We start from the raw sequence: 72,089 nt of genomic DNA, 5'->3' as shown, positions 1-72,089 counted from the left end.
TTATGCTTCTCAATTGCTGCTTATTCCGGCATGGTGAAATACAAAAGATCTAAGAGTTGTTTAGTCTCATCTGTCTCACATGTCGTTCGCACGACAGCCTGGGTACGAGCAAAGCAACACACACACACACACACACACACACACACACACACACACACACACACACACACACACACACACACACACACACACACACACACACACGTGCACAGTATTTCACATTCACATGTATTGAGGACGAAGTGGGTGTCACCATTTCTCTCGACTCGCTCTTTAGATACCTGTGTTTTTTTCAGGACGGGTCGATATTTTATCTGGTTGGCTGCTTCTCAAAAGAGTTCCATTCATACACCGTTGTGGCCGTAGAATTGATAATCGGCTTTAAGCTTCAGGTCCAATTACTCACGGGAGATTCACATGTTTGAAGTGAAATTTACACAGGTAAAGATTCAACCAGGAGAAATGCCAGACACTATTATTTCGATTCACTGCGAGTGAAAATTCGATTTAAATTTTCCATCAACAATAGAATAAATCCAATGAATCTGAAAGTGTTTCTGACATTAAATTTCAGTTTCAAAATGGGAATCGAAGAATGGTGCTGAGTAATGGAGTTCTTTCTCTAAACTTTTTTTTGTAGAATCGATTGCTATTCCGATGTGAGCGGAATACAAATCAAATTTAAGGAATATTTAAGGTGTTATACTATTGAAATTAAAACGTTCAGCTGAAATTTCTAACCTTTTAGTTTCCATAGTCGAAAATTCATTTCATTCATATAAGATTGTTATTTAACGATGTATTACGAATGCAATAAATATTTCTTATTCTCAAACAAGCTTAACTGATAAGTAGTTTGTTAAATCATTTGCACCATGTCAGAGGTGATACCGAAAGAGAAATCTAATATATTAACGATTTTCAACCGGTGTGCCGCGAGATTTATGAAAACAAATTAATTGAAAGATATAATGTCGTAATTTGCGCATTTATTTATTAGTGTCTGGTCTTCTTCCATCTTCTTGTGTGTGTAAATCAATTAAAATTATGCCCATGTTTTGCCAGATTATCAAAAAAAGTAAAAAAATATATTTTTAGTGTGCCGCACAATTTTAATAATTAGTCTAGGTGTGCAGTGTTATGAAAAAGGTTGAAAATCACTGTAATATATGATTAACATTGTCTTACATCTACACATTAGAATGAGATTTTAAATAATTGATTTATTTCTTAGTTTGCATAGAAATGGCTGGACAATTGACAATTGACATTTATGTCTTTAAGGGTGAAGCAAGATGCTTTTCATATTCCCCGCTATCTGTCGTGGTTACAGTGAGGGTAAAATTTACGAGCAGTTTGCTCGCCCTGAATGGGCATGGAGATTATGCATCGTTATAGGAGGCTAATATAGTTTTTGGTCTTCTATATTTGAATATGTCCGTTGGCTCATATGCTGCAGCTTGTTGAATCAAATCATTGGGGTGTGTGGACGTCTTTAGAAAAAACTTGGAAGCTAAGGATTGTAGATAAGAGAGAATATATGGAATATTTGTGTCTCTATGGAGCTGGCTGTTTCTAACATACCACGGGGCGTTCAGAATCATTCTCAAGCACTTGTTCTGCACACGCTGAATCTTGATAATGTTAGCGTTAGAGGTGTGGCTCCAGGCTGGAGAGGCATAGGTGATTATGGGACGAATCGTCATCTGGTAAAGTTGCAATTTGATTCTGTTGCTGAGCTTGCTATTTCTATTAATTAGCGGGTAAATCTGAGCTATGGCTTTAGATGCTTTTGCACATGCAGACTTGATATGTTGGTTGAAAGATAGCTTTTTGTCGAGAATTACACCCAGGTAATTTGTTTCTGTCTGCCAGGGAATTTTAGTATTGAATAGTAACACATCTCCTGCAGGAGACATTGGCCTTTTTGAGAAAAGAACCGCTGAGCTTTTCAGGGGGTTGACTTCCAATCTCCACCTAGAGAACCAACCCTCCAGCTTTAGAATGTTTTCTTGAAGCTTTCTAGTAACGAAGTGGGGTCTGAGGGATCTGGTTAGTATTGCCGTATCGTCCGCATACAGCGCTAAAATGGAAGTCATCGGATTGTGAGGGATGTCTGACATGTATACAGAAAACAGCAATGGAGCCAGTAGAGATCCCTGTGGCACTCCAGCAAAGATATGGCGCTGGGACGATATAGAACCGTTAATTTTAACTTGCATTGTTCTATTCTGAAGATATGAACGGATTAGATGAACCATTTTTAGTGAGATGCCGGCTGAGATAAGTTTGTGCAGGAGTCCAAAATGCCAGATTTTATCAAATGCTTTAGATAGGTCTAGGAAAACAGCTCCTGTGTACTGGCGCCAGTTGTAGCTGGTGATGATATATTCCACAATTCTATGGATTTGCTGGGTAGTACTATGGTGTTGCCGAAAACCAAACTGTTCTTTAGGGAGGATGTTTAGGTCATTTATTGAGGTTTGGAGTCGTGAGAGGATGACCTTCTCTGCAATCTTACCCAGGTTGGAGATGAGACTGATTGGACGATAATTCTGCGGTAAGTGTGGGTCTTTGCCTGGCTTATGTATAGGAATCACATCAGCCAGTTTCCAGGTGGAAGGAAAATAGTGAAGTCTTAAGATTGCATTTATTATACTGGTCAGATGCACTATAGCTTTTCGAGGCAGCAGCTTGATCACCCTGTTTGAGATGCTGTCTGGTCCAGGAGCTTTATTGTTCTTAAGTTTTTTAATAATATCATATAATTCAACAGGTGATGCGGGTGCAATATGATCAGCACTGGTATCCGGGAGGTTTAGTGCATGTCTAACCTGTCTGTGGATTTTATACAGATGATTGAAATCAATGTTGTTATAAGATGGTTTGCACTGATCCTCAAGATTTTTAAGTATGGCTTCTGCCTTATCTGCATCTGTGTGGATTAGGCCCTGGTTTGAGATTATAGGGGGGAGGGATCTGTTTTTGTTTTTGATGTTTCTCAGTAGGTCCCAGATAGAGTGATCAATAGGTGAGATAGAGGCTAACTTTTTATCCCAAACTTCGTTTCTATGCGTTTTAAGTGCATCTCTTACTGCTCCATTCAATCTATTAAGCACTGTCTTATCCTGAGGAGCGCGAGTGTTACGAAATCTCTTCCTAGCTCTGTTCTTCTCTCTGATCAGGTCCATAATGTCCTCAGGCAAACGATCAGGCTTGGGAACAGGTTTCTGGAAGGTTGCAACCATTATAGCGGACTTAATCTGTTGGGTGAGGCTAGTCACTGCAGAATCCACATCTTCTGGTGTGCATATGTGTGGGACGGGTCCTATTTGATCCCGAAGTGCTTTAGACAATCTCTCCCACGATATGCCTGAATTAGAAATGGCTGGACGAGAAAAACAATCTCTCCCACGATATGCCTGAATTAGAAATGGCTGGACGAGAAAAACTTGTGCTTTTATAATTTTATCATAAAAATAATAAAATGGTGTATTATTGTATTTGCTAAATTCTGGATCTTGGAAAACATTTCTTTATTATTGAAATGCGTTACAGAGTTGAATACAATTAAGTGCGTTCTTTTGCTTACAGTAATAGGATATGATTCAGAAAAGAGCCAGTACTATGCTGGTTAATTTCTTGTACTGAACAGGATCGTTTCAGACTAGTGAAAATTCATTTTCATTATTATTGTCAACTTGCAAGTTCGTTACATATTCTGTAGATTGTCAGAATTGTTAGATATTTTATGATTACTGTGTAAGGAGGACGGGAAATAAGTAGTATTTGAATAGCATTAAACAAACGTAAGATTTCATCGGTACAATGATTTAAAATATATCCATATCTGAAATCCATATGTTATGATGCCATACCCGATACCAACTGTTCTAAATGACTGCTCTTATGTCAGATAATTTATTCTGTTTTTCTGATTTGAGGACGACAGGCAGCTTTAATCGCCTAAATTGCAACCGTCTCCTTAAGAAAACTGAACTGAGAATTTTACAGTACTATTTTGGCTGAACGGTTGCTTTGTTGCAAGCACCCGATTAGTAATAATAGTTTAATGGAGTTTATGAAAAAGTTAAACAAAAGTTAAAAAGTTAAACATTAATGTGTAAATCATTCGCTTCTTCATAAATATAAAATCTGTAATATCTTTTGATTTCTATTTATTTAAATGGTGTAAGGACACTATTGCATTTTTAAAATGGATACATTCTGAACATACAATAGTTCAGTTATTTACTTTTGTTTTCTTCTGGGTAGGACTCACGGGAAATCACATTATGCCTCACATAATTACTTTCTAACAATGTAGTGCAATAAATACCTTGAGAGCAAGATTCAGTACCAAAGCAAAATAGATCTCTGCAGTCGCAGCTGCTATAAAACGTTGATCGTCACAGTAAATACCATATAGGAGGAATGTAAGTTTAATCATGTCAAAGGCTATGTGTATCACGAGATTCGTGTAGGAAAAAATTCTCATATGACAAGTCCGCAGCAAATTTCAAATTTGCGCATTAATTCTAGTTTATTTATTATGCGGAATGATAAATAAATATCCTTTATTTTTTAAAAAAATCTAATAAGCACTGAGCAATTTAATCTTAATTTACTTGTTCTAATATCTGCATTGCAACATGACCTATAGATGGCGATGCTTTATGCAGTGTAATTTACATTCTCTTTTTACATAGAGAAGAAAATGCAATACAAGGAATTAAACAATTAATTCCTCAACGATACTAGTTTAATTACATTACAAGATGAAAATCTCAGAGTTAAGAACAACACTAAAGGAAAAGCTAAAGAGCTTCATTTAGGAAATAATTAAATTCTGGCAGATGTTTTCCGTTATTTGAAACAATGCGATATGGCTTTAGAATAATCTTTAATTTATAACCAAGTTCTTTTGTTGAAGTATTGAATAGAAGCGACGTTATCACTTGTTTGCACGCTGAAAGTGGTGATTAAATTTGTGTCAGCGTAAGCTCATTACCGAGGGCGTAAAAATAATATTTTAATGTTCCGTAATGTCGATGGGACTTTCTGCATTTACTAGACCACGAGCGAGATATTTTTATTAACGCACATCAGAAGCAAGGATGTAGAAATAAATTATTCATCTTGCTATGGGAATACAGAATTACTTGAGCCTCATCAGTTGTGGTCATGGCTATGAAGATCCGTTAATGTTATGAAACTAGTTTGAGCCTTTTTTTATAGCATTCATTCTTAATATTTCTAGAAATGTATAATTGGAAATTGTTTTGCTTATAATTAAGACATATTTGATTCCGCTTTTTAAAATTATTTTAGAGATTCGATTACGTAAATCATAATTACATATGTTTAGCAAAAATTGCTTACAACAATAGGTTCGCCTTAAAGCTTATACTATCTCTGTAGCTGGATAGATTTGTTTCTTAAATTCCGCATTTTACTCGAGATATTCCAGTTTGATTTCAGAAATAGGCAAATAAAATTCTGCAAAATTTTAAGCATTATATATCTCTTGGAGTTAAATCTGTCGTTATCAATTATGACCATCAACCTATTTATGAAAATGTTTATTCGAAAGAGGTCGAACTGTATTCATTTATTTAGAAGTCTTGCCCAGTCAGGTAAGGGAAAAGAAGTTGGTTTATTATATTTTATATGTCTACTGATGTATGATGTACATCTTTATTTTATACGATATTTTATACGTCTACTGATGTAATATGTCAAATGACGTATGACTTGGAATAATGGCATAATGGAATTAATTGAAAGGAAAAACAGGCTTTTAAAATCTATCTGCAGAGTAAACACAGTGCTAACTATATACAATATAAGAAATTTCGGGCTGAAGTCATAAAGCTTTCCATAATTATATGCAGAGAAGATTGGAGTAAATATGTTACACCATTAGAGCAGGATATCAAAGGATATAAAGTAATATAAACGATATAAAGGAAAACCTACTTAAACTTTTAATGATATCTGGAAATATCAAAAGGTCCCACCCAAAAGAATGGGAAAGTGGAGTAGTAATAAATATTCACAAAAAAGTTCCCAAGCACAAATGTGGAAATTACAGAGCTATTACTCTCTTAATAACGGCATCTAAACTATATGGAAACATCTTAAAGAAGAGGCTAACTAAACATACCAAAAATTATTTAAAAGAATAGTGGGGTTTTAGAAGATGGAGAGGGTGCACAGATTCCTCTTTCACAATGCAATAGATCATAGAAAAAAGAAAAGAATTTAACCTGCCCACTTTTCTTCTATTCATTGACTATGAAAAGGCATATGATAACTTGAACAGAAATCTACTCTGGAAAATATTACAAGACGAAAAAATACCTCCTAAATTAATCGAAGCAATTAAAAGGCTATACAGAGAAACAAGAATTTTCCTTAAATTTGGAGATTGAACATTATTATAACCTATAACTATAAATAAAGGAGTAAGACAAGGTTACGGCTTATCCCCAATCCTATTCAACATTTATATAAACAGAATGCTAAAAGAATAGAAAACAACTGTCCAAGATGGAATGAAACTACCAAATAATGTACAGCTAAATACAATACTTTTTGTAGATGATCAAGTACTAATCATATTGTGTTGTGGTGTTTTGTGTCCAGTAATGTAAAGTAAAATAATGGGTGAGAAACAAAAGTCATTGAAAGTTTCTTTCTTCAAGAAAATAGCATGAGACAAAACTCTTCACATAGCTCTAAAAGGATGGAAACCGAATATTATTTTAGTAGACACGTACATTGTGATATATTTTTCCAGAGAAAAGATCAGACCACTTGGGAAAAGTTACTCAGGAAGGGTCTGATATCCTTGGCTACTTGAAAAGAAGAGTTGACTACGAAATGGACCTCAGTGAGTGTTATATTCTGAAATTCAAAGATGGGGAACTAATAATCGATGATACAGGAGCTGATGGAAGTAATAACTAATAACGTCACAACTCATAGAGAAAACTAAAAGTGTTCTCTATGAGTTGTGAAGAATCTGCGAGATTTTCACCAAAAATGTACGACATCGATAATCATTTACTATTTTTTGGAAACTGAATTACCAGCTATTCGTATCATGAGGAAAATTATCGCTAATCATTTGAATTCATCAATGGTAAAATTAAACTTTCAATATTTTATCCAATTCGATAAATATTCTTTATTTTGACACACTTTTACAAACATTTTACGAAAACTGTTTGTGTACATTTGGTGAAAAAAGAATACACAAAACGTTTAGGGAGGCATGGTGTCATTTCCAGACTGACACAATATCAAATGTATGGATCTGTGCTTACCATGGTATCTGTTCTAAAAACTCTTTTGCGTGACCAGCTATTTTGATGTAATGTAACCAAGAAACATTGAGTAACGAAAATTTTATTTATTGAACTCTTTGGAAAATGTTAAGAGTATAAACTAAATATTGTGAAATATTTTTGAGTAATTACATGTTTGGATTTTTTCTCTGTGAATATACCTGTTAATAGTATTTCAGCAAAATAAAATATGCAATTGTAAACTGAAATGAACAAAGATGTGTGCTTTTGTTGTTGTGCTTTTCCACACTGAATTTTTTACTCAGTTATTCTGATTAGAATTTGATATTTAAATCCAAAACTTTATACTTTAATGCAATTCCGTTTAATTATTGTAAAAAATCACCACTGTGAAATTAATGCCAGGAACAGGCATTAATTTCACATTAATTAAAAAAAAGTGGTGTAAACTGATATCCATGTAATGGATTATTTTATATGAGTTATTCGAAAACATTTCGTTCACATAATTGAAGTCCTAACTGTTAGAATTTGGTTCTATGGAAAATATTACAAGACATAAAAATACCTCCTAAATTAATCAAAGCAATTATAAGGCTATACAGAGAAACAAGAATTTGCCTTAAATTTGGAGATGGAACATTATTATGACCTATAACTATAAATAAAGGGGTAAGACAAGGTTATGCCTTATCCCCAATCCTATTGAACATTTATATAAACAGAATGCTAAAAGAATAGAAAACAACTGTCCAAGATGGAATGAAACTACCAAATAATGTACAGCTAAATCCAATACTTTTTGTAGATGATCAAGTACTAATTTTGAAACTCAGAAGATAAACTCCAAATTGCAACTAGCCATCTAAAAGAAATACCAAAAAAATATAAAATGAAAATATCTGAAACAAAAGCAAAAGCTGTGGCAATGTGTGGAAACACCCTTCAAAATGTCAAAATTAAGCTTAACAATAAAATAATGGAACAAGTTACAGAATTCAAATAATTAGGAAATATAATATCGCAATACAATACTGATACATACTTGGAAGCAAGACTACAAATTTACAATAGAATGAATGGCACAATTAAAAGAAATTCTGAAAACCCAGTGAATAAAGAAACTCAATTAAGATTACCTAACTTGATCTCTAAACCATCTCTCAAATTTGGAAGTGAAACCCAGATTCTAAAACAAAGAAACAGAAAAAGATTGGAAACAGCACAAATGAAGTTTATAAGACCTCTCCTGGTAATAGTTCATCAAATCATTTTGATCTTGGGATCCGAGATCCCAGACTATTTTGGTTTCTGGATTGCATTGGCAAAATTTCTTCTTCCCAGCTTACTTGCCATTACAGAACAGTACTATGCTTGAATATGTAGGATCCAAGTCTATAGAATACCCAGTGTATAGATACCTAAATCATGACTAATGTTTATGATTATATGGAATTCATTCATTTATATATGCGCCCTTGCATTCAGGAGGTTGTTAGCCGTGGTTTACCACTTACTTGTACCTTGTGTATCTCTAAAGATCTGCAATTAATTTTTGACAGTTGGTTCATATCCTGATATTAGGTTGGTCGGCCTCTTTCCCCCCCGAAGTTTTCCAGGGAATATTACATTGTCAGCCCTTATTCTCCTAGAACATTCTTTAAGACTTTCATTTTCCTCTTTCCATTTCATTCACTAAGTGTCTTTATTTCTTTACTTTTACTTATTTGCTTATTGATTTATTCCTTAAACTACTTGTTTGTATTTTTCCTTTTCAGCTAATCCATATGACTATCCTTATTAACCACATCTCCAGATTACGTATAATATATATTGAAAGCCATCAGTTGTATAATATTTTATATGTTTACATTTTCTATTAGTAGACTCAGGAGACAAACCATTATGTCCATAAACTCAATCTCATATGAGTCTTCCTTTAGATGAGAAACCACTTGCATGCCTGTTGTTCCACTGCACCGCAGAAGGAGTCCTGAGGTATTCTGGACTAACTAGACAAAATAATGCCCAGGAGGTTAACGACCTACTAAGGAAATGGCATCGATGCAATGACAGAGAAGTTTTGAAAATAAGTAGAAAGCTAAACTAGTTATTACTATTAATTAAATTTATTCATTAGATTAAGACGAAAGCTAGTAACAAAATAAAAGTTGATATTATGATAACAACCACTGTCCGACGACACATTTTAAGATATGAATAAAACTGACAACCAAGAAATCACAGAACAAAATCGTACATTATATTCAAATCACAAAGCAGATGCATTTTGGAATTTTTTTTTCATTTATGATCTGTTAGATTATCTTCATATAGTGGCTATAGCATTATTTGGGATAAATAGTGTAAATGGAACTGTCGATTCATGGTGAAGGGGAGAAAGAAAGAAAGAAATGAAGGATGTACGAATTGGTCTCCAACATGCGAAATCACGTGCTTTCTTGTCTGTCGCTGTACTAGTACTAGCTTGATTTTTGTTGTCGCTTTTTTACATTATTTATTTTATTATTAATTTGTACGATGGATCCGATACAGTTCTGTTGTTAAACGTTTCAGTAGCTCTTGCAAAAGAATATTGAATAATGTGCTGACATTCTGCGAAAAAGAATCGTCTCCTTGTTCCCCTTTCTCGAGTCATAAAAGGTGCAAGTGCAATTGCGGACGTATCGGCATCGACTGTTAAAAGAATTCGTAGGAAATCAAAAGCTGAAGGTAAGCCAAAATTTAAATCTCCTAAAAAAAGCGCCACAGTAAAGAAAACCATCGAACTAGCTTTGAATGCTTTTGATGTAGACGTCATAGAAGAACTATTCACGAATTTTACGTGGTCGAGAAAAGGTTGCCAACTGTTCCGAAATTGATTCCTGTGCTTAAAGAAAAAAATAATTTTCCTTGGAAAACAGAAACTTTAAGGAAAATACTTCATGAAATCGGATTTTGTTTTCAAAAGTCCCAGAATAAAATGAAACTTATCATGGAGCGAAGTGACATTGTTTTATCTAGAACAAAATATTTGAGAGCAATAAGACATTTCAGGGAGGAGAAAAAACCGATTGTATATCTAGATGAAACTTGGATTGATAGTAATTTAACTTATAGAAAATGTTGGCAGTCTAAAGAAGAATGTGGAGTGCTACAAACCGGAAATGCCTCGTGGAGCATAATAATTTTGTGTGCGGGTGCAGAAATGGGTTTTTTATCGAATTCAAACTTACAATACAAAGCCAATTACCATAGGCAAATGAATTCTACGATCTTCGAAAAGTGGGAAGAAGAAAAATTGATTCCAAACCTTCCTAAAAATGCTGTTGTTATAATTGATAACGCCTCATATCACTCTATTCGATCAAACAAAGTTCCAAATTGGTCTAATAAGAAGCAAGTTCTTATGGATTACCTCTCTGCAAATAACATTTCTCATTCCCCAGATATGCGAAAAATTGAATGTCATAATTTGCCCAAAAGAAACACGACCACAACTAAACTATTTAAATTCGACACGATGCTCAAAGAGCATGGATTTCTAGCTTAGAGGCTACCACTATATTATTGCTATATTAATACTATTCAGTATGTTTGGGCAGAAGTGAAAAGTTTAATTCGTAACTGGAATGAAACGTAACTGGAGATATTGACATGTCGAAACTTTTTAAGCTTTCATAACAGGCGATTGAAAGTATTACAGTTCAAAACTGGGGAAAATATTGCTTTCATGTCACCTCATTGGAAAATACGTGTTGGGACAGAGACGGAATTATCGAAGAATTATGCGAACCTTTGGTGATCAGTTTAAGTGAAAGTGATGGCGATTCGGACACCGATTCAGATGACAAAGATTAAAAGGATTTGATAAGGGTATTTTTTATAACCTTTTTTTTGCAATGGATTTGTTAAAAAGTCGCAACAAGTCATAAATAATTAATCGGTTTAGGACATTAAATTGTCTCAGTTCTCTCAACTGTAAGTTTAGAATATCTAAGTTCATTTGAAAAAAATTCTGTTTTTCTGTATAATTATTTTTATTTTATGGAAAAATTTCTTAAAAATAAACTTAGTTAAATTTTTGTTTTATGCTATACCTTTTTTAATTTTGTTAATACTCTACGTACATTTTTCCAACTGTTATACAAGCAAACTAGTTACACTTTAAAAACTACAATGTTCGTAAAAGAAAAGCTAAATTTTCCGACCTGTAATAATAAACAAACACATCCCAGAAGACAGATGGATTACCCCATTATCGGAATGGATTATCCTTTTTCTGACATGCCCAGAAGTGTTGAGGGACCTCTAATCGGTGGGCGAACTATATCAAGAGAGAGAGAGAGAGAGAGAGTCTTAGAATGAAAGTAGGCTCAGAATGCTGTAGAAGTCGGACTATCATTATTTACATTCTTGTGAACAAATACTAACTGAATATTAACAGAAACTTCCAACATTCAATAGATTTAGAAGCACAAAACATACCGACTGTCTAATTGCAATGTCTCAACGAAATTATGAGATGAAGAATTCGACATAGAAAAAACAGTATAGATATATACTGATTTCATCAGACGGTTCTATTTTAATTTAAGATGCGAAATTTTGGCAAGTGAATACAACTAGCAATATACATCGGCCTGCTACAAACACAATACTTGGGTATGGATTCTTCAAGATTCGGTGCCATAAAAGGAGGAGGCAAATTTTGGTTGCTTTTTCCACTTCACACACATACACATGCGCACCCAAAAATATTTATTTCTAGATTTTGTTCCAGAAAGTATTCATAGTATTCATAAAGATATGAATATTTATGAATACGTATACAAAAAATTAACACACTCAAGTATTTCTTAATGGATTTTTATTTTATTTATTTTTTACTGAGAGGAACTACCTAGGGTCCACTTCTCCCCTATTCTCTTCCGTCCAATATCGGTTGATTCTCCCACTTAATGCAGCTGGATTGTCACGCCTCAGCTGCATACCCTAATGAAACATACTTTTGTTTGTAGATTACCTGTTTTGAGGTACAAAAGAAATTCGAGATTAAGAAGAAAAATCCTCATCCCTATGAGACCTGCTCACCCACCACTTAATTGACCATACTTGATAAAATTTCTTCGCATCATAGATGTTCCGAAAACGTTTCTCTCCAGCTAAAGGGCTCAAGTATACTAATGTGCTTCGAAGACTGTAGGCCCTACTTCTACTTATTAGTAAATCCTCTCACTACGCTTACTACTTCACTTCTCCATCACCACCTTGCTATATTTCCACTTATCTGAACTTATCAACTAACTTATGGTTTTAGCTATTTATGGTTTCGCATTAAATTCAACTGTTGTTTAATCTCTGCATGATATTCTTGAAATTATAAAATATTAATTTGGACCTACGACCCAAATTAACATTTTCATTTGAGTCGATATTTTTGAATTTATTTATTTCAAAAATATCGTGCTTAATACATTTACATAAAATTAATCCGCATACTATTCAGTTAACGGACCTCCAATTAGATGTAAAACTAAAATTATTTCGGATCTTACGGTTCCCACACGTTAATAACATGACTCACAAATGCTTCTTGCCGAACTACTACATGAAAGCTCATGAATATGTCGGCGAAGAAACATTCTCAGTGAGATATTTCAGACAAAGATGAGATTTTATTTAGTGAAATTAACATTTTGTATTACAGAAAACTAATTACAACGTTTAGCAACACACTATAAAAGAAATGTTTCATCCGTATTTAAAGTTATTCGCCAGCAGATGGCGCAATTAAATTTTATTATAACTTGATTTAAATACTGTACTTCTTTGCTGTTTGTTTTTAAATTGTTTTAGTTAATATCAATTGACATGAAACACGTTACTGGAGAACTTTTTTACAAATACTTATCATTAACGCATACATGTACATCTTTATCGTGCATTTTCAACACTTTTTAGGTAGCTATACTTCGGTAACTATGTAAACCTGTAGTAGAATAGTAACATTGTTAGACTGAGAGGCTTTTTATTATATTGCTTTATTTAGTTAGAAGTGTTTCGAATTTTATTTATTTTTATATAATTCGGAAACCTTTCAGACTTTTCAATTCACTGCAGTACTCCAGTAAACAGGAAAATGATCTCATATCAGGTGATGAAATTCATTTCCCACTGTGCCCATCCCTCCGTGCCTAACATACTTTATTAATTAGCGTATATCGTTTTTTAAAACATGTTTTTTAGCGTATCCGATCTCCAGCCAAAAGGCTGTAGATTCGAATCTCGCCGTGGGCATTGATGTTTGTGATTGTCTGTAAAAATACTAGTGGTGATGGTCGACGGTAGATGGCGTATGTCGATATTGAAGGTAGTTAGGATTGATGATGATGAATTTGTGGAGACGGATAGTTGTAGAGTAGGAGCTCTCCCTCGATGTTCTGACTCCCTGGAGCTGTTACGTAATAATAATAATAATAATAATAATGTTTAATTCATTAACCTATATAACATAATTTTTAAAGATGTTTTAACTATTGGTTATGACTTATTGTTTTTGAACATGTTTGACACATAATCATAAACATATTCAATCATCTGTTTTGAGTGATTAAATAATAGATTTGGATTAAATATTGCATTGCTGGGATATTCGGTAAGAATCGTTTTATGCTGACTATCAAATGCTATCACCGGTAAAAACCTGAATGCACTTAACGCTTAACGCACACAAGATTTGGAAATTTCACGCTATTTGTTTCTTTATTTCTCTGGATGAAATTTGTGCAAATACAAACCATAGAATTTCTTGAAAAGAGAGAGAGAGAGAGAGAGAGAGAGAGTACAGCTAAAATAACAGACATCACTAATAAATCAGTAGAGTTCTTTGAATTTCTGACGGAAAAATAAAAACAAAACTGTTAATTTAATGTGCTATCATTAGCGGCGAGGGAATAATACTCTACAAATCAAGCTGGTTAGATCGGAATCATTTTCAAATATTGAATTTGTTTGCTCTTAGAACAACACTAATGAGTTAATTCATACAGGCATTCATCTATTCTATCTTCATTAAGTGAAATTTCCAACAGATTAATGTATTATTGTAGCAGCATCATGATAACATCCTATGTCAAAATCCATTATGCTTCTCACCAATAATAGTGTGATTTACTTCAGTCTACTACAGAGCACAATTATCGTCGAGACCTAGGAGGCTAATTGAATCTAACTAAACAATTCCTGGCTAAATGAACCTGATTTACTTAATAGACTTATTAGCCTCTGAATAAGCAATAAGAATAAGTAAATACATGATCACACTCTACTCAGAAATATCTTAAACGATTATGATTATTTGACGTTCTAGGAAATTTAGTAGGAATGTCGGTGTAAACCATCAACGCCGGCTATATGTAACTCTGACTTATTAATTTGACTCCATGAAGAAAATTAGTCTATGAGTTTGTGATAATGTGCAGCCACAACTCTAACTGCATGCGTTAAGTGCATTCAAGCAGATTGCGAGGCTACTCAGCTATCTGGTGTTTATTCAGCAGAAAGAGAGAGAGAGAGAGAGAGAGAGAGAGAGAGAGAATGAGAGAGAGAGAGAGAGAGAGAGAGAGAGAGAGTACAACAATTATTCACTTCACGAATTCAGGAGTCAAGGTTGAGGATATTAAGCATTATCCAGTTGATGAATAGGCGAACCGTATATTGTTGTTCATTGCGCCTTTCAAAATGGACATGAGAGTGTGTTCGCTGCATTTCCGAACTCAAAAGCACAATAATCAAATACAAGGCCCCTCATTTAAACAACACTTCGAAAACAATCAACAAACAAGAATGTGACAAGTATGAAGATATGTATATTATAAAGGCATTTAATCTGAAGTATCTGGGCTATGTTCATCTTAACTCTCACTATAATATGAAAGTCGTTAATTTGGAGTCGGTCAAATCTATGCTGGTATAATATCACTCGACGGAAGGGAATTACGATGCAATATTCCAAAATCTGGTGGAAAGCTTTCTCAGAAGAATTTCCAAGAATTTCCACTAGATTTGGTATAGTGAATAATTCCCTTCTATTCTTCCAGAAGAGCACTGACGTCGAATGATTCAGCCTGGCAATCAACCAGCCTTCTAATTCCTACCACAGATTTTCGATGAAGTTTGAGTTCGCGGATCTGTACACGCAGTCAGTTATTGAACAATCATCACATTAAGCTATTCCAAAGATATGCTTTGTGGATTGGTGAGTTTTCCTATTGATATAGAAAACAACCTTCTCAGAACTGTTGCCATAAATTTTAAGCCCAAATTTTTAGCATATTATAATAGCCGTACCGTTAATATTCATCTTTATTGGAGGGAAGGACTGCCATATAGTAAATTGTGATTCTTAACTTTAGATAATACATTTTTATTTCTCCTGAGTCAAATGGAATTGAGCTCTACACCACTCCACTCCACCTGTCGCTTTCCGTTGCCCGTGCTGATGTTAAGCTTGTGAGCAGCTGATCGTTTTAGAATCCATGTTTTCACTCCCGACGAATAGTTCTACGTCTGACGTTGCTTGCAAAGGCAATTCCAAACTCATCTGACAAGAGACGAGTTTTTTGCAGCACGAACTTCAGCACTCGATGGTCCCGCTTTGTGATTTTATGTGGCCTACAAAGTTCCACTTCACAATCATTCCTTATGGCTGATCGTAGAGTTGCACAAAACAGAAATTTTCCGAAATTAGTTGTTGAAAGGTGGCAATCTAAGTTAATGCCATGTCCAAAGTTACTGAGTGCAGCCCATTTTGCTGTTAATGTTGGTTTATGACGAGTGCATGACCCCGTGCTTCTTTTAAACCTGCATGAGCCATGGTTTTATGTAAATGTCATTACCACAAAGGAGTATCCGAATCTTTTTGATCAGATACTGTATCTACCTGACACTGAGTGGGATTAAATTAGATTTTTTATCTGAAGTATGATGATAAGTAACGTTTTTCTTAAATATTCTGTTGTGTAGCTTGGAATATATGCCAAGAAGATTTGATTTGTGGATGTCCTCTTTCTGCACTCTTCATTTTAAAAGGACAAATTATGTGTTTTGAATGTTCATTTGGATTTGTTTTCAGTGAAGGATCTACAAGCTTAATAAATCAATTTCCCAGGTTGGCATATGCTCAAAAAGAAAAGTATTGCTGTAAATTTAGCATAGCTGCTTAGGTTTCCTTACTTTTCCAATGAACATTTTTGCAAAACAGAAATGAGATAGCTCCCAGAAAGTGAATTTAGGAAGTCCAGTTTTCATGAGTTGTTTTTTTTTTCAATATTCTGTTTATTTGAACAATTTGCTCCCTGTGTTCTAAAAAGATTAAAATCCGAATTCGTTTTATGATGCCATTAATAGTATGACATGATCGATAGAGTCAAATGCCTTCTGTAGTTCTATGGAGATAGCTGGTTTTTTTTTCTCTTTTTCTTATCAAGGAGGTGTTCTGGATTCAACAAAGTGCTCCTCAACTTACTGTTGAAATCCAGCTTAGCGACTATCGTTTAAATCCCCGTAATGTTTCTACTCTGTGTCACGTTTATTTTTGGGTTACCTCAAAGAATTTAATATTAAATTATTTAAAGCACTCAACCAAAATCCTTTATCACAATATTTTATAAATTGATGCAGCAACAAAAGAAATCTCTTTCCGTTAGCACACTTTCAATAAAAATAAAAAAACATGCCTTATTCTTAATGGATATTCAATTAATAATTACATGGTAACCAACAGATCGCGAAAATGTAGAATATATGCATTTTTAGAAACGCATCCTTAAAAATAATTCTAGGGTACACTTTCCAATAAGTAATACTGTTTTAAAGACGAATGTAGAACATCTGATTTCGTTACTACGAAGGACTTACGCATTTACGTCTACCAGACCACTTAAAGTGTACAGAGTAGTAGCGCTTTCTTTTTGAAGAGGTTTAAGTGGTTTCGACATATCAAGACAGACCATGCATTTTAAGTTAAAACTACTTATCGGGAAAGATGCAAACGATTCGCTTCAAACATTTAAAGAACACAAAAGCTTCTTGAACCAGGGAAATAAATTGCATATGGAGATAAAAGCCTGGACGGAATCCACAACAATCATCTTTCGAATATATCTACATTGTTTATGTTTATTGTGTAAGGTCACGTGCTTATGTGGTATATTACGAGTTCATCAGGTGAAAACGTTTCATATTTTTAGTAGCCTGAATAGCAGTATATTTGCGAAACAAAAGATACTGTCAAATAAAAAAATATTAATATTTTTTAAAATTAATATACATATGATGAACACATTTTGAGTCAACCACATTGCTACTCTAATGGTCTAATTTTCTAGAAGGTATTCATATTCAAGAAATTTTAAAACAATGCAATTGTTTAAATTAAACATATTTGGTCGTTGATAATTAAACATACAAATTTATTGTTTTAATACTGACTATATTGTAATTCGTACAAATATCTTACATTCGTTATAATCTGCAAGAAAAGCGGTAATAGTTTGCAAGTTCTACTAAATTCTTAAAACTTCCACAAAAACTAGTTTCTTACCTAATACTAACTAATACTTCCGAACCTCTTACAAACATCTTGAAAAAGCTAGACAGTTTGCTAGCGAAACTGGTAGGCAAAGAATGCAAGATGTTTGTACGCATTACAATATGGTCAGTAAATTTGTATGTTTACAATTCAATTGTATAACCGAACCAGAAACCTCTGAAAACTTGACAGTCCTTGATCCAGCATTCATAGACATCTGATACCAGTCGTTATAATCTGCAAGAAAAGCGGTAATAATCTGCAAGTGCTACTAAATTCTTGAGACTTCCACAAAAACTAGTTTCTCACCTAATACTAACTAGTACTTCCAAACCTCTTTAAGAAAGGACGTGAAATTTGTTTGCTAGTAAACTCTAAAAAGATCTATTTTATATTTACTTTACTTTGCTGAAGGACATTATTCGTATGTTACACAGAAGGGGAGGAGTAGGAGTTATTTGGGGAAATGTCTATCTCTTTTCTATGTAAATACACATAATTATATAGTACTTTTCATACCATTTTTGTCTTCACTTAATATAGATTTTAATATCATTCTTGTGATCATTGACATTTTTTACGATACTAATGACACTTTTATTAATGGCAATGTATAATACTCTACTAGCTTCAGCTAGTAGATTGTTACGAGTATTTGTCATAATTACACGCCAGAAACCAAAACATTGAGATGAGTTCTACATCAAAATGACGTCGGCGACTAATCATATAATTATAATTAGCTCCACGTCATATGCAATTATATAATTATAATTATAATATGAAAAATAGTTGCTATTATAAATGCAGTACTGAGATTTAGTTGCTTTCCAACTAGATAGAAAAGAGCAGCTATAGTTTTAATTCCAAACCAGGAAGATATTTGAAATTTCCTCAAAATTACTAACCAATTAGACTCATCTCCTGCTCGGAAAGCTATCAGAAGCAAATTATTCTAACAAGACTGGAAGAAGCATCCAACAACGACAACATCATTCCACATGAAAAACTTGGATTTTCCGTCTAAACCACTGTACAGTGCAGTAGGTCCAGAGAATCGTGGAATACGTCCAACACGGATTCAGCTGCACAACCACTAAAGTTTTGCACAACCGCCTCCTTTATAAGCTAATAACAACGACATTTCCGATTCATTTGATTCTACTTATCAAATATTTCCTAAAGGATAGAAAATTCAAAGTTAAAATACAAGGCCTCAGATCCTCTGAACGTAAAATTTCAGCAGGCGTTCCACAAGGCTCTTTACTTTCTCCATTATTATTCTTTATTTATATAGCTGATATTCTCCCTACGAATTCTACTATCCGCTTATTACACAGATGACACAGCCATTCTTACTAGGTCAATCAGCCCGAAACTAATAACTAAGCGCCTACAAAATGCAACTAATGGTCTTGAACTATTGTTTAATAATGGAGAATTGACGATAACGTAGAAAAAGTGCGGGATTCTATTTACATGAAGGAAAAAATCAGCTCAGTAAGCATATTCTAGATATCTGGGAATTCAACTTGATAAAAGACTACGCTCTGAACTCCCATATACATTATATTTATTCAAGTCAAATAAAGTAATCTCTCAGCTATACCTATTGATCAACAGACGCAGCTGTTAAATACAAATAATAAATTACTTATTTACAAATCAATCATCAGACCAATAAAGATATGTGGATCACCTATCTGGAAACATACATCGCCTTCCACCATCAAGAAACTTCAAACCATCCAAAATAATTGCCTACTCATGACATTTCATGCTCCTTGGTTTGTTAGAAATGCACAACGTGATCGAGAAGCCATCATTCCCGATATTTACTTTTTTTCAGCATACTGCTTCAAAATACTTTTCTCAAGCAGCTATCCATCCAAATCAATTAATAAGATTCGCTGTCGATTATAATAAACAATCTCTTGTGAAATATCTGATCTTCTTTATACCCTCTTTTACCTTGTGGTATCGAGGGTTTATTAATCATCGGCCCTCAAACCGTTCACAGAATAAGGTAGTCAGCCCTACGCCCCGGTGTATCCTGTGTCCTGTAGTGTTGAGATCTCATGGCCGGTTTGACTGCTTTGCGGGATGAAAACCCTCAGGATATATTGGATAAAAAATCCTACTGTCCACACCCAAGAGTGGCTAACTTGAGTATGACGGAACAACATCCTTCAGCTCCTCACGTCGCTGAGGGGAATCGAACCTAGGACACTCCTTCCCCAGTCATATGTTTACGAAGCGCACAGCCACTAGGCTAACTGCACTACACGTCCTAAAGCAATCCTACTTAACCAGACCTGACCTAATCACTAGCCTCATTGCCCGCAGAGGGCGAGATATATGCTCAAGAAATGATCTATCAGATTAACCTAGATGATTAAGGGAATGCAAACCAAGGGCTTAATCTCCGTCATTTCAGTTTAGTCGAAAGTCAAAAAAAAAAATTAAATCGCTTAAATTTTCCATCTAATTGTTCAGTGACCGTAAGCGCTGTCCGCATAGCTAAAAGCTGTTTGTTTTACTTTAATTCAGGTCGTCTAACATTATAAGGTTAAATTGCCTATTTATTTATTATTAATAGGAGCATAATAAACAGTATGCATTTCTATAGCACATTCCAGCTATATTGCTAAAAATCATAACAAATGTATGCAGTACTTTTATTAATTTTCCAAGTAATGAATGAGATATGAATGTCCCTCACTTATTTCTTGGGCCTGTTCATTTTACAATTTCATTTTATAGTTCTCAATTTTCATAGTTTAGGTTATTTAATACAATGAGCTATATAACTGAAGAAATAAAAAAATCAATAGGGAAAAATATTTAAAGTTAGTTGTAAAGCACTTGGACTTGAACTTACACTTTTATTTCATCCATAAAATTAAAATGCATACATCACATTTAATTCTGATGTGATAATACAATCATTTTAATAATTGCAAGAATAATCATCTGAAAACATTCTGTTAATGTCAACGGTAGTAGACTATAAGAAAGGTAGATATCTAATTTCCGAATTGAAACATCTTTCTTTGCGTATGCGTAACATCAGAGTTGATGTTGATCTTTTTTTTTTTACTGACGTACGCGCATTTATATTCCAACAATCAATTTTCATGGAAAGTGGCTCGATATCTCTCTTTCTGGTCGGTTGTTTTTAGACCTATACCTTCTTACAATAGTAGAAAGATTCATTTCATTTTTTTTTCTTCTCCTGATATAGACTTTTCGTTCTTTATGTTAATATTTAGTTATACATGTTTTTTACTGACTTGTCTCTCTTTCTTCATATATATCCTAAACGTCATACATCTCAGGTTTGATGGTTTCGTTTTACACTTTGTACACCACTGTTTCTGCTAAACGTTTTTCACTTCAGACTTTTTCTGATTTTAAAGCTCACATTCTTGTGCTTGTCTTCCATGAGCATGACTCTGTAAAACACTTTACTGAATTACAGAAATTTATTTGTTGGGTGGGTTAATTGGTAATTTATTAAAATAAGCTGAACAACACCTATACCGCTAACTAGCATTTCATTGTTATAATTTGTAACTTTGTGATGTGACTATGTAGTTCAAATTGTTACTAAAATCGGCAATTGAGCAACAACAATTATAATTGTTAGCAATTATAATAAAATTAATGAAAGTTCAGTAATCAGTAGTTGAAAGTATGAACTTGAGAAATATCTTTTTTACTGAAAATCTGAAGTACCGAAACAGATGTTAGATGATTCGTTAAACAGATAATAAATGGCGATGTAGGTGATCAAATTGAATCAGATACATGTTGTAAAAAACAACGAAGAATTTTTAAGCGTCTGCAGATGTTTCTCTAATGCCAAACAAAATCTTCGTCGCAATTTTTAACTTGACTACAACTTATATTAAAACTACATTTCGAAGATGTTATGTATCGAATTTATTTTTTTGAATACCATTTAAATCTCTCTATCCATAACACACAAATTCATCATAAAGAACTCAAATACTTATTTTTTTTTTTTGTGATTAAAGATTTTTCCATTATGGGCACCTTGAATACTTATTGAAACTGATTCTCATAGACAAGCTTATACGTTGGTTATGCATTATTAAAACTCTTAAGGAATAGAACAATGTAGTTAGGAATATAAATTAAATGAAACTTTAATAAATATTTTCCGATATTTCGGCAATGTCACATTGCCATTTTCTAAAGGAACTTACAAAAAAGTTACGTGCAACGTAGGCACTACAACACAGAAACTGGGAATGAAAAGATGAAGCTAATTGTTCTCCTAACAGTCCTGATGGTGCCCTCTAGCGGGCTAAGTAGGTGTTCTTGGCCGTTGGGCTGAAGGTCTGCAGATGTAGGTCTCCCAAATTTGGGGCAGTCGCATACACCCAAATTTGTTGAGGTGTGGAGAATTTCTCAGGGCTGAGGCTGATTCCATAAAGAGTCTTTCAAATTTGTATTTGCTACGGTGTATCACTGTAGCTTTTTTCCACCGTATTCTGTGGCGTGTATCCAGAGCATGGTCCGCAAGCCCAGAATGACTGTATTTGTGAAAACGGATGTAGTCCTTGTGTTCCGAAATTCTGATATTCGCTGTCCTGCCTGTTTGGCCAAAGTAAGACAGTTTACAACTGCAAGGGACCTGGTAAACACCAGGTAGGTCTAGGGGAAGTGGTTGGTCTTTAGTGGAGCGGATAAGGGATGCCAATTTTCTGTAAGGTTTGTAACAGGAGGTCAGGTCATGTTTTTTTAAGATTTTGGTAATCTTTTCCGAGGTGCCTCGGATGTAAGGAATGGTGATGGATTTAGAGTAATCCTTGTTGTGGGGGGAGGGAGGGGATCTGTGGTTTGTAGGTTCTAATATTTTTTGGATTTTTTTGGGGGGGTAGCCATTGGCTGAGAAAGTGTTGAGGATGTGATTTAGTTCAGTGTTTAGGGCCAAGTCGTTTGAACAGATTAGTTTAGCCCTGTTGTATAGCGTTTTCACTACTCCATATTGTTGTGAGGGGGGGGGGGTTGGATTGTTGGTGAATGTATCTAGTGAATGAATAAAGAGGACACATCAAAGCTGACCATTATGTCAGTATGTTGGAGTGTAAGGTTTTCTATGCTGGCTTTGAAATGGGCTGAGTTTTTTATGTGTGATGGTGTGTTGCCAGTATAGTGTGTGAGCTCTTTGGCCAAATGTTTAGCTAATTTGTATGTGGGGGAATCAATGCCATCCACTATGGGACGTAATGGCACATTTTCTTTGTGTCACCACTCTCCCCACCCTTGGCCAATTTCTTTATGGAGACCTTTGAAGAAAAAGCCTTAGTCTCTACCCCACAAAAAAACCAACCATATGGCTTCGCTACGTTGATGATGTGTTCGCTATTTGGCCACATGGCTCTGAAACACTTAAACAACCAACACCCCAGAATCAAATTCATACAGGCAGATACATTCACCAACAATCCAACCACTCCCCCTCACAACAATATGGAGTAGTGAAAACACTATACACCAGGGCTAAACTAATCTGTTCAAACGACTTGGCCCTAAACACTGAACTAAATCACATCCTCAACACTTTCTCAGCCAATGGCTACCCCCCAAAAAAAATCCAAAAAATATTAGAACCTACAAACCACAGATCCCCTCCCTCCCCCCACAACAAGGATTACTCTAAATCCATCACCATTCCCTACATCCGAGGCACCTCGGAAAAGATTACCAAAATCTTAAAAAAACATGACCTGACCTCCTGTTACAAACCTTACAGAAAATTGGCATCCCTTATCCGCTCCACTAAAGACCAACCACTTCCCCTAGACCTACCTGGTGTTTACCAGGTCCCTTGCAGTTGTAAACTGTCTTACTTTGGCCAAACAGGTAGGACAGCGAATATCAGAATTTCGGAACACAAGGACTACATCCGTTTTCACAAATACAGTCATTCTGGGCTTGCGGACCATGCTCTGGATACACGCCACAGAATACGGTGGAAGAAAGCTACAGTGATACACCGTAGCAAATACAAATTTGAAAGACTCTTGGAATCAGCCTCAGCCCTGAGAAATTCTCCAAACCTCAACAAATTTGGGTGTATGCGACTGCCCCAAATTTGGGAGACCTACATCTGCAGACCTTCAGCCCAACGGCCAAGAACACCTACTTAGCCCGCTAGAGGGCACCATCAGGACTGTTAGGAGAACAATTAGCTTCATCTTTTCATTCCCAGTTTCTGTGTTGTATGCCTACGTTGCACGTAACTTTTTTGTAAGTTCCTTTAGAAAATGGCAATGTGACATTGCCGAAATATCGGAAAATATTTATTAAAGTTTCATTTAATTTATATTCCTAACTACGTTGTTCTATTCTTTAAGTGTTTTAATAAAACTTATTGAAACTTTTCTTGAGTTTTCACGATTAGCTAATTATATTTTCTCCAACTTTTTATAACTCATATTTAAAATGAAATGAAATTATTGCCTCGAAGGGCATAATAACTGGAAACAAAACTCGTCAGTAACAGATAAATATTACAGTTAAAAAGGCACATCGCCAGCAGAACATCAAGAACATCTAAGGCTTAAAGGCATCTTTAAATAAAAACATAAAAAAAACTTTGATATAAACTGTGATCTATCACTAAACTGGAATTTCGAGAGACATTAGCGTTTTTCTTCCGGTTATAAGAATTATAAAGCATCAAATTTACTGTGGCAATGCAATTATCTAATCACTCATTTCTAAGAACATAAGATTAAACACTGTCAGGTATTTAGAGAAACATCATTCGCAGTAAATGTTATTTTTGACAATAATTTTGAATTTATCTTTTGATGGTTGTAATTATTTAGAATTTAGCGTAAGTATTATATGATAATCAATAGGAAAACAAATAAATTACTTCGATAATATAATTTTATTTGATTGTTTGACTAAATTAGCTAACTAATTGGAGGAATCTTAAAAATGTTTATTAATAAATTCTCGTATAAATGAAATAAGCAACGAATAATAAAAATTAAATAGTTTCAATGTAAAGGCTAATCAGGCTTATCTTTTACAGCTTTTAAGTTATAATTTGTAATTTTTCAATAATTTTGATTTTAAAATTTTGCTAGTTTTATTGTATATTTACTAATAATATGGCATCATTGATTAAAAAGTTCGAAAAATCGCTGATAGGGGATATGGCTGTTGTATTCCAGGAAACAGAAAATTTGCTTAAAACAAAGTTGACCACCTGTTTTGCTGGCATCATAAGAGCAAAAATGTAAAGGGAAAACTTCACGGATGCATTTTATTGATAGTCTTGTTTAACATGGACCTCACTTACGCTGTAGCGCGTTATTTATAAAGTTCATTTATCTTAACAAGCGCAATGCATCAGTCCCTCCTCGTAAACCCTCAGAACTTACGTCAAGAGTCTCTTCTGTCAGTGAACGCAGTTAAACTGATGATTTGGAAGTTTAACGAAACAGGATCTTTAGAAGTTAGACTTCGCAGAGGACGGAAATCAGTGTATTTACTGTACTGGTAATTGAAGAAGTTGCCACCTCGACTGTCGGTAGATCACACGAAACTTTTGCTGGTAGTAGCAGTACCCGCGATGTAGCGCGGCAATTGGAAATACCTTATTGTCGGATTGGAGTGTCTTGCACAAAATAATTATTAACTTTTATCTATACAAGATCAGCAAGATGATTCTGATAAGCGAAAGACATTTGCTCTGACGTGTCTGGTAAAACTGGAAGCTGACGATACTTATCCTTGGAAAATTCTGAGCGGAGACGAAGCGCACTTTTATCCAAACGGGATTGTGTGCATCCAATATCGTCAAAGTTGGGCTCCCTAATCATCTCTTTCGCTACAGGAACTCCCATTGCACTCACTGAAAAATACGGCTTCACAGCAGATTTTATAACAGAGCTGTTCATTTTTGAGGACGTCACTGCGACAGTAACTTGTATCTTATTCTATTACAGCACGTAAATATCGGGATATGCTGAACATTTTTTTCGCCATACCTCAACTTTAGCAACGATAATGTCTGGACTAGACCATTTTTATGCAAGATGGAGCACCTCCCCACATTTCACGACCGGTAAAGTAGCTTCGTCTTCTGACTCTGCTTCCCTGATATTATTCCATGAGAATTTTGGTTGTGGGGTTACTTGAAGTGCAACGTCGATCGTGGGGGTGTCTCGAATTTAGTAGCCTTAAAAGTCAACATATCACAGACTGTGACTAACATTTCTTCAGACATGTTACGATCTGCAGTTGAGAATACTGTGTACACGATGCAATTCCTTGTCCACGAGAACGGTGGCTATATTGAACCAGGATCTCTTTCGCATGGGTGAACTCAATGTGCTCGAGTTGTGCAAAAGGTTTCTGATAACATTTACACTCCTGTAACCGTAGTATCGTATATTACTGTGCTAAATTAATTTGTTTTTAAATCTTTTATTGGTGCGTTATCATAAGTGCAACACATAAAGATAATCTTTCTTTTCAGTTTAGACTTCGGTTTTAATTTGTGTGTCCATTATGACGCTCCTTTTACATTGTACAACCTCATTTATCCCTATCGGCGACTTTAAGAAAACTAAATGTTTTTTGATTATTCTGCCTACACATTTCGTGACATTCCAGTTGTTAGATCGAGCTACATAAGGCTGTGAATAGGGAACGTTTAATTATGGCCACCCTGAATGTACTACAAAGTCTACTACAAGAATGTCCTTCAAACTATTCAAAAACAGTCCGCACATACTTATGTCTCTATGCCTTTTAAAATTCTGATCTATGTTGATATACATTTAAAAAAAAAACCGAACACAGGGTATTAACATGTGATATAAGCTTCCGTGAGTATGAATATTTTTGTGAATTAATTACATTTTAAGGTTTCTCTGTTGTGATGAGTGAAAAAAAAAAACATAAAAAACTCTCCCCTCCGCGTATGAGACCGACTAACTGACCTATTGTGGAAAAGTCCTATAAAAGAGATCGTTAAACGAATCACATAAACCATGCTGATTCCTATAAAACTTTTAGGCTTCATTTATTATAGATTGTATTCTAGTTGCTGACCAAACAACTTTTACTAGACCGTTCTGAGGTCCCTTCTTGAGATAATCACGGAAACAGAAGTTGTAACCGAAAGATAAGTTTTCGGTTACTGATAAGAGTGATATCTGTTTCTCTACTGTAGATTTCCAAAAGATAATTATGGCTGAAAGAGCTCTTGAGAATAAATGGTAAGAGGCATTATCGGATTGATTTGCTCTTTAATTATTTCTTTTTTTTAATCTAAATATTCGATAAATATTTAGATAAAATATTTATTATTTTTTTTAAATTATTAAATATTTAAATAAATATTTAATAAATATGTAATAAATAATGACCGAGGGATAGACTGGTCCTCAACAATCAAGAGGAAGTTACTGATTCCTTTAATTTCTCATATTTATGAATACGCATTGTGATTCAGTCGAGACTTGCAACTGGAAACAACTCAATAAAATCAGCAACCGGGAAGAGCAGTGATTGGTGAAGAAGTCCTTTGATTCTTCCGTCGCATTACAAGAGCAATCTTTATAATGAATTTAACAGTAGAAGTAACTGCCTATATTCGTAGGGAGTGGTATTTCCTCATGGTATTTTCCTCAACAATTATTCGATTCTAATACACAAGGGGTCATTACTTACTGCGCAGGAATGAAATATCATGGTAAACTAATTTAACTTACTTGAATGTGAAAATCTTCAAGTCCGAAGAAAACAACTTGGGAGTATTCGAAAAATTGTCAACGGACTCCTCTTTTTTCTCCTCCTTTAGCGAACACATACACACTGGCGGGTGTTGGCAATAGCAACAGAGGTATCATTTATCAAGAAAAATGTTCATAAATTCCAAGAAAACAACAGCCATTTTCCAAATCTATAAATATGATATTTATAGAATTTACGATGTGTAGTTCGTCTTAAATAAATAAACAAATGTCTTTCTGGGTATACATTTTTCCATAGATTCAATATAATTAACCATAACCATGTTTCCCTGCAAGAGTTGCACTGGCTATTATTATAGTACTTACCATTAAGTTTACATTATTCCTAAATTCCTATTTATTAGTTCGATTCAAAATGAATATGTTTTAGGCAGTTCTCGAAAGTTGTCATATATTGCATTTTTTTTGTTTCGTTTTCTCCTAATGTAAGAAAATTACTTCTCTACCATCTTCCAAGATCTTGATTTTCCTTTGAGTCCTTTACCTGCTTGTTGCCTCAAACACGTGTTACGCTAACTATTGAGCTTCCATCCTCTTTACTTGAAGATAATACCAATGATTATCTCTGCTCATACATTCTTGAATACTAGAAATCTCAACTTTCTTTCTAAATCTTCGTTTTCATATCATATGATTCTAACGCTGTTATTAATCCGCTTATTTCCCTCAGAATTTCATCTATGTTGTCTATACTCCTTGATCTGTACTTTCAACATTTTAACTCTACAAAATGCCAATTTCATAGAATAAAACCTGTCTGGACCTTTCTTGTGTATTACTAACATGTTATTTCAGTTAATTCTCTTGTCATTCCACGTACTTATTTTTCTTTAGCTGGCTTTCCATAATACCTGATCTGCTTATTATTATTCTGTTATCTATTATCTGTTGTTATCCATTATTCGTAGTATTTCTGAACTTATTTCATGTAGATTCATGAAACTGGCCAATCAGCCAGTTTGTTGATAAATAGCATTAATCTCGAAACCCAAATGCATTAAAATTGCGACTAATTAACACAATGATATTTTTCAGAATATCTCGTCTTGAAGCTAAAATTTACATCGAAGTATCACAAAACATTCTATATAATTGGCAAATTTTTATTTTAGTTCAACATACCAATTTTAAAGATTTCCTGTTTATAACGATTGGCAGTCGATGACGTGTGCACAACACCATTGTTAAAGATATGCATACCAGAGAGAGAGAGAAATTCACTTCAACTCTTACAGTATTTAGATCAGATCTTACAGTCTGTATTAAAAGAGCAATGCAACTTATATTTGAAACAGAAACTATTATTTTACTAAATAAAATTTTCTTCCAAAATTAAGCAAAAATATTCACATCGATAATAATATAATTCAGCCATTGCTAGATGTAACTGAATGAAATATAATGTATAGCAATATCTGTCTTAAACGTTATGAGGAATATCTCATAAAGCAAGGTTTATGGAAATAGTTCTCATCTTAAATCCAAATAATTGGATTTAAGATGAGAAATGTTTCATATTAGTTTCACTTTTAGTGACATTATTTATGATCACAAAATGGAATTAACAACCTTTTGCAGCTCGTATTTTAATTTTCTAAATATTATTAAAGATATAACCTTCTTAGCATCAAAACAGTGATCATTTTGTAAATTTTAGTCGAGATTCGGAGAATCCAATTTCATGAAATTCCATCCATCCTCAGTGGAAATATTACAATCAGTTTAAATCTTTTTACCATTGAAATTATTTCATTGAAACAAATATTGTTATCTATCACAACATTCATTTTCGCCAGGATCCAAAACAGTTGATTTTAGTAAATGCCTAAGCACCTTCAAAAAAAAAAAAAAAAAAAACTAAATCGGAATAATAATATATAATCACGTATTAGTTTGGTCCGCGCGGTTAGTCTAGTGGCTATGCGCTTCGCAACCATATGTCTGGGGAAGGAGTGTCCTAGGTTCGATTCCCGTCGACGACCTGAGGAGCGTAAGGATCTTTCTCAGCCATAGTCAAGTTAACCGGTCTTGGGCGTGGACAGCAGGGTTTTTTACATCAGTTTATCTGGGGGTTTTCATCCCGCAAACCGGCCCCGTGAACACAGAGGCCACATTCGTAGGATACAGTACGGCAAGGAAGGCAACTGAAAACCACCTTGATCAACATCATTTCCCTAGTATGGTAGCATATAGTTACCCCCACCATCCGTATGGCTGAGGGAATAGAATAGAATAGAACATATTAGTTTCATCTTGTTCTTCTCTGTCTGTATGCATTTAACACACACTTAATTACCTATAACAATATTAGTAATTACAAAGATAAAAACGATATCCAGATTACTAAGTAGAAAGGTTCCAGCTCTTTGCTAATTTGGCAAAGAAACAAACTTTAAATGAGTTTCACAGGTGGCAAAGTCAACAATATCAATAAAAGTTATTTGGCTCAATCGGGGGGGGGGGGATTTTAGTATATGAAAGGGATTCTGAAACAAAGAGAGTAAAGTACATAGCACTCTCTCCTCTCCAGAAAAAGAAAAAAATATAAAATATAAAAAACGTTTCGACTGAATTAAATTGTAATTTTTACGTTTTAACTTTAAATTCCTGCCGTGTGATATGTAAGAAAAAAATAAATGAATGCAGCTTGAATAGGTAATTAATCAAGCATTGAATAAAATTATTCTCTAAGCAAACGAATTTTTAAACTCAGCCAAAGTCTCTACTTAATACTTACTTGAAAAATTACAGACTTAAAGCCGTTTGAAATTGTCCAATGTCGAAAATATATATGTCATTCAAATATAGTTATAGAGTCTGATCAAAAAAATTACAATCCGTCAATCGCTGATGTTGGAAACCTTTATTTTGGAGGAATAGGAAACAACACAAATCCATTTTGGCAGCAACTTTCACCAGTTAAGCTCTGTCAGCATTGAATGTCAAAACAACTTTGTCACTTGTGATACGAATTCTTGGTGGAACACGTTTTGTGATGTACACAGCCTATATGGAAATTGAAAGGTTATGTTTATGTACACGACTGGTGTTTTTACAAAATTTTGTGGACAAATATTCATGATCCTGAGTAGAATGCAGCAGTTAATTTTGTTATACAACATTTGGAAACTGGTTAGGCATATGAATTAGGCTCGTATGAATATATATATATAAAAAGGACGGCCGGTATTTATTTTATTTTATTTTTCTCCCGGTTTCGATGATAAATTATATGGCAACCTTCACAATATAGCGAAAAAAAAACAAAAAAAAAAAAACAGTAGCTATCGGTGAAATCTTGGTCGCATAAGCAGTAATGATCGTAGATTATGTACTCGAAATGTCCATCTTGTCTTGGTCATTTTGTAGGATAAGGATTGGGACATCTGCTGACCATAACGTGTAATTTTATCCCTTAGTTCATCAAGATTGGAAAGCGGGTCATGGTGAAATATCCATTCCTTCAACATAGTCCAAACGAATGCATCAAGTAATGTGAGATCAATAGAACGTGAAGTATCCGGAAATTCTGTGAACTTCGTAATGAGCCTCCCGGTGAAGTGTTCTGATAAATATGCTCTAAAACCACTTGATGGTCCGTCATGATAGAATACTTATGCACGAAATGGAATGTTTTTTGCACGACACATTCTATGCAAATCTGGTTGGAACCAACACATTGTCGATGTATCGTTCGTCATTCAAGGTGACGGTTACACCACCCTCTTCAAATAAGTAGGGAGCATTATGTCATGGCCGGAAACCGACAAATTCAGGTCTCGAGAAACCAACAAGAAACCTGTAGGTTCGTCTGTTTATATCACCGCTTAGATGGAAATGCGCTTGGTCCGAGAATTAGACATTATGCAGGAGGGACGGATCTTCACAAACAGCCGACACCCGTGCACGGTATTCCCGCCGTTCAGCCTAATCCGTTGTTGTTAAACACTGACCCAGCTGAATCACGTACAAAAACGCACCCAGCTCCTTAAGGATTTCCTGTGGTGACCACTTGGGTATGCCAAGTTTTACCGCTGTTCGACATTGACTGCGTTTCTGAGACCGTAACCGCTGCGCCAGCACATGCCCGAAATTCTAATTTGTGTTAACAGTTTATGGTCTCCCCGAATGCCCCGCGTACACACTCTCGATACGTCGGAATTTCTCCAAATAAGAGAATGATGATTATTGCTTGGGGCCCGCTTGTGAAAACGATGAACAAATTGCTCACAAACATGCGGTAGGTTTCGACCATTTGCTCTGCCAACTCCGTATGAACGAAAATAATGCTTGACAATAAGCATCTTTTCTTGCAACGTCAACACCATTGCTACAGCTAACTGTAATGGCGTAGACCCTACACGTGCTCTTTTATTAATGTACATGCAGTCGGATAAAGCAGCGCCTCCCAAACTGTGGGCCGCGGCACCCTTGGGGGCAGCAAGTTTTGTAGAAGGGGCCGTGAAGTAATGAAAACAAATTTAAAATGTTTTAAGACTAAATAGTTCTCTTTTTTTTAATCTTAAAAGAAACGTATTTAATTTTTATTATTTATTATTTCGTTTTTGCTATTTTTTATATTTTGATGGCAAAAAAATCACACATTGGTGTTGTTTCATATATATATATATATTAAAATCTATATATATATATATATATAATATATATATTAAAATCTATTAAATAAAATGCATTAGTATGCATTGTATTTAATGCATACTTGGAATTTAATGCATACTTGGAACAATTTAAAATGTTTCGAATAGGATCGAATCTATTCGGAATCATGTGAATCAGGTCATTCCTGATCCACATGAAACTTCTTCTCTAGAAACACTAAACGGAAAGTGTCTATTCGGTTTTAAGTATGAAGCCTTGTGCTGGAAGGAGTGGTATGGTCACAGATGCGCTCTCCACACAGACTTAATAGTACAATCATAAATATCTATGCTCCTGCCGGGATTAGAAGTGGGAGCCTCCTGGGTGGAGAAAAGATATGCTAACCACTCGACCAAACAGACCGGTAAACATAACTCAAAAAAATACAAATCTACTTCAAAAAATGAAATATAGAAATATAAAAAAGTTTAATAAAAATAATTCTAAAAAAGAAAAAGTGTTTGAAAGGCTAAAAATTAATTGTGATATATTATTTTTATAAATACAACTTCTAAAAATAATGATGAAATATTTAAAGAAGGAAATGCAGTATTTGTGTGCAAAACACTATAAAATAAAACGTTTCTAGCAAGTACTTGAGGAAAAATAATCATGAAATAGTTTCTGTAACAGAATAAATATTGACTCATTCTTGTATGGTATTTGTGTGGAGCAATATAATGACTGTTGTGTAAGAAATGAGTTATATTTATGTATTTACTTTAGTCATTGTAATTGCTACATTTTATTAATGTTTACTGTATTCCCTTTAATCACCCAGGACCAATATGGCGTGAATCATTCGCACAGATCAGTTTTCTTGTCCAGTTTTCTGGTCATGCTATCTTTTGTTTCCCGTGATAGTACGCCTTAATGAGAACTGTTCTGTAATTTGACAAAGAAATTGCATTGCGCTTCCTGAAGGTCACTCATCAATCCTTGATGTATACGGCCCATTATTTATACATGTGGAACTTTAGCGGAGCTTCCTTCTATGGATCTTAAGATCAGAGTTGTACCAGAGAACAAAACATGCAAAAAGACAATATTTTGAAAAATGTCTCTGAAAGGTTCCTTTTGGACCTTGAATAAAAATAAAGATAAAATTAGATTTTTTTATTAAGTACTGAAATCAGATTTAGCGTGTCTCAAATATCCAATGAGGGATAATACTGGCTTTAAACTCTGTCCACTGTCGTATACTTTAAGTACCTGTGAACGCAAACTTGATATCTTATAAATTCATTAATACAAATTATTAAGTGGGTGTGTAGGCAGTGTTGTTTATCATCATATCAAAAGCCTTTATGCGGTTCTCAGAAATATTTCCAACAGGATTGTAAGTTCAAGTTCTTCTATTAGAAATTTTAATTCAAGATGCCCTTCGCTATGTTTAATTTTGCTGGTTAGTAGCAAACCGACAGAAAGTAAAAGTGCCTATTTTATTAATCAACTGCACGGAAGGCATTCAGCAACAAGCTTTACACTTTCAAACACTTTGACTTACAGATTCACTTAACAATATATCTGACCAAATAGAAAGTTATAGATAAACACTTCTCAGAAGAATCACAAATTGGCTCTTGTGAACTTCACTTCGTTTTAATAATCAAGTGGAAAGAAAATTATAATGAATGGCGAAGGCTGTCTAATGAAATCTTAACGCACTCTGCCAACCTTACTTTGAGATCTCAATTTAAGAGAGGCTTTTCTCAACTTATATCTACCACAATTATGTAAAACCGTCGCAAAGTGTGTCCAACATCAACGGACTACAAAAATTGAATATTTTTCATTTGTTTCGCATAACCTTTAAATGTGTCGAAGTTAAACTGTTATCTGTTAGAACGAAACCTTTAGTTCAGAAGGTAGACTTTGTTTCGAAATGTGAAAATGAAAGCCAAAGCTTCATCAGCAAATGAAAAAAATGAACTGAAATTAAAAAACAAAAAACTTTGAGAAACAAGATAGTAATTAATGAAATATCGGTTGAGCGTAGCCTAGTGTTAGAAGAATTATTTTGGTTATTAAGCAGGCATAGCAGGTACAACTTATATTTCTTTTCAGCCCATTTAATTTAACCATGCAGAGGCCTAAGGAAAGTATACAAAAATATTAGATATTAATGAAGTGCGAAAATGAAGAAATTGGTATATTTCTGAAGACATATATGCATTCAATAATTGCCATCATTTCAGTATATTCGGGAGGCACACCAAACAATCCGACATTTTATTTCTTTGGGATAAATGAATTCTTTACACATATATGTTTCTTTATTACTTTTTCAACATAAAATTAACTGTTAAAAAATGGACTAATGCATTTGATGTGCTGTGTATTTATGTTTCTCATCGGTGGGTGCAGTTTAATTAAAGTATTGGATAAAAGAATAATCCAAACAATACAATAATTTAATTAACTTTGGATTCCCCTTTGGTTTGTAGATTCGGTAACTACCATTTTCCCTTCTTAAAAGTGTACAAGCCATTACTTTTTTTAACAAAAGCTTTCAGTTCCGTTAACATTTTCGAGATGAGTAATTGGACCGATTTATTTAGTAACCCGGTGCCTGCGTAATAAAAAATTACAACTCAGTAGGGATTTAAAGTTCGACAAGTATAATTTATATCCTTGCTAAAGTATGCAGAAGAGATGGTGGAAGTTTGTTTACTAACAGCTTGAACTTAATCACCAAGCACCTGAATCTAATACAAAAATTCAATTACCAAACAAGCTTCATCTGTGACGCAACAGAAGTACAAATAATCAGCTCATTATCAAGCCACTCAGCTAATACGAGAACGAAAATTCCTATCAGGATGCTTTCCATTTAAGAAGGATGAATCTTAAGTAGGTTAAAGTGCTTAGTATTGTGCAAAAAACAACAGAGAGGGGAAAAAATAAAAGCCTGATCATTAGTCTCTATTATGATTTTTTGCCTATGGATTCGTGAATAAATACTACTTGGGACAGGTTTTAATTTAACCCATTTATGTCTAAAGTCCTTTGTATAGTTTACTTTAAAATATTTATAGAAAATGTGTGTTTAGAAAGAAAATGAAAAACTATTTTGTTCATGTGTTCCGGACTCTTTGGAGAAAACACACTTAGTGCTGTTTGTGAATTTTAAGTGAATGATTTGTTGTGAGTGCTTTTCAAATAAGCTAAATTTTTGAGTTTCGATTTTCACACACGCTCTCTTCATACAGTAAGTGTTTCATCATTTGTCCCTTCTGAAATTATATATTTTTTCATATTTATTTTAATCAAAAGCATTAATTTTTAACCAGTATAAGTTTTTAGTTTACCAAGTGAAATGTGCTTCTGTTGTACGGGTTTACAAATCTCCTATATCTCGGACGCACTGCATCTTCAGAAAAAATATATGTCTGAAGGCAAAGACATTACACTTATGATTCTTTCGGTTCACAGAATATGCAATATTAGATATATTTATTCTTACCTATATAAATACATAAATATACATACCGATGCATACATTCTTGTATGCGTCGGTATGTTTTGCCATCATAATATTTAGAATTATTCTTTGATTATGATATAATAAGTGTGATATCCACAGAAACAATTAGGTATGGTTTGCAAAAAACCAAAACTTGTAAGGTAACTTTGTTATTGAGTACTTCTAAATGAAAAACGATGTTTCATGACTATTATTCACCAATAAGAAGAGTGTTGGGGCATCCGATTCTCATTATTGTCTTGTTATGAATGCAATGAGAATCCAGGCTCTCTTTTTAAATTTATACTTTTCTAACAACATTAAATTGGATGATTTTCATAAATTTCCTAAACTCAAACTATAATGAATCATCAGAATAAAAAGTTTCTTCACTAAAAAGTTCCTTTCGAAGATTTTTATTTCTTCGAAGGGGACGTACTATTCAAGTGTGAATACCTTTTGGAAAGCTTTGGTGTAAACAGTTCATTCTTGGAAAACAAATTTGGTATGGTCTGAACCAAATCTATGAAAAAATTTAAAAAGTGGAGCAGGAAAGGAAATTAGCTTTGGGTTAAGAAGAGATCTTGTTATCAAATTACTTGACATTCTATTGAAATGAAAACCTTTTCTGTTATGCTATGAAAACTATTTATTTGTATAAAGCTAAAGGGAATATTAAAAGAGATGTTAGTCAATGCTTCACTGGGCTATTATCACGAAACTATTCGTGTCAACAGCCCAGTGAAGAAAATATATTTAATAAAGGGATAGAGACCCGCTTTATTTTAGTACAGATGCATACAGAGAAATATTGGTGTGTAGATGGAACGGTAATAATGTTGTGAGAGTTTGTTCAAATGAAGTGAAGGTTAAACCAGTTTGAAGATAACGGCAGTGTTGTAAACGTACAAGTTTGAGGAAGACCAGAAGCTGGAACAAAGTCTACCAAAAGTTTTCTTCTGTTGTAAATTTCTCATGGTAGATCAATTAAGGTTGGTGTGGTTAGCGTGTGCGCTTTCCCCGAAGTGGGTGCTGGTTCTCCCAGGTGATGGGCATGGATATTTGTGATTGTCCTATAAACTCTTCATGGGAAGGGAATCTGCGATCCTGCCTTATTCTAGCAGACAATTTCATTTTCAGAACGTGGTGTGGTACGGAGGTGACCATACGCCGTCTACGGACGTCAAATATGATTTTGTTTTACCCAAATTTAAGAAGTATATTACTTTCCCTCTTCTGTTTATGTGTTTAACATAATTTAAAACCTCTGAACAGTTTAGCCTCATTTAGTTAAAGAAACGAAAGTATCTACGCTTGCCTTTTTTTTTTTTTTTTTTTTTTTTTTTTTTTTTTTTTAGTTATATTATTCATTTTAACGAATCTATTAAATACAGATTCCTGCTTTGAGAATTCCGTTCCCTTTGAATTATACAATTATTAAAAATATTTGTAAGTCTATAATTGGTGTTATTTAAAGATCAGTTAAAATGCATATTTTAAGAATAATTTTCATAATAGATTTATTTCGTTTATTTATTTAACAGAATAATGTAACAAAACGTGAGCCTGTGTAGCTCAGTGGATGTGGCGTTTGCACACCATCGCGCTAGGCCGCACGAAGGAAGTCTTGGTTTCGAGTCTAGTCGGCGACTAGAGGAAATTTTTCTAAGCCTTTTTTCGACCGGTTCCCGAGTTAGTCGATCTCTGGCACGGGCAAGCAGGTTTTTCCTCCCGGAAACTCGGGTTTTTCGTCCTGTAAACTCAAGAAAATCGACCGTAGAACCCACATTATTTCAGACATTAAATATATTGTGTTAGGGTTAGAGACCACGAGATGGCGGCACATTTGAGCCGTCTCTCTTCACTGCGTACCACTTAATTAGTGATAGCCTTGGGCCACCTGTCTCTGATTGGGTACCAGTGGAGATTGAACTGCCCACTCAGTCTCCAAAAGTTAGATAGGGCTAAATGGCCTCGCCTACTCCCGTATATACGGGAATAAAAAGGCGTTAGCTGATTTTTTTTTTCTGATGTAACAAAACGAAGAGGAATTACCGATAACTATAATTAGTAATCATACTGATATACTATAAATATAGGCTATACAGACTACTGTATTGTATAATATCTTTTCACAGTGTTGTTTGATTAATAATAGCTTGTGTATAAGATATTATGATAATAAAAGTAATTAATAAATAAAAGTTATTAAATATTTAAATCCTTTCGTAACTTACTGTATAATCAGAAACGAAAACACCGAATCTCTGAAGATAAACAGAATCATGGAAAACGTCAGTTGTATTCTCCATGTCAAACATATAGATGTTAAATATTTTAGCTATTTTATGCACAATGCTTAGTTAAGATGGCAAACTAAATATGGAAATAGATAACAGAATACGAAAAGCTGGCCAGGTTGGAACTAACTAAAAAAATTTTAATGAAATCATTGAGAAAATGGCCATAATACTGAACTAACGTTGTCAAGTGTCCAAACCAAATTTAACTCATAGATGCGAAAGCGTGTTAGAGGTGAAATGTTGATAATATAAATAAAACAGAGGTATAACTTTTTGTAGACTTGCTTCCCATAGCGATCGATAATAACCAAGCGATCACAATTTTCCCATATTTACCAGTTTTATTTGTGTCTTTAAATTTAATTAATGGAAAAATTATTCTATACCAAAACAAACATATTTATTAAAATTACACTTTCAAATCGATGTATCAGCAGGAAGAGATATCATAAACCAAACAGGAATTCACTTGTTCCTCATATAAAAGTTTCAATATATAAAGGAACATTTAAGAAGTGTGATAAATTTTATATTTAAAATAAATAGGTTAATCTGAAATCCCTAGACTGCTTTTCTACATGCCTGGTAATGACTCATTGAATTAGAAAAATGGTGCATATAATTTTGATATTATGAAAACTGTAATAATATTCCTGTTTTAATCAATCATTTAATTTTTTTTTTATCAACTATTGAATTTTTAACCTGCGTCTGGCCATAGTAGAATGGACTGTCTTCGATTAATAAAAATATAACATAATAATAATAATTATTATTTATTTATTTTATTTTAACACTATTACTTCTCAAATAAATTGCATGCATATTATATAAATTTAGGCAATAATACAATAATTTCTTACATGTGGTCGTTGAAGTTCGAATTAATATTCTTATAATTTGTACATGTGCGCATCATATAACAGAATAATAAGAATCACAGTAACTGTACATTTATGAGTCATAGTTACACAATACAGATAATATGATTACATGTTAAAATGGGCTTTCTTTTTTTTTTTAAAAAAAAAAAAGCTTCCTAAACCTGCTCTGTTTTCTAAAGACCTTTACTGATATCCTTATCGAGAGAGCCGATGTGCTATTCATACAGCCAACTAGGAGAGAAACATCCCTACAGACATGTATTATTAGAAAATATAAAAATCAATTCACTTTATAGCTTTAAATCATAGGAGCATGTTATTTTTTATTTTAATATCATTTTGTTTGTTTGTTTCTGTATGTGTGTGTGTGTGTGTGTGTGTGTGTGTGTGTGTGTGTGTGTGTGTGTGTGTGTGTGTGTGTGTGTGTGTGTGTGTGTGCGTGAGTGCGTGCGTGCGTGCGCGCGCGCGCGCCAACTTTAAACAAAACCCATAATTATCCAATTCTTATATTGATACTGTATTAGAATGAAGAAAATAATTAGGTTCTTCATAAACATGCGACTCTTATAGTATATGATACGCATTTTCTCGAAAAATATTTCTGTTCTGAACAAAGATTTTTTTTGAAAAAAACTAGACTTCTAAGACTACAGATTTTAAGACTAGTTTTAGCTAGAGGATTCCAACATATTTTTGCTTTCAATTAACGCTCTTCTTCTTCTTGTACCATTTATCAAGCACGGTACACACTAATAGTAAAAAATCGATAAAATAAGAAATTCATTCCCATTAGTAGGGATAAATCGTCCTATTTTCTCACAACCCTTTGGAAAGAGGCATGCATCTTTCTTAATGGTATACGAACTCCCTTGATTCCAGGTAAGCTAAGGATAAAGAGCAGAGGGAACTAATACCCTTCACTTGCTGACTGACGACGAACAGTACACCGAAACTTTGATTCGCTATGGCTTTAATGATGTAATTAAGGAACACATGAAGACAGTTCTGCACCTGACAAGCTTGAGAATTAGGTCAAGATAATCGGAAGTCTTGGTGCTCTCTTCCAATATCCAATAAATGGGCCTGCTCGCAGTGATCTCACATTCAACAAACTGTGAGCTGATATACTGTGAACGACATGATTATTTTGTATTTGTATCTTCCCAGCTTCTCTCTATGGAAGAATTTTAATGAAAATTTCCAAAAGAACTTTTAATTAAGAGAATAATACTTTAATAATTATTCGGTTACGAATAACTGAAAATTGAAATATCCTAAAATACCCTCCATACAACACACACACACACACACACACACACACACACACACACACACACACACACACACACACACACACACAAACGGAAACTTCTCAAGGAATTCTCTGTTTCATTCTGCATAAATGAATCTGCAAATTTTTGACCGTCAACCATAATATCCCAGTTAGGACCATTTCGAAGAATGCGATAAGCAAAATATATTAATTATGAGAGGAAAATCTTAACTTCTCTAATAAACGTGGAAGTAGCTACATATTTAGCTTACCTGTCTTAAAACAATTGCAGTAATTGATTGCATCAGGAAAGTATTAATAATTTAAATACGAATACAATAATACAACCTGTTTCAGGCGCAAAAAAGGATCTTATCATGAAAAGAAATCGATTATTATAATTTCTGAATTTCAATATTATACTATGACCTTATTTTTAGAGAGTAGCATTAAATATCTGGAAGAACAGTTAACTGAGGATTTTTTTTCTTTTTTTTTTTAATTCACCAAACACAATCAAATAATATGGGGCTTTGTATAAAGAACAGAACGGACTACGCAGTACATATCATTCAATTAGAGTTCATTTCGACCTGACATCATCCGATGATTATTTATAGCACTGAACAAAACCGCCAATTCGTGCCTTAAGATATTATGCTGAAAGTCGTCTTCCTACACGTATTATAACCACCACAAAAGCTTCAAGTTCTTGAGTGTGATTCGTGTAGTAAGGTGCAGCATATTTCACTTACGAGGTGTGAACATTTTCCCCTGATTATATACATGATCTTTTCAAGTTGCCAATTGGTATAACAAGTTGAGTGTGAACTATTCTTGAAGACCGTTTTAAAAGCCTCTTTTTAGTTTTATTTAATTCATGGTCACTAATATTTCTTAATCGTGATGTTACCAAGTGTCCTTTCCTCCTTTGTGAACTTGAGTTTTAGAAAAACATATAATTACTGAGTGCTACATCTTTGGATTTTCCGAGGTTGAAAAAGAACTTATGTTTTTACTTTTTCGTCTTTTTTTTTAATAAAAAATACCTAAGCAGAATAATCAAGTAGCATTATCGATGGAGAATAGCTTATATAAGACTTCTTAAAAAGTTCTTTGTTGTTGATGATATTATCAATGGATATATCGAAATCAATAATCCAAACTTGTCAATGTGCAATAATTATGATGTTCTGTCTATTTTGTTCCAAAGCCTGATCAGTTTGAATTCTAAACTCCCAGATTTTTTGTAGAATGTAACAGGGCATCTGATCTCTGCTACAGCAAGATTGCTGTAGCAGAGATCAGATGCCCTGTTACATTCTCATCTCTCTGATCACATAATCTACAGTCACTGATGTTCTTTTGTTTCTTATTTAAGATATCAGTATTGTAGCCATTGGCTCGTCTTGGATAGGTCAATATTCTACTCTGCGTGTGCTAGAAATTGGCCATGTAAATTTATTTTCCCCGTTTAAATCGATTATTTTTCTGTTATTTCTTTCTTGTAATAGAAAATATTTTCCATGGCTTTTAGAAGACCTTCTTAAATGTCTTGGAGAATTTGCTCATTGCTATTGTCGATTTAATTTCTAAAAACCAATTCCTTCTGTTAATATTTTTATTCTTTGCAGCAGACCAGGTCCAACTATTCTTCCCGGTAGATACAGCCAATTAACATCGCTTTGTGGCTGGGACGCACAGTCATAAATTTTCGAATTTTGCTGTCCAATTTGTCATCGCCATGCTGATTTCCATCTGTCATATGAGCTCTGTATCATATCATAAATATAGCCCAAGACTTCATTTCTCGAACATAATCAGTTCATTAAGTTTTGTTCTCAAAATATTCCTGACTTTTTTCCTGTAATCAACTGCTTGTTGTTTAACTCTGAGTGAAGATTATCACTGGCATCTAATATTCGTATGTATTTACATGCTTCTCGAGTTAACAGTGATTTCATGCATTTCTGTGAGAAAATAAATTGCAGGTGTAATTAATTTTTCCTAGTTTAATAGATAAACTAACACTTTTTTCCCAACTAAATTCTATTCTAATATAATGCTGACTAAAAATACGAACCGTGTTCAGTTAATGAATCTGTTTTCTATGTGGTAATTTCATATAATTTGAAGACATTCATACATAATATGATATGAATGATATCAAATATAATTCATATTCATATATAATTCATATATATAAGATGGAAAATTTGCGTATTATTAATTTCATGTACGACTTTTCTTCAGAAGCATAGACAAAGACGTTAAGAAAACAGTCATAGTGACAAGGTGTCACCTTAGAAAATTTGAAATATGTTACTAACATCTCTAAAATTATTCCTTATTGACTATTAAAATAGTTTACCATGATTTCGAAGTAGCAGTCATAAACGGACAAAACGATATTAATTGCTAATACTTTTGTAATGATTTTAAGTTCCAAGAATCTGGGAGGGAGTCCTTGATCCTCAGAAATGCAAAAAGGTGAAAAATGAACTTAAACATGAAACGGATGGACTACACAAAAGCATATCCGTTTCATGTTTAAGCTCGTTTTTCGTCTTTTTGAATTTCTGAGGATCATTTTATCAAAAAAGGAGATAGCCTTTTATACCTATGGCATTTCAAGAGATGTTTTAGCCTACATATATGTCAGTCTTTTAATTTTAGTAGCCTTTGACGGTCGATTAAGGAATTTGTATGTTCCAGTATCGCTGACTTAAATTCGCATTGCATTTCTGTCAGAGCATTTTTCGTCTCTTTGTGAGGAGTCGTCAGCTACCTCCTGAGGATTTCTTTCTAATTGAGCTGTCCATATATATCAGTTAAATCTTGAAATAACTCTTGCATTCAGTTTCAATATACATTATTCTGCAGACAATTTGTTTTATTCTTTTATTGCATACGCTGTTATTCTTGAAATATTCTGCTTATTACATTAACTCATTTTAAGAATATATGATCACAGTTCTTGAAGCCCTCGAGGTATGTGGCAATACCTGTCGAATATTTCCTATTAACTGATATCTTATAGCACTGAGTTTCAGCCAGCTCTCTTCATAATGTTTTAGAAATATGCATCAGTTGACATCATGTCTACATTCAAAGGTACTAGACAGTATATTCCAATGTAGATAAAGCGCCGTAATCTCTGTGTTTATTGTTGAATGAAAAAAAAAACATACAATGAAATCTTTTTCAAGATACTTGTCAATATTTCTAAGCTGATGGTATAATCCGGCAGCATTAGTAATTGCAGAATTTTAAAGGATAATTTTTGAGTAGCAATTATTCTGAGATTATTCCTTGAAATTACCTGTAGAGAATCTAGGAGAATGCAAAATGCAAACTAATCATGAATTTCACTATATAGAGGCTGACAGTTTGTTAACTGTGAGAAGAGTGAGATCAAGACCATTCAGCGGATGTTGAAAGAGCCTCACGGAGCATCCCGTAATCCCGGATATAATTCTCAGGCGTGTCAGGTACAGGGCTCCTAATGTTCTCCCTAAGAGCATCATTAAAGCCATAGGTGATTAAAGTGTCGACGGACCATTCAGGTGACGGAATTAATTTCCCTCCTCTTTATCCTTGGGTTATCTGGAACCAATAATAGCGTGCACAAAGATTGTTAAGAAGAAATTCAGATGCCATTAAGACATCAGCATGTCTCTTTTCAGAGGATCGTGCGACAATACGACAATTTATCCCTGTTAATGAGGGAATAATGTTCCTCATTTTGCTGAATTTTTACTACCAGTTGATAGTTTGCCATGAACAGTACAAAAGAAAAAAACTTACAAATCTTATTAAAATCAATTCGTAGGAACATTCTTAGGATGTTAGTATAAAAAAGAAAATCTCCTCTCAGAACAAATATTTTTTAGGGGAATGTCTGCTTCCATAAGCAATAAAAACCGCATAATTTAAAAACTCAAAATTTCCTTATATTTTTGGGATTATACTAAAGTATAATAGATTCCAAAGAATGATTATGGGTTTTATTTAAATATGGCGAAGCAACACACACACACACACACACGCAAGCACGCACGCACTCGCGCGCACACGCACACACACTGGAAAAATACCTATAATAACAGAACACGCCGGTCTGATACAAAAACCTATTAAATGATTTTTAAACTTTATAATTATAGTACCTCTTTATTTGGTAAAGAGTCCTAATAATACAGCAGTTCTAAACGGATTTTGCTCTTCCACTTGGCTATATGGATAGCACACATTCGCGCTCTGGACATAGGTGTAAGTGAAGGTGGTTGGGTAATAGAAGAATTTTATCACGCGCTGTGAGACTATATCATGCTTATGAGTGGTCTGAAAGTGGACTATAATATTAAGTATTTGATTTGTAGAGGACACGTTTCCAGAGAGGCTGATGCTTAGCTCCCTTTCGTACATTAATAATGTAAGAAGTCACATTATTAATGTGATCTCTTACATTAGAATTAATTAGAATGCTTTGCCGTTGATGTCTTTTCTTGCTTCTCGTGTACACCGTTCGACAGAGTGAACGTATCGCCAAGAAAAAAGAAATTTCCATCTTCCTTTCCTAATTTATACTTTTTATTATATGCTTCCTGCTATATATTTTTATAATTGACCATTATTTCAACTACATTTGTAAAGTAGTTCGAATATACAAGTTTTTGTTCATAAATAGTTCATTAGTATTATTATTTCATGTTTTATGAGTAAATATCATGTTTTTCGTCCTTAAACAAATCTGTTCATGAATCGAAAATTAATGGATTTGCGTTAGAAATCAAATTTTACATTCTTCAAAGACAAAACGTGAGGTAATCATTTATGACTAACAACATAATTTTTTCACTGACTGCAATATGTAGAATTAACACGGAAAGGGATCAACCGGTCTTTTAACTTAAATTTTATTTGAAAGTTTTATCCTCCATTTTGCTTTCAGTCTTCGTCTTCTTCTGCTTTTCATGACTGTTAAAATCAGAAATATTATTTATTTTTAAGATGAACCTTTATAAAAAAAAATAAATTAATGACTCACGTCAGTGAGTCATTAATTTATTTTTAATATATTATTAAGTCATTATATTATATTTAATATATTATTAAGTCATTAATATATTAATAAGTCATTAAGTGGGGGACACGATTTATCATCTGCATTCTCAACTATTGGTCGCTTAAAGATATTTTACTAAAATCCCCTAATGCATTTTATCCCTATATGAAGTAGGCGAGACCATTATAGTCTCTCTCATCTATGTTTATTTTGAAGAATAAGGAGCAGTTATATCTCTACCAGTAGCTAAATAAACATAGCAGGACCAAGACTGTTACTAATTATAAACAGCATTCGGTGAAGAGAGGCAGACAAATGTCATCATGTCGTGGTACTTAACTCTCAACGCAATATATTATTTTCAGGAATAGTGCACCTCCTGTGATCACTTTTCTTGAGTTTACAGGAGAAGATCTTTCTTGTCGGTGCCCGAGATCGACTATCTCGTGACCCGGTTAAAGAAAAGGTTCATAAAAGTTCCTCTATTCTGCGAATGGATTCGAACGCTGATGGTTTTCTTCGGGAAGCCTAGCCTGTATTTATTTTAAAGATTCTGGAATAAGGATATGTAGAAGATCGAAACATGTTTTAAGATAATAATAATTATTATTTTCTTAGTACTCCAATAAAGAAATACCCGATCAGTTACTATCATATTTTAAGAAATAACAATTAAAGTGTAACCATTGTATCACAAAGTGCGATTATGATCGTCATTATTTTATTTATTTATTTATTTTTATTTTTTACTTGAAGAAATCTGTTCGAAGTTTTTCTGTAACATACTCCTTTAGTTTCTTTTGTAAATTCATATGTCTCTAGAATGTGGTGAGGATATCCTATATGAATTATACATCCCACTCACGATACCTCGCACATAATAAGAATTAAGATCGATGAGTAAACGCGTCCACTAATGCCAGGAGACAGATGTAAGTACACAGTTTTCGTTCTAAAATTAATTTTTTCGTGTTAATTTGAATGTCCAGCTGCGTAACGATCTAGTTTTTGGCGTGATTCCACTTGTTCTTCTGCTCTCTCTCTCTCTCTCTCTCTCTCTCTTGACCCAATAAAATATGTCACATCTCTAATTGCGGTACTAATTAAATAACCATATTTTTTCTCTTTGTTAACTCTAAGCTCTTAAGAGAATATCTATAGGAATATAGATGAAAAATTGCATATTGAAAAGCATTGTAATAATCCTTGATAGTGAGTGCACCACATCTTGCCACAAAAAAATTCCACTTCTATAAACAATGAGCAATGTACATTAAGGATTAGATGAGTGAACTTTCGCAAAGTTCAATGCAATTTTGTTGTCAACTTACAGAACGATGATTATTAGGGAATACTGTCATATGAAATGACAGAAAGAATGACACATTTATTGGATAAGAAAACATCAATTGCATGCGAATGATTCACGACAGTATTCGTTCTGAGTGATTAGGATTGGTAAAAAGCCACAAATAGGAATATGGATGACTTCGCCAACTAAAGTAATGCAAGTATTTTCCAACCCAATGCCTGTTCTGTTGAGAAACATAAATATTCTACCAGAACATTTTAATATCCATTCTGTTTTCGACAAAAATGCTATATCTAATTATATAAATCTTTCATCGTTTTTCATATGGTGCATTTCTTAGAAAGTAATATTTCTAACTATTATAATAACAGAATTAACTCACGTAAATTATTGTTTATTCGTAGAATTTTCGCCAGAGTATCACAGGCATCATCAGTACAGGTACAAGGCTAATTAATCAATGATGCCTGATAATGGCTGTGATACTCAGGTGAAAATTCTACGACTAAAGAATAATTTATGTGAGTTACTTCCGTTATTAAAATCTTTATTATAATTTTTGCCAATTATTATAATTATAATAATTGGCAAAAATTCTTAAGAAATTCAACATTAGAACTTGTTTCACTACGTTTCCAAAACTTCGCTCCATACTAAGTAGACCTAAATTAAAACATCTCCCTCTTCAGTATCCAAGAGTCTACAAGATCATGTGTGAATGTGGCAAACCATATTACGGTCAGACGGCTAAATTTATCCTTTTACGTATTGAGGAACACAAAAAAGACATATCCTACAATAGGACCAGAGCCAGCGCTCTCTCAAACCACATTCTCTTCTCCATTAACTCGGATGAAGGCCACAAACACCTCGTAGACTGGCCGTAAACTTCTAATATACATATGCGTTATGATGAGCTCGAAAGAAAGATAATCGAATCTAAAGAAATATCCCTCGATTCATCCCATATAAACAACAGCCTTAGCTACAATCTTTCTGAATCACACATTGCCACTGTCCAGTATTGGCGCTCTCGTGATAACTCACGTACGTAGTCAACTTCAATTGGAACTCAGCACGTATTCCTGTTTAAACTGTGCTACGGTATTTTACATTAGATCTGTTGATGTAATTTTACAATGTATCTGTTAATTTTTTATATAATTCTTTGTCTTTGATACCCGAAGAAGTTGATTTTTTCAACGAAACTAGTAGTATCTCAGCATTAAAATTTATTTTTTTTATTCTCGGTATTATAGTCATTCAAATTAATTTATTTTTCATAACATTATCTACCGAGTAAATATGAACGCCGATATATTTTTTTCTTGTTTTTGCTTTCCTTGCTCAGTACTACAGATTCTGGGTGAATAGTGTTAAATATTCGGATAGGAAGATTGGTGTATTGTCGTGCAAAGCGTTAAAGTCCTTGGCAGCCGTTTTTTCTGTCTGCTGGCTTTTATGAGATTGTCTCTTGTGGACTTTCTTGTAAGACGAACTATAACTGGAGAAGGTGATTTACGGTCTGAATGTTATTAAGCTGTACGGGGATGTCAATTGCATGGCCTAATTTTAAAACTACATCTCTGAGGTTTTCTGTAGTTGCAGTTTTATGAAGACCGTTTATGACAAGATCTTCTTTATGTTGTTACTGATTTAAACGTTCGTATTATAGTTTTAGAGAATGAACTTCTTGACGGAGTTCGGATGTCTCTTTCATCAAATTGTGTTGCCTGTCATTTAGTGCGTGAATGCTGATTTTGACGTCTTTCATTTGCAACACTTCTATCGCTGCTAAATTATTATGTTTGACCAAATCTTCATACTTGCTAGATTTCTTTGTTATTTGTTCGTTCTGTTTGTCAAAATGTTCTTGCACAAGATCTACTAAGTTGTCTTTTATAGTCTCTAGGCCATTTTCTATTAGTATATTTATAGAGTTAAAATTATAGGACTCACCTGCGTTTTTTTTTTGTCTGTTCAGTTCGTCGTCTGATTTTGCTTCCGGTATAATAGGCTGTGCTGCCTTGGGTGCGTTTCTTTGTCCTTTGTGCAGAGTAGACATTTCCATTCCTCTCGTGTTGCATTGGATTTATTGCCAGGTTGTTTCTGAAAAGCCGGCACATTTTAAGTGGAAAATCCTACTGCATTTCGTGTAGGTTATATTATTTCCGTCGGACGATAAATCCTCCAGGCAATTGATACACTTCATAACTCACACTTCTTCCCTTGAGCAACTGTGGCGTGGTCGTAAAGATGGCGACGTTCTTTGTTTTTCGCTCGTTGTTGACCGCGGTCTTCTCTGTTCACTTTTCAACACTTCAAAATTTTTGTTTCTTCTTAGCCGGTTTCGGTGAATTTTATATCACTGTCTTTGGCGTGACAAGTAGAGTTACTTGGGAACACGTTCGAATTAAAAACAGGAGTTGGAACCACTTTAAAACTATAAAAAACGGGAGCAGCGATACCACAGTGCTCCCGTTCGTATGCCTATTCAACGCAATAATAATAATAATAAATTCCATCTCCTCTTTATCATCAAATATAAACTAAGGCTTAAAATAAATTGTATACATCATAAGTTAATTTATTCGTTGTTTGTGTTTGTTAACTTAAAAATAAAAACTAAAAATAATAATTTTCGATGATAATGATAAATGATATTATAATATATTGTAATTCAACTCAGAATCTTCAGAAATATCTGCAAATAGATATATTTCTAAGATTCTGAGTTAAATTGGAAAATAATTTTAATTCTAAACGAGAATTATTGAGAATATATTTATTAAACAGTTTATTTTACATGTAAATCCGGACATATAGTGGGCAGGAGCAAATCATCTGTTCAATATTGCTTGGATGAGATTTCACCTGCAGACAATCTTTTAAATCCTGGTCCAGAATGACTAAACAAAAATTATACAAATCGATTTTCCGCAATCTCTGAAAGTATAGTTTAAAAAAAAACATATTACTAGATAGAAATAAATCTTTTAAACGTTTGGGAAACAATTCTATTAAATTAAGAAAGGGAATTGCTTCTTGGATTCAAAATTAATATTGCAAATATTACTTTATAAGTTTTAATAAGGAAATTCCGTGAGTAGACATATTGTCATTCAAACTAATTTATTTTTCATATATATTGAACCGGTGTCAACCTCAGATAAGCTTATTAAAAAGCTTCATGGAGCAAGTAGAAACACTACATCTCAATCGAGATCAACAGATAAAAAAAAATTATGATTTAATTAATTAATTATTTGATGTAAAGGTTTCTTAGAATAATAATAATATAATAATAAAATATAAAGGAATTAAAGAGTAAAAAAATATTATAAAAATATATTAAAAGCAAAATTTTAAAATATAACATATTGTTATAATATAAATGCTGTTAAAATATAATCTTATTCAATTTCAAACTATAAATTAACATCTATACTAACTATTATTAACACATTATATAAAAAAAGGAAAATTTGTACGAAATTCATTGTTTAAAAAAACAACTAGAAACTAAAAAAATTATTACTATTATTATTATTAGTAGTAGTAGTAGTAGTAGTAGTAGTAGTAATATAGAAAGTAATATTTGCACAATTCATTCTGAATCCATGACTTATTATCTGGATAGCTCATTCTAAAAATTATCCGATTACGTCTGCGAATTCTTTAAGCGTGCGATGGAATGCAATTTTCTCGCACAAAACCTTAATGAAATGAGCTTCGGTTCAGCAATAAATGTTTTATATATACAATAAATAAGTCAGTGTTGCGGTAATTTTTTATCCTGAAAGCTACTAAAATTTGAGGTAAAACGGTGAAATTTAAATTTATTTGCGAAGCGATGAGCTAATTCTTTTTGGTTCTTGGACTTCATCTTTTATTTTGTAGTCTGCAAAAATCCATTATACACAGTCGTTAATAGGCTTTACTGCATGGGCATTTTTGCTGGCATTTTAATCATCACGCGTTTTGAAATGCAGGTCAAGAATGAACAGTTGATTTTATGTGAGTATGAGTAATTATAATAAGTAAAAGAATATTACAGAAAGAGTTGAGAAAAATAGTGTTGCATGTTAGTTTTTTAGTTTGGATATTATAATGGCGACGAAAGCTAAATGATATTTATAAAATAAATAAAGTATTAAATTTGTTTTAGGAATAGATTATTTTTATTTCACAAAAAGTTTAAAAAACGTCCCTTTAAGAAGTCATTTTTAAACGTCTCTGTTTGATAGTAATCATGTGTTATCAAAAACGCGACTTGCAGTTTAAATTGCTTCAATCGCTTATTCGTATTGTTTTTTAATGAAGTTTTAATTATTTTTGATTATAACAGACAAATATTGTCTAATCAAGTTTTCTGTGATAACGATATTCGCTAAATATATTATTATTATTATTATTATTATTATTGACACCTCCAGGGAGTCCAAAGACTCATCGAGGGAGGGCACCTACTCTACAGCTCTCCGTCTCCACCACTTAATCCACCAACTACACCAACGCCATCTAACGCCCACCACCACTACTAGTATTTTTCACAGACAATCACAAACATTCATGCCCATGGTGGGATTCGAACCTGTAGCCATTTGGCTGGAGAGCGGGTACGCTAATCACTCCGCCAATCATATCTTTAATAGGATTTTTAATGAGCGAAACAGCTACACCTTTCACTGTAATCACAGCATCATCAGGATAAACAGGATAATAAAAAAGTAAAAGTGAATTCTCAAGACTTCGAAACACGTAGTTTTTATTTTTTTATTTAAAATATCCAGGTACAGCAATGCAAAATCTTACCAACACAAATATTTTTAGCATAGTAGATGTTTCTAGTTTATTGTCTCAAATGGCTTTTAGGTCTATCGATCTTTCACCACATGTTAACCTACGATGCGATTCTTGATTTTAATCCTCATACAATTCGCAAAAATAATCAGGAATGTACTCAAGCTCAGTGCAGAGGAAACTACAAGAATTTCCAATAAAATTACTGCTCTTTGGCAAACTGCGTGGTACACTATACATGTGTTGACACGCAGAATTCAGCTGAAGTACTCCAAAAATTAGATAATAGTAAAAATACTTTCGTCTAAACCCTGTAGGCCCAGCTGTGTCCGGCATTTAGGTGAATCATGTCAAACAACAATCATGTTGACATTGAAGTTGCTACGTGGTTCACCAAACAATTCCCAAGGGATAACTAATTGTTTCTTCAGCTTCACAGTGACGTCTAATTCGCTATAGTTACAATTATTTTTAGACAAACGATTATCTATTAAAAATAAACTTCTATTGTCATTGTCATATCCCCACGTGCCCTCGAGGGTACACAATTCTGACATACATTAGTTTACAGGCCGAAGTTAACTCTGTGAGAATGGCCAGTCCTCAGCAGCATCGAACGATTCAACCCTTCCAACTACTAATGGGGCTCAGACTTGCGTAACTTACGTGAGCCATTAATAGCGGAGACTCTACCAATCGACCAACCTTTGCTGGCAATATACTTCTATTAATATTTTAAAAATAATAATAAATGAATCATGAATAAGCCAATTAATTTAATGCATTTAGGTTATAAATCTATCATTGTTTGCATATTTATGTAACACGAAGTACTAAGAAAATAGTATAAAACTATGTCCATAAAGTGATTATTGGAAAAATAATAAAATAAAATTCGGAGTCGATCATTCATAAACTCTGATGATATTTAAAGTACCGATGAGAGAGGGAATTTTGCTTAAAATCATTGCACTGCTGTACAGATAAGTGTCGATCAGACAGCATACATTTTATATATTTACTGCAAATTCTAGAAAATTCTCTGACTTTATCTTCATTATTATCCGAATAGGCTAACAGAGCTTGGATCGTCCTTAATGGAATCAGTGACAAACGTTAACTGTCACACTTTATTTTGAATTGTAATTTTTTTCCTATATGTCTATATATATGCATAAACATTTTCTTTCTACTTCTGTATGTATATCACATACGACAACACGTGTTGTTCCATCCCGAAACTCCTCATGGCCCAAGTGTTCTGACATTTCAACTCGCTTGTTTCCTAAAGCACTGATAGAACAGTTGAAATATACGAACATGACGACATTTGCTGCCAAAATTGATATAAGCTTTTTCTTATCCTTCAAAATAAAGATGATTTAGTCTCCAGAAATTGAGGACTGCAACTGTACAGGAACTTTTTAGCACGCTGTATAATTATGTTTCACTGATGTCCACGACTTTATACTCGCCCTTCACTATATTCATATATTTCATTAAATTTGCAGTTCGTTATTAGAGTTTGAATAACTTGAAATTGTAGCTGATATATAAACATTTAATAGGGATTTAATTTTTTTTGATATCACTGTATTTTATATTACTTATAAATATTGTTCAACATGCGATACGGGAGAAATTTTTTTTTTTTAATTTTTTTATTAAATGCTTGCCTAAGTACCTATTCGAAATATATTTGATATGTTTTTCTTACAGATTACTCTGAGGAAATTCGAGTTAACAAGAAAAAAAATCAACTTACGAGCATTTCACTCGAAACGGGTTGTTTTTTCCCGTTTTTTAGAAGGGGTATTAGCCATATACTCTTTACTCTCATTAGATCAGAAAGACTTCCACGTATTGAATTATTTTTTGCTCAAAGAAACTTAAAAAAAATCGATCGTCTTTATTGACTTTAAAAGATCCTCTCGCTTTGTAGCATATTGAAAGAGTGTTACACTTTTTTTCAATGAGCTAAAAGCCCGCTTTAGTAGAGAGTCTAGACTCTTCACTTAACAAACTTTTTTTTTTCAAACTTTGTAATCTGTTAATACAGTCATAGGAAATGTCAAAGTCGCTTAAAAGAGAAAAAATGTCTAAAAGAAATGATCGTGATCATTTCGAAAGTAAACAGAATTAATTACCTGGGTAAGACAAGGTCATATCATAAAACAGAATTCAATTTTCGGTTTTTAAGGAAGGAGTACTATTTTTTTCCCCTTTAAAATATGTGTGAAAAAAAAGAACATAATGGAGAAGTTAATGAAGTGTTATTTTTGAGAAAACAGAAGCAATGTTGATATACTTTATAAACCTTGGAAAAAGAGGCCTCCGTTGAAAACTGCAGAATATGTCAATTCCATAAAGTATTTGAACTTTCTCGTGGCACAAAAATCAAAAGAAATTCTGACTATTTAATTCTGGCTACATGCTAAGTAAGACTGCATTGTAGATTACATCGGTCCTCAGTTTTTCCCGCTGTCTATGTATCTCTATATAAGAGAATAAGGGTAGGCCAGTGATTTTATTTTTCAAGAGTTTTTATAACTTTGCATTGCTTAATTAGTGACATCATTTCTTTTCTCACCATATGAACCGAGATTTGTTTTGACCCACGAATATTAGATTATTTTATTGCAGCTGTAATATATGAATAAATATGCCACTTGTAATACAACTTCAGATAATTTCGAATCCCTTCTTTCAACTGTTTAGTTAAATTATTAATTGTAAGAGTAAAAACTGATGTACCTTTCTTTAAGCAGAGATCGCAATTAAAATTTTTGTCATAACATGCTAATTCCGAGCGAAGTTATTAAATGCACAATAGAAAAAAAAATCAAAAGAAAACCAATAGCTGAATACATATAGTTGCTGTTTAGTTTACGATTTTTGTATTGTGTTGGTATGAAATGCATACGCATTTTGTTACAGAAATTCATCATTTAGGATCAGCATTCAAATATATAGAGCCAGCAAAATATTTGTTGCGTTTTAGGGATTGACTGAATTTCAAAAATGTTTGATCCTTGTAATTTCAACTAAAATTGTGAACTCATTGCTGTTGGATTTCAATCAGATAATTGTTGTAATAATATCGATCAAAACAAAATGATGTCTGCCGTATATTAGCCATAATCGGTTCTTAACATGCTAAGTCCGAATTAAAACACACCACATCAGAGAGACTCAAACTCACCGCTGCATGGGATATTGTTACCAGCATTGTTTTTTGTGTTTCTATTTTAACTGGACTGAAGTCATATGATATCATTAGTAGAAATCCTTCTCCTCTCCTATCTCTTCTGTAATTTCTAAAAATAGTATATCCATTGCACTCAATCCCATTTACCATACCTGATTCTGATAGCCAGGTTTCACTAATGCCAACAACATTCGATTCATTCGTTCAATTAGATATTCATATCTTCATCATGTTTGCATAGCATAGTTTAACTTTCATACACATTTTTCTCATTCTTTCCTTGATGATCTATTTTCCCTGACTATCTGCCTTGGGACTTATACCAGGAAGTAATTTTTCCAGGCTCTTGATGCCAAATGAATTCAAGTGCAGACCATCACTCTTATACAGGGTGTTCCAAAATTCACGCAAGAAGTAATTTTGATAGAAAACACAGGTTTTTAACTAAAAATTGTAATTTTTTATTGATTCATAAAGTATACAGTATAGGGTTATGCATGGAATAGCATATCAGGTAAATTGCCTCCACGGCTTTGCTGGCACATATGCACTCTTTTGTCGAAATTTTCCATGACCATTTTGAATAAATGTGTCTGAATTTCGTTGATTCAGCGCTCAATTTCCTCCTTCAAAGCGTGGGTGGTCGTGGGCTTGTTGGCGTAAACCTTAGACTTCAAAAAACCCCAAAGAAAAAAGTCCAACGGCGTTAAGTCACATGATCTGGGTGGCCAATTCTGATCACCAAAACGGGAAATTACACGACCAGGAAATGACTCATGCAGTAATTGAATTGTTTCTCGGGCTGTATGGCATGTGGCACCGTCTTGTTGAAACCACATGTCGTCCACATCCATATCTTGCAATTTAGGCACAAAATACTGGATTATCATGTCGCAATAGCGAGCACCATTAACTGTTATTGCCTTACCAGCCGCATTTTCGAAGAAGAATGGACCGATGATGCCTCCAGCCCAAAATACGCACCAAACAAGTGACACGTTGTGGATGAATTTGTTTCTCAACAATCACTCGTGGATTTTCTGAACCCCAAATGTGACAATTTTGTCGATTAACGAAACCAACAGGATGAAAATGAGCCTCATCGCTGAAGATGATTTTGTTCGAAAAATAAGCATCCACCTGTTGTTGTTCCATAATCAATTCAACGAACTCTCTTCGCTGTGTGTGGTCAGTAGGCTTCAGTTCTTGAGTCAATTGAACTTTGTAAACATAAATATGCAAATCTTTCGTGAGAATACGCTGTAGAGAGCTTCTCGAAATGCCCAATTCAATACCACGGTGCCGAATTGATGTTCCTGGATTCTCAGCAACACTCTCACGAACTGCTTCGATGTTTTCTGTTGAACTGGACAATTAGTGAACGTAGATCACTAATTGTCCAGTTTCCTTGAATTTTTTAATTAATCTTTTCACAGTTGATGAAGTTAAATCACTATTCCGACCATATTTTGTACGAAAATTGAGAACTGTAGCTGCCAAACCTTCATTATTTTTAAAATATTGCTCAACAATGAAAATGCGTTGTTCTTTCGTGTAGCGCTCCATTTTTAATAACCCTGAACTGTCAGCTGTCACGCTGTCCTTTTTTTCTCGTTGACAACACTTTACCGCACAAATGGCGCTAAATTTAAATCTTGCGTGAATTTTGGGACACCCTGTACAAGTCTTTTCTTTCATCAAACTCGCTCCACACATCTAAAATCTAGCATACATTTCCTCTACACAGTGCACGCGAAATCATTTGCTATGATCCCCTCCTTCTTATCTCAGTACTGTCATATCTAGGTAGCAATCCTACAATTCTCACTCTCTCACATTTCTTTCTCGCTTCTTCCAAGACATTTCATATCTTCTCTCATACTATATTTGCCACTACTTAAATTATTAGTACCTACCAGAAATACAATCTTTTTATATTTCGTTTTTGTTTTTCAGTTACGTTTGTCATATTTTTAATTTTCGCCCGCGAAACTAGAAATGGTTGCTCCCTCGGCAAGCGCAAATTTTATGATAAAGATTTTATTAACCTTAATAATCTCATGCTTGATTCTTATTCTGGTTCTGTTGACTAAGTAACTATCCGAAATATATTCGATATGTTTTTCTTACAGATTACTCTAGGAAATTAGACTTAGAAAGAAATTTCTTTTCAGTGAATACTTGAAATTATGGACATTGAGATGGAGCAGTCTTGCTGCTCACACAGATAATACCCGATGTACTTGTAATATCATAGTTTGACAATCCAAGCACAATGTGGGGAAATATTTTCAGCTGACTTATACACCAAACGATGAGGATGCTTCCTAGTGTGGAAGACTGATGCTAGTGTGGTACACTGGACAGAACCTGGTTTCCACCAGTTTCAGTCTAGTGTACCATGAGAAGCGTACCTGGGTACTTCGAATGGAGCAGGTCCATGTAAGTACAACATCATGTTTCACATATCGCTCAAGGAAATCACTCAAAAGAGGAATAGGATTGAAACATTCCGAGTCTGGAGAACAAACATGACTTTAATGCTTCATGCATCTAATACGAAAGTTGATGGTTTACCTCAGGATGATTGAGAATCTTCTACCATCTAGCAAGCAGCAGGTGTCCTTTTCAGCGGAAATACTCGGAATTGGGCAGAGACGCTTTTTTGTGAAAACATTCCACACAGCCTTTGACAATAAACTTCACTGAATTTATTTGAGTTAATTCCTTTTGATTTAATAATACTAATTAATTGACTGCGATATTAATAGTGGCATTTGAGCTATCCATATCTTAGCAAAACCACCAATATAGGAATTAATTTTCGATAGTAAAAGTATATCTGTCACGTTATCACAAAACACTAACAAACGCAAATGAATTAACTTATGATATTAACTTACGTTATTATTTTTATGTATGCAGCATATTATGTAAACATTGATGTTGAATTAGTTTTAGTACTAATTTAGAACCAGGGAGTTCTAAATTTGTATTTGGGCCGCATGTTTGAAGTGTTGCTTGGTGCTGCAGGCCTTCCGACCAGAAAGTTTCAACTTTGAATAGTCAAGTGATGAAAGGCTTTTCTTAACAAGAGGAGATAATGGAAAAGATTCGCTCGTTTAATTTCTTTGTTCTAGTGATATGGAAACTCATATCTCTTCCCGCATACCTCTTTGATTTACAGATCCCTCCTTGTGTATTTCTTTTACAAATAGCTATATTGGGGATCGGGAAAGTCGTAAAATCCTCGATTAAAGGGGAAAGCCCGAATATGCATTAGCAAACTGTCTAGTTGAAACGAAAAGCATGTTAGTTACAATGGAGAGGGTAAGGGACGGGGAAATGAAAGGGAGAAAGGGGGAGGACTAACGCCTATTTAATATAAAATGGCAATGTACCTGTTGTAAAATCACTAGTTTCGCTTCTTGTAAAATTAAAACAAACAAAAACAGCAATAAATCAAAGAACACTTTTAATTTCTCAAACACATTAGGGATAAGGGAAATTCTCACATGGTTGTGAGAAAGAAAGATCGACTAAGTCTGGATTTACTTTGAAAAATATTTCTTCTTTAGATATAATATCTATAGATTACTACAAGGCATATTAATATGTGTAGTTCGATTTCCATTTTTAGGCCCATTTGCTTTATGAGTGAAGAGATTTTTGTGGGTGGGTTTGCTGTTAAGTAACAAACAAATGAAAAATAATAATAGAAGTACTTTACTTGGTTTGAACTGTTATGTTTCTTTCATACCGCTATTCATATAAGTTTTTAAGTTTATGACACTACCGGTTTCACACAATATTTTGGCTTAGTTGGAAAGAGCAAATATAAATAAATAAATAAATAAATAATAATGTTGCTTTCGTGATAATACAAGTGTAAAAGTTCTAATTAGGGATATTATGATTTTGGGTTAGATAAGTTGTAGTCAGCTCTTTGGAATTACTCCGAACTAATTATGGCTATGAGGCCAATTAATTATGTATTTATTTATGGCGCTATACATGAATTCCGTACTGTTAATGATTTTTAAAAGAGTATATTGACCAAAAAAATGATAATTGTCAAGCTTTCAGAAATAGGTAATACGATCGATAGGTGGTTCGCATATGGTATCATAATCCTTGTACTTGAAGGAAAAGTTACCATATCATATCATTATCGTATTATTCTGGATTACTGAGATAGAATTTCTTTAATGAAGTATCAAACTGCATAGCCATAAAACTCTCCAAAATATAATATTTATAATTAATTTACTAATCATTGTGAGTTAATTTAGAAAAAAAAGGCGATTTGGTATGAAAATCAATAACAACAACAACAAACAAAAAAAAAACATTAAAATATGAGTCAACTGCTTTCTAAGCAAAACAAAATGCTAGTAGTGATAAAATATTTCAGCTATCTAGGCGGGAAATACGAGTAGATAACAGAATATATAAATATGGAAATATATAACAAAAATAGCAGGTGTGGCGGAAAGCCAGCAGATTAAATTTACATGAAGTATCGGAGAAATTAGCAGAAACACTAAGTTAACAGAGTTCAACCGATTTTAGATATAAACTTGCAACTTGGGAATTAGGGCAATAACTTGTGTTTGAGGCTTGAGATTTAGCTGAGTAAAGGGCGCAATCAAGGGATATGAGAGAGAAATAAGTGGAATAAACAGACAGTACCAAATAGTTACAATGCCAATATCAGGTTAACATGATGTTATGAGAAAAGCACTTGAATATGTCACTGGTACTAACTGTTTAATCCCATTAATTCTCTCGTATTTGTTGGTTGCACTATTTCATAAGTGTCCTTAAAACAGAGACTACCTAAGATATTATATCTACACTTACGCACAGTCGAAGAGAAAAACAGGTGTTTTTGATACCATGGTCGTAGGAAAAGTATCAGAGGAAAATAAAGCTCGTATTCGGTAAATGCAATTGAAGTATACATTAGAACAACAAAATATATTCGCTGTGAATAATTTTGAACTACTAACAGGAATCTAGCATAATATAAAATTAATTCGTAAGTACTATAATAATATCAGCTAGAACTCATGTGGACACTGGTCAGGGAATGAGATTATGAGTAATTCAGTTAATGTTATGTGAAAACGTAAAGGAAAGTAGATAAAAATACCAATGATTACACTGTAAGTAATAATGTAATGCAAACATTTATGCATTCGTATCTTGCAATACTTATTTGAAGTAATCTGATTCACCCTTTGGAACTTTATGTAACTTTTGGTTCTACATTCTTTGTAAATATGGAATAGGAATGGTGTGTGTGCTTCAATAGAAGACGTTTTCTCTTTCAAGTAAATAGAACTAGAGTAGAAGATATATCAGCAGCGAATCGGATAGAGTAAAGTATGTATTCATGTTTTCATAGTTTGTAAATAGCCTTTTGTCATTCTTGTATTTATATTAAAAAAAAATACTACCTCCGTAGGAGTCCGACCCATTACTCTTGGTCGAAAGTCCTTATAAAGATTCCTCTTGCACTGCGATGTAAGTACCTAAGTAAGTCTTATCCACTTATAGCACTTCAAAGCAGCTTTCTTCTTATTCTAAATGTTAGCGTTAGTGTCATTCTCAACCGAATAAAAATGTACAGTGGTATCTCGCTAATCCGAACCTCTTTATTCCGAAAAACTCCAGTAATCCGAATTGCAGTTTGAAAGAAAAAAAAGTTTTATTTATTATGTATTATTTTGTGTGCTATTAATTAATATTTAATAATTATTATTTTAACTATTATTATTTATTTTATTATTATTACAGTACAGTGTAACTAAGGTTATACACAAAAAGAGGAACTTCAAAACGTGAATAATTTGGTTAAAAATATAAATCCAAATGTTGAAATTTCACAAACAGATGCTACGGAATGGATTGCAGGTACAACCGAAAGTGAATTCGAAATCAAATCAGGTGCTGAAATTATAAATATTACGCTACATAATAAATTAGAAGACGATGATGACGATAAAGAACTCGAAGTAAGAAAAGTAAAACGTGAAGAGGCAGTTGACAAATTTAATATGCATATAGAATGGGTTAAGCAAAATGATACGCCATTCCACAAAATTTTATTGCTAATGCAGCTCCGAGAAGAAGCATTCGAAAAAAGTTTAACTTCCAATAAGCAAAAGAAAATCAGAGACTTTTTTTGCAAAGAAATAAAAACGTTTTTGTGTTATTTTGTAAACATAAATGGAGAAATGCTACATCATCTGAAATTTGCAGATGATATTGTCCTAATAGCAGATAATCTAGATCTGGAAGAAAGGATAAATCAGTTAAACGTAGCCTTTTTTGGATTCAATTGGACTTAAAAATAAATAGAGAAAACACAAAAATAATGATGAATAAATATATTAACCATAGAACTATCAAAGTTGAAACCATGAAATAGAACAAGTTACTTCATATGTATATTTGGGCCAATTGTTATCCTTTGAAGAGTGCCAAACAAAAGAGATTGAACGAAGAAATTCACCTTGGATGGATGGCTTATGAGAGACATATTCAGAGTGACATCCCTATGAGTCTAAAAAGGAAAGCTTTCGACCAGTGCATACTTCCTGTCCTAACATATAGAGGAGAAACATAGACTTTAACAGAAGCCCTAAACAAAAAGCTGAGAACAACACAACATCGCATGGAAAGAAGTATGATAAGAATAACATTAAGAGATAGGAAGACAAATACCTGGATAAGATCTCAAACAGGTGTCATGGATATTGTAAAATACATTAAACAGGCTAAGTGGATATGGGCTGGCCATATTGCCAGATGCAGTGACGGGAGATGGACTAGAAAAACAACAGTGGCGACTAATGGATGGAGCAAGACAAAGAGGAAACCAAGAAGGAGGTTGAGGGATGAACTGGAACAAATTGCAGGAGTGAGATGGATGGGAGAGGCAGAAAACCTAGTGATCTGGAAAATCATATGGGAGACCTTCATCCAACACTGGATAGAACCAAAAGGTTGAAGAAGAAGAAGACAAGAAAGTGATATTTTTAACCATTTAAGTTATGTACTGAACTATACAATTTTATTAAATGAGAATCCTCAACAATACAGCTACATACAAGCTAAATGTTTTACTAAAATAAACTTGTGTACTGTATTATTTTTTAAATTTTACATTACAGTACAGTAAGTAGCTATTTTGTTTCTATCAGTTACTTCATTTATTTACAGAATTAAATTGATGTACCATTAGAATCTGATTATTTTGGTCTTAAATGCTAGTTGTTATTGTATCTCGGGGGAACATTCGCTTATCCGAACCTTTCCCTAATCCGAAAGAGCACGGTTTTTATTAGTTCGGATTAGCGATATGCCACTGTATATTTTCCAATATGAGAAATTGTAAACTTAGTAACCACCTCTTCATTGTCGACGAATTCACTATAAAGAGTAAACTAATTGATTAGCACACTGTTTGGTTTAAACTTATTATTACTCTGCACACTGCTAAACACGATCAGTCTAATAATACACAGAAGAAACATTTGCAAGCTCCTGAAACGCAATAACTGCATTACGAACTGAAACAGGATACTCTCTTCCCTTCCAACCTGAATCGCACCTCCGAAGGTAGGATGGTATGAAAGGTTCTCGGCCTCTACCATAGATGGCAACACTATGGGCACGATTTTTTTTTTGTAAGTTGATACATCTGTGATAGCAATAGATTGCAATATGAATTGTTGGAACATCCACCCTATTCTTCAGATTTCACTGCCTCTTATTTCATTGGTTGGTCGATTGGCAGAGCCTCTGCTACTAATGGCTCCGTTAAGTAAGTTTGAGCGCGGTTAGTAGTTGGAAGGGAGCCAATCGTTCGATGCTGTCGGCACACTCTCCCTCGATGAGTCTTTGGACTCCCTGTAGGTGTCAAAATAATAATTGATTTCTTCATCTACTATTACAGCTACACCATGTTGATGTTTGTTCTCATCATTCTCAGAGTAATACATTGTCGTATTATCTTGTTGACACTTTCCAGATCCTGGCCATCTTGTCTCGCAAATTCCCAAAATTCGGATGCGTAGTGGCATTACTCAGTAATGCATAGTGGCATTACTTATATAATTTCCTCAAAAGAGAAAAAGAGAGAAACTATTGGAGTTTTACTCTTTTTTTCTTGTGAGGAAATTATATAATTAGAATTTTCACATTCAAATACTTAATCAAACAAAAAGTTATATTATTACAACATTTATTTGTTCCTTATTAATTAGAACAGAATAGCGATGATAAACTTTTACTATTTACAACCTTCAAAAGATGAACACAAAATAATCTTTGAAAAACAACTTTTACTATGAATTGTGTTCTAAATCTTAATGTATACTTGGAGTGTTTAATCTCATAATAATAGAAATTAATAGTTTGGATGGTTCTTTTCATAGATTCCTTTGCCCTTATAAAGCTAACAATCTTGGTGATGATAACCTTCTGCCGTCTCATAACCTGATGGTCCTCGCGGTTAGCCTAGTGGCTTCACGCTTCGCAACCACTTGCCTGGGTTCGATTCCCGTCGCCCACGCGAAGAGTTTAAGGATCTTCCTCAGCCATAGCCAAGTTAGCCGATCATCATGGGCGTGGACAGCAGGGCTTCCCCCCAGTTTATCTGGGGGTTTTCCATCCCGCAAGCAGGCAAACTGGCCCCGTGAACACACACGGATCTACAGCCATAAATACTTAAACCCCCAGGGGGGGATCAACTCGCCCCAATAGGGACGGGGGAGAAAAGGGAGGAAACTCTATAAGAATAAATAAATAACCTGATGAAGAAATTCATTTTTGAGATTTAAGGCCACAAGCGTCCATGATGTTATGCTCGACAATACTTTTTGTTAACATCAATATTAACCAGTTACTGACAAGACGTTTCTTCAGATTATTCTAAACCATTGACTGGTTACTACGAAAGAGTTGAATAAGTATTGAAAGTTCTCGTTATGGAAAACTTTTAGCAAGGTGAATAAATATGTTTTTTTACCTTTATGGCGAATATGTGTGTTATGCTATTTAGCCTTTTTGTTGATGTTTTAAATTATATAATTCAGCACATATTATCATTAAAATGTAGTTTTAAAAATGGATTGTTGACATGTTCAAAACTGCTAATTAGTTTAACTTCAGAGAAACAGCTTCGTTAGAAATCCTTGAGCTTGTTTTTCTTAGTGCTGATGTACTGATCATCGCAGTTTATTAATTAATTAATGAATCAGCCAATATTAATTTTGCTACCTGAGATTTTTAAATAATATACTTGTATTTTCAAAGTTCCCATTTTCAAAAGATCATATTTAAAGTGTCACGTCATGTCAGTGAATGAATGCATTTTTAAGGTTAAACAAACTTTCAATATTTTAATTGTGATTGCTAATTTTAATTCTAATTGCCCTTTTTAACAACAGTTGGAATTTTATCATATATTAATAAAATAATAATGAATAAACTGCTGTTTAAATAAACGACAAGTTAGCAAATCTGGCAAAAATTATTTCGTTCGTTTAATTGTTTTACATGACGATATACATCGAAGACAAGTAGTGCGATGTGAAACTAAAATGAGAGAAAGGAGTGTCTGAAGTTTACGGTTTGTAGTGGAGAGGTTCATATAGCATAAAATAATACCATAAATCCAGATCTGAACAAATGTAGGATATATCTGAAGAAAGAAATCAATATGAAAGAAGTATAAGTAACCTTCAATAAGAAAAATAATAGTAATAGGGTTTCGATCTGTTTCTTGCCGGTTGCAGGATGCAAACTACAAAACGTATAATATAACGTTCCTTTCTAAAAGACTATATTGGAAATAGGAAATGTTTTTCTTCTGTTGTAAGAAGGGAAAGTTTAAAAAGAGACAGGATATTGAACCAAGTTTGTCATGAAAGTGGTTCCAAATGCGAATGAAAAATGAATGATCTGAACATAATTATTTGCTTCAACTAGTTAAAAAGAATATCATGTGGTTGTCTCTGATGTTATACATGCTTCTAAGAAATAAACCACTATCGAAATTTATATATATCTTGTTTATAATAGATGTCTTTTAGCTTTAACAGAATGTTTAAGATGAATAATGCTAAAAATATATCATTGGTAATTCCTCCTCTTATATCAAAAATTCTGAAGATTTCATTTCGAAGACTAAAAATTTAAAACTCGAGGATTCTGAGAGAATGGTTAGTTTTGACATTGTCTCTCTTTTTACAAATGTGCCAACAGAAGAAGTACTCAATCTACTTAAAAACAAAATTTCCAGAAACGTTTTGCTCTGTTAACGCACTGCATAAACTCCGGCTATTTCTCTTTTGAAGGGAAAATATATAAACAAACCAGCGGCTTAGCTATGGGCAGCCCATTATCTCCAGTCTTGGCCAATATTTTCCTAGAAGACTTTGACGAAAGAGCTATTTCAGACGCAGCATTGAAACTTAAACGGTGGCTGCGATACAAGGATGACATAATCCTAATCTGGAAACATGGTCTAGAGAAGCAGCAAACCTTCATTTAAATAATCAACACCAGAACATCAAATTCTAATCCGAACTAGAGATGAACGGCGCCCTCGCTTTTTTGGACTTGAAGATCACTAGAATGCCTGATTCTCTTAAAATTTCGATTTTTCGAAAACCTACTGATACAAATAGATACTTGCATGCCTCTTCTCATCTCTTCCCTCCACAGAAACTTGGTATTATACACACTCTGGCGCATCGAGCAAGATCTCTTATTTCAGTAGAAGAAGACCTTCAAACATAACTCAACCACCTGAAAAGCACATTCATAATAACGGCTATTCTTCTCGAAGCATCACTAAACATCTACATCCACGTATCCAACCTCAACAAGAAGATAACCCCGATCCTATTACTCACATCCAATTGCCGTTCATAAGCTCACTTCCAAAACTGGCCAATATAATGAAGAAATTCAACATTAAAACCTACTTCACCACCCTACCAAAGCTTCGTTTTTTTCTTAGTCGTCCCAAACCAAAACACAATCAGCTTCAGTTTTCAGGAGTTTATAAAGTCGTCTGCAACTGCAGTAAACCTTATTATGGACAGACGGATAAGTCTATTTCACTACGTCTTGAGGAACACTAGCGTGACATCTCTTACAAAAGAACCCGTGCAAGCGCATTCTCCAGTCATTCACTTTTCTCCGCTAAATCTAATCTAGAAGAGCTTCAACACCAGATAGACTGGAATCTTACGACCAATATCTATAAATGCGATGACGAACTTGAGAGACGTATCGTAGAATCAAAAGAGATAGTTCTGGACCCATCACACATAAACAGCAATTTAAGCAACAGTTTGCCTGACGCCCACAGCACAGTGATTGAGTTCTGGTGCTCTCAAATCAGTTGCCATTCACTTACAACTCACGCTTGTCCTGCCACGCGGACACCAGTTCAAATATGACTGTTGCTATTCCTATTTTGTTAATTTGAGAAATCCATGTTTTTTACCTTGTTATTTTTACAGTTTTTTTTTTGTTATTATTTACACACCTGAAGAAGTCGGCGTTTCGACGAAACTAGTCGTGTTATATTAAAGTTTTCTTAACTTTCTCGGTGTTCTTAGTCAGTATAATTATTAATTTATATATATATTATATATATATATAAGTCTGAATATACTGTGTGTGTGTGTGTGTTCACATAAATTGTGCTCAGACAAAAATTTATTATTACAGTGTAAGTTCCGGATAATTTATTTATTTATTATTATTTGGTTTAATAACAAGCATAAGGGGGTAATTTAAAATGGTCTAGATACTTACTATTAATCTATTAATAGTAAGCCAAAACAGATGTTTATATATCTTATAAGTTGTATTTTAAGAAATCATGTGTTGGTCATGTTATTAGCTTAAGGAAACCAAAATAAACATTTATTTTATTATTCTTTCGATTAATTTAGCAGGGATTTATTGAATAAATTTTAATATAAATCTGTTTAATCGTGATATTTTTGAAATACTAGAATGTTAATTTATATACGTGTAAGGGAGTTTGTGGTCGTAACACTGAAGAATTAGAGGTGGACGATGCTGGTGTGATAATACGTCCAGTAAAGGTTAAACACCAAATGATTTTGATTCTAGAAATCGTCAGTAGATGAAGTTCGTTTGTAAGATAAGAATGCATGCGGGTGGTACTTGTGAAGTGAAGCGGACTGAGAAGTAAGATGATAAACTACATTACTGATGAAATCCAATTATCTACCAAGTAGACATACACCCGAGGTAGATTACTCTTAGTAATAAAAGAAATAAAAGAAATTATTTCATACTTTCCCAAGAAATTCAGGTTTAGAAGAACAATACCTGCGTACTGAGTTAGCCTGCGTAATTGCAACTGCCTTCCCATACTATGATTTCAGAGCTTAAACTTAAATAGAAACTGTCCAGTGCGCTATGGAAGTCTTCCATCGAAGAAGTTCGGAATTGACATCGTATTTGTACTTAGGACTGTCGTTAAGCTTTTAGAAATTTATTAGGCATAATCTGTTTCGTTTGTCATTCAATTATTATTTGTTTATATTAATATAAATAATTACATAGTAATTTTATTCTATATTTGCTTTATTCTGTATTGTGTTTCATTTATTCTGTTTTACTTTTCTGCTGTAATATAATTCCTCTGATTATTGTTACAGGCATTGTAAAGAAGGAAACTATATTAGCCCATTCAGATTATCAATACCCTTGTATTCTTCTTCTTCTTCCATATCTTTCCACCTGATCAACACGACATCCGCCTGTTAGTTAGAAAGACGGAAGTCTGCAGATTAGAATCATCTGAAATAAGTCCGCGCGGTTAAACCTAGTGGCTATGCACTTCACAACCATATGCCTGGGGAAGGAGTGTCCTAGGTTCGATTCCCGTCGACGACGTGAGGAGTTTAAGGATCTTCCTCAGACATAGCTGAACACACACTGATACAGTCAGGAATACGTAAGACAATCCCTCCAGCCATAGGTCTGAATTTTCAGCTATGCCGGTTTTCCGAGTCCGGATAAAAATAGGAGGATTGAGATGGTGCTGCACCTCCCCGTAAAAGAGGCTCACGACTGTTGAATCACCATACGAAATGAATGAATGAATCTGAAAGAAAATCAAACAATTTTGGAAGAAAATTCCGTAAGTTTTTTTTTTTTTTTGCAGGAGAATAGTTTTTTCTCTATAAATAAATACATATATAAATAATTAAATAAAGAAATAAAAGCTTGTGGAGAAGTGGAGGACACGCGTGCTGACAGTCATGAAATTAAGGCTGTACCTTTTTATTTATTTCACGCAAATATAACTATGGCAATGATACCATGCAGCAAATCTGAGACGTACTTTATCCTAGCAAAGGTAGATGTACTTGTACAAGATCTATAACACAGTAAGGCAGTGTGTGTGTGTGTGTGTGTGTGTGTGTGTGTGTGTGTGTGTGTGTGTGTGTGTGTGTGTGTGTGTGTGTGTGTGTGTGTGTGTGTGTGTGTGTGTGTGTGTGTGTGTAGTTTTGAATAATTACTATGGTTTGAATGGTTTATAGGACAGCGCTTATTGACCTGTAAACACAGCATTCCTATTTTCATTCTGTGACATCTTCTCTGTGTAGGTGTGTCTAGAAAAGTACCAGGGTATTTGCTTCTTGGCTGCGATTCAAATCTTCCAAAACCTAAAGACCTGCAAAACAGTTTAGTTTACACTCTTGATATAAAATAATGATGCAACTTGCTTTTTTTATAATCAAATGCCTGAGTACAACGAATCTATGATATGCTCACTTATAAGTAACCAACGATGCCTGTTTTGCATTTGATTGATACCTGAATGGCCAAGAAAGACAGCAGAAGATCAAAATCTAGTTGGATTAATACAATTACTGATATCTTCGAATACCGTTTCTCAAATTACGGTGTTATCTACTAGAGGTCTGCGTGGTTTTCCCTGGTGGATGCCAGAGTATTTTATTAATACATTTTTTTAAAATTCTGAATTTATAAATTTTAGATTCAGTTTTTAATGCGATATTTTAAATCCTATTAACTAAAAAGTGTTTATCTAATTCGTGTAATTCTAATATAATAATATGCATACTATTTTATCATATGCTGATCTTGACATGTGAATGTAAGCAATACACAAAATTAGTCATAGTACGCTGAGAAATCCAATCCTTATGTTCCAATCCCACTTAATTTTACACTGAAAAATATTATGATTGTGTATGAGATGCAAACTATTCTAATATTTAACACTTAGGGGTGTCATATCAAGGGTGTCTGTCACCTGTAGTAATGAATTATGATCTATATGTATGGGAAGGAATGTTTAGCGGCCAGAAAATATTGAAAAACATTGTCTTTCAGAACCAAAATATAAAATATGACAAACAAACAACAGAATTAAGATGGAAAAAATTGTTAATTTTCCTCCTGAAAATCATAATAGCTTACAGAATAAAAACTTGAATTATGAAATTATTATTTCTCTTCATGCGCAATGAAAACGCTTCTGTAAAGCTCTGCTGCAATACCATACGAATATATTTCCGCTACTTCATGCACTATTTGCATACTGCTTTCCGCAAAGATCTCGATTATACACTAGTGCTATTCGCTTATGTATTAAAACAGTTTTAAAAAAATTCGAACACTCATTTGTTCCCGAACTTTAAATATAGGAAAAATATTTTATAAGCAAAATGTGATTTTACTTGTTAGGCATATTTCTGGATGATCCTGATGATGAGGTAGAAGTAAGTGGCTCGAAATATGTAGCCATGGAAGCATAAGGCAGATTTACAACGAATAGTCAGAAACGAAATGGTAGAGAGATGAGTGAATAGAATGTGATGACACTTGTGAAAGTTTCGCTGTTGTTGCATAACTGACAGAATACAAATAATCAAATAATCACCGAAAGGAGAATTTTTTTTTTTTTTGAATTTCTGAGATATAAGTTTTATACACACGAAAGAAACTTGTCGAAAAATTTTTCTTTCTAGCATTTTTACTTAATATCGACTAGAGGAAGAAAAGAAATCCTCTTTTTTTCGACATTACGGGAGTTATGAATATTTTCATAACTATTTAATTACTTAAATATGTAATTATTTAATTACTATATTTGACGAACTTTTTTCTGCGATATTCACTTTCAATGTACCAGGTAGTATTTTAGGTGCACTTTGAACATTAATATTAATTCAAAAAAAAAAAACTTTCCAAGTATTCCTTGATATTGGAGAGCATAAAAGCTTGTGGGAGGTAACATAATCAGCTCTTTATTTTACTCACAGAAAAGAAAATATCCAATGTTATGTCAAATATATTTGACGAATAAATGAGTCCAGATCCTACAGCCAGTCTTCTAAGAATAATTTAAGCAGGGTTCTTTAGACTTTTTTTAAATTCAGTTTAGGATGAATTAAACAGTTCTTAATATATGGTTGAAGACTTCACATCAAAGCCGGTTGATGGAAATTCTTCTTCTTAAGTATCACGCAACTCCACACAGGGTTTTAATGATGGTAATAACAATATTTTGTGGTATTCTTGACAGGAAATCAAACAAATACAAAATAGTAAAGTAACTGTCCTTATTGTTATTATTAGAAAATATGTCCTTCTTTACATTTTCTTCATGTTCGTTTGCCTAAATGTATGAAATTATTTTAATTGCAACACAAATTGCATTCGCCAAAATATATTCCCATCTAAGAGATGCGCAGGAAAATCAATAGAAATTTACTTACTCTATAATATTGTTGTGTTGAAACTATGATTGTGTTGTTACTTTGTTACTTGTTTTAAACAAAGTGTGATAATCAGAACAAAATCGTAAACAGAATTGCATGGTTCATTGCTTTATTTTTAATGCGGTTTATATTGATGATTTTGATAGTTTCTCTATTTCTTCTGAGTTTAGAGAATCAACATATGTTTATTTGTAAACCTAAGGGAAACTAATTACATATTAATGAAATAATAAAAATGTCGAGATTCAGATATTTCAGATAATTCAGATTCAGATATCTAAAATATCAAAACGCCTATAAGTTTAAGAGTAAAAATATTTATCAACGTATGTGGAAATAGGATAATCCAGTGACTGAAAACAATTGTAAAAAACAATCGACCCTACGAATTAACACAAACATTTTATTACAATATTTAATATTATAATATGTAATGTTTATTATAGTCACATGTGTGTTATATGACACTCGAAGAAGTCAACACTTTCAATATTTATTGTGTCAAGACACATATAACAAAGAAGTTCAAATCAAAGCAACTGTAAAAGGATCGCCTCGAAAAGATGTTTCCAGTCTGATAAAAATAATAAGTAGCTTGATTTATAAAGTATAAATAATTAAATTAATAAAACTCAAATAATTATTGATATGTATGGAACTTTTTCAATTTTATTCAACTTTAAAATCAATTTAAAAGTATTCAATTTTAAATTCAATTTAAATTCAATTTTTTTCCGTCGGTTAGGTTAGTCGTTGCAAAAAATCGGATGTATAAATGATTTTTATTCTGAATTACATTGTTCACCTACGAAGAAACACAAAAATGCTGTCATTTCCCTTCTTCAACCCTCTCTATCTCCTCGAATCATTCATTGTCATTAAGAGCTGCTGCGGCCTTATTTCTTTTCTGATTACTATGTCATCAGGTGTCAAATCTAAAAGGTGTCGTGAACATACTCAAAATCAGTAAACTTTTCGTTATTTTGAACCCTCTTTTAAACTTGTATACCAAAGTTGGGCATTCTGTGTGCATAGAAAATCATCATTAGTTTTGATTACATAAAATATGAATGCCTGGAAGAGTGTTATAGGACTATGCATGCTCGTTCTTTATATTTCTGGTTGAACCTTTTATTTCCCCACATCATACTTGGATAAACGGAATATATAAAGCACGGCAAGAAAATATACAAAAACAAAAAAAGGATAAAAAAGTCTCACAGTGTATTATGAGCAAATAACAGAAATTAGTCTGAAAACTAGATGTCATGATATACTGACATTTCTTCTCGTTCGCTTGCTTGTTTGTTTGTCCTTCACAAGGATAAGTAGTTAAGTTTAATTAAATGTGTTTCTTCAATGTGCTGGGAGAAACAGAACTGTCCTTCAATCGTTCTTAGCATATTATCAAAGCAAGCTTCTGGCACATTCATTACTCGTACTTTGAAGTAAATTTCTGTGATTATCTCATCATCTTGGAAAGGAAAAAAGCCATTGTGGGTTTCCTGAAATGTTATGAACACGCTAAGGTGTTTTGAAAAGCAGTTTTGATTACAACTTACATATAATCTAA

The sequence above is a fragment of the Typopeltis vanoorti genome, chromosome 8 (genome assembly GCF_054136105.1).
Source record: "Typopeltis vanoorti isolate ZY-2024b chromosome 8, IOZ_Tvanoo_1.0, whole genome shotgun sequence".
NCBI lineage: Eukaryota > Metazoa > Arthropoda > Arachnida > Uropygi > Thelyphonidae > Typopeltis > Typopeltis vanoorti.
This window is presented reverse-complemented; position numbering follows the sequence as displayed.